Genomic DNA, 72,089 nt, shown 5'->3' on the forward strand with positions numbered 1-72,089 from the left:
TGCTGCTCAATTCTAGAGAGTCAGTATAGCCTATGATGCACCTTTATGTGTGTTTATGCAGCTTTAGCAGACAGCAGTTTAGCAGGTGCAGGACGCTGTAAGTACAACTGAAATCCAATGCTAAGAGGATTAAAGAGAGGATGATATCTCGCTAGTAAATAACACTTCGTGAGGAGTGAGAGAGGGAGAGAGAGAGAAACAGACTAAATAACAGTGCTCACACATTGAGGCTTCATCCTGTCCTCGTTGAAAGGCAAAAATAAATATATGAATAAAACACAGGTGTTAAGTTGCCTGAAAATGAAAGCATTTAATGGGGCTTCATTTCCGTCGTGTGCTAGAGAAGATAAATGTATTTTAGAGTTCTTTTTTTTTTTTTTTTACTTTGTTAATCCAGTGCATGCTAAACGGCTGTCTTTTTTTTTTGAAGGCTCTTCACACATATTTTTGTTTACACATAAACATCCACTCTCCACTGCAGTACCATCAACGAAAACATCACTTCTTCACACACTTACACTTTAACATGACAGGCAGAGCTGAAGCACTGGGATTCTGTTTAACCTTCTTTTTCCAAACGTCCAGCATACCGGACACATTGTCTTGGTATATATTGTCAGGTCAACTTCTAAACTCATAGAACATATTGACTGGCCAGTTGTAGACTATAATCAGCTTTGAAATTAAATAAAAAATGTCAGCATGTGAGAATGATGCTTAACACTCTGACACTAGGTAATAAGAAATTAAGGTCATGCTTTATTTTCCATTCCAATTTTTTATGTTCCAATTCTTATTATTAAGCCCCTATTTTACTGCTTATTCATAGATAAGAGGGTAGTTGTTAAGTTTAGGTATCAATTGGGGATGTAGAATATAGTCATGCAGAATATGTGCCTTATAAGTACTAATAAACAGCCAATATCTTAATAATAGGCATGCTAATAAGCAACAAGTTAATAGTGTACATATACTAAAGTGTTACAAAACTAACTAATTAACTAATTATTATTCAAATTTACATGCAGTATGTACTATGCCTGCTTTTATCTCGCGACACTGGTGAAATAATATATAATATATAATGATATACAGTATGTGGTCTTTTTAAAATTTTAAGAAAAAAAAACTACAATGGAAAAATATAAATTAATAATAATAATAATAATGGTGATACTAAAAATTCAGCTTTTGCAATCACAGGAATAAATTATATTTTAAAATATATTAAAATAGTAGACTTTTTTGCTGCATATTAGCAAAATACTGTAATACAATGTATTTTAATTCAAATTGTATTTTATAATATTAGTTTTTACTGATCAAATAAATGCAGCTTTGATTTTAAAAACATTAAGAAAAAAAATCTTACCAACCCAAAACTTTAAAGGTAGTGTACAAATGAATAAATAAACAAATAAATAAATAAATAACAACTAAGCATTATTTGATTGCTAAGTTTCCCATCTCAGGACTGGAGAGGTTAAAAGAGTAGCGATGTCACAAAACCAGGCCTTGTGCACAGGCATGTGCCGGCAATGAAAGGTGAGCTCTCCCCTTTTATTACGAAGACTCCCTGACCATGAAAAAGGCCTCGGTGGGTTTACGTGGGGTCCGCTGAATGTGAAAGGTTATCTTGCTCACAACATATTGGGTCATATAATAAGCCTGAACACCTGGGCCTGCTCTCCATATCCTCATTCTCTCCTCTTCCTCCTCCCCTGACCTCCCGCCATCCCAAATCCCTCCATTCATCGACTTTTTTCTCTCCTCTCTCTAATTTCTTAATTCCTCTGAGGCACTCTCCATGACTACCTGGGGTTCTTAACTGCCCACTCATGGGGAGAGAAGTGCTGGATGTTTACACCTGCTAGGCCAAGCTCAATGCCCAGGGGTGGGGTTAGGGCGGCCCTACTCACTCCACCCCTCTCCTCCCCTCTCCAAAAGGGAACAATCGACCAAAAGCGGGGCATCAATGGGCCTCCCAGCTGGGAGCTGGGCTCATTGAGTAGAGAGGCGCTTGAGAGCAGTGGAGTGCTGGGGAGATGGGCAACTCTGAGCCGTCCTCTCCAGGGCCGGAGAGTGCTTGGGTGGGACATTCAAGTGATTCCAGCTCACTGGAGGAGGAGTGGATGAAGTGAAGGAGAACAGAGAGAGAAATCCCTTGCCTTGAATGGACAAGAGCTACTCAAGAGTTAAGCAAGTGAAGATAAAGCAGCGCCTGTGAGGAACGCAGTGTTGTATGTATATGTATAACTCTAGCTACAATGGAGCAATGTTTAACTTCCATGACATGAGGCATTCATGCTATGAAGAGAGAGAAAAAGGCTGACATACAGTCGCCTCCAAGCATATTTGCTCACTTCTAAACACTTATATGCAATCAAATGGTAAAACACCCTCTCTTAGAACCAATGTCTGACAAAAAACAACTAGCCCCAATGTCATTATATAGTGGCTGTATGAAGCCGGTTCCCAGTTCACAACAGTGTCCTAATAGAGTAACCACAGGTGTTGTTCCTTTGTTATGGATTCAACAAAATTTGACAATATATAAACCTAACAAACTTCTTTTTGTGATTCATTCATCCATTGCAAATTACATATGTATACATTTCTTTGCATTATATGACATGATATATTATATAACAAAATATAAAGCAAGAAATATATTGTTAAAAAAAGAAAAGGTGCTGGACACTTTCTGGGTGACAAACTTTGTACTGCTTATCTTGTTACTTTGATATTGCACATGTGTGAACTTGAGGGGAAATGACTTCATATACTGTGTATATATATACTGTATATCAAGTCTTGAGATCAGTTGGTTAAAAATTATTTTTAAAAATGCCTATGAAAAGTTGATTTCACGCTAATCTCTAGAAGAATTAGTTTGATATTCTGAAATTCTGATATTTTTAAGTTTGACTATCCATTTACTCTATATAAATACCCACATTTTATATGTATTTATATGCCTACACACATACATATACACGTATATGTATACATATGCTGTTGTCCAGGTTAGCACAAGAGTGATGACAGAATTCCAGTGCTAATTCTAGATTATAAAGCATGGTAATTATCAGTTATAGCTTGTGTTCATTCCCCATGTCTTAATGGCTGGAAAGCTGTCAGTAACCACTTGAGAGTTGTCAAAAAACATTTAGTGAGGGACAAATGAAGCAGAGGTGGGCAGCCGTCCAAGCTGGAGACCACTGGGACACATGTTTAGCTCAATCACACTCTAATTCAGCTGGATGATCCCATAGAAAATAGCACCACCCGTAAAGTGAGGCTATTCTATCCAGCAGCCCCTAAAATAAGATTAGGTGTTGCTACTGAGGAAGTGGAAGACTTACGACCCAGACTAATTTGGTCTTAACCTCTTCAGCGTTGACTTTCTAACACCTTCATTATGACATTTTCCCAGTCTGGACTACAAGGTGGATAAATGCACACTGCTGCATGCATATACACACACACACACACACACACACACACACACCTCTGTGAACTGTGAGCTGTCCTTTCTCCTCTCTCCTTTAACGTGGACTGACAGCACTCTCTAATCCAAAGGGTTTCAAAGGTTCTCTCCTTCGTGAATACAAAACATACAGGGTTCTGAACTTTTGATCATGGTTGAAGAGAGAGAGAGTGAGGGAGGGAAAAATCGAAGTGCCTCTTGACGTAGTCTTCACAGGCTTTGGGTTCAAGCACAGTTCATGCCAGGCTTTTTCTGTTTCTCAAACACTCCAACAAATTATTCCCCGAGTTCTTCAGAAAAAGCTAAGGCCGAACTGCAAATACCTGCCGTTCAAGAGTGAATGGATAGCACATCCAAATCGTACAATACACACTTACATACACCCTTATACAATTGTATATTTCATTTTTTATATCTGAAGGCCTACAGGGACAGTTCACCCAAAAACTAACTTTCTTCTGCAAATACAAAAGATATTCTGAGAAAACACACACACACAATGAAAGTTAATGCAGTCCAGTGTGGTTTTGACCCCACTGACTTTCATTTTATGTATAAAAGTAGATCTTTTTTATGACCTACAGATGAAAGAAAGTCAGGCAGTTTAGGAATGACATAATGGTGAGTAAAGGATGCCAGAATGTTCATTTTTGGGTGAACTATCCCTTTAATTAACTGTCTATATCCATAAAGGCAAAATCTTGTGCTTAGTCGAAATAATATCAAACAGCTAATCAGTTCAAAGTCAGCAGCCTTTGCTTGCTCAGCACCTCTACGTGTCTTGTTTTCTGATTAATCAGAGATCATTATGGGCCTGTATTGTCAAGGATAGCGAGGACCTTCCAATTGTTTCTCAGATGTAAAGCAAACAGGTTTCGGCTCCATATGCTAATCTCATTGTTTAATGACTACTCATAAAGAGGCCTAGATAATGAGGATCATTAATAAAACCTCTGTAAGTGCGGGATTTGTCAATTCTAAGTCACTTGCATAAGGCTGTATTAAGTCCAGCTCCTCCCTGGGAAAACAGCTGGAGTGGTGATGAAAACACTTTTCGTTTCTCACCCCTCATCTTCAGCTATTTGTTTATTTTCCCTTACTCTAGAATGTACAAGAACATCTCTTAGTTTGATATGATGTGATTTTTTTTTAACCCACCCTCTCCTATTTTCTCATATTTGGTTCCGTGAGAATTTTCATGACAAGCAGCATATACCAACAGGAATGCAGTGAAAAAAGCAGACGCTGGATTTCCCCGAGAGGACAGACTGAGAGAGAGACAGGGAGAGTGAGAGAGACATCCAGACAGAGTGACTAAGGCAAATGACATAGTTAGTGGATCCATCCTTGTATCTTTCCAGGGTTGCAAAGCCTTTTATAACCTTCACACGCTAAAGTAGAATGTGTTAATTGGGAATATTTAACATAAATACACTTACACATGGGTTTCATGCACCTATATTCATGAAGGGCACAATTGGCAGTTCTTAGATGTTTTGTGTCCTGTGTCCTATGTCCTATGTGAGATAACGCATGGCCAAAGGGGAAAAAAAATGCTTTATCAACTTAAGATTTCTTTATACACAAGCCTAAATTCTAAAAAAAACATTTAGGCTGATGATACACGGGGCAACTTTTTGAGCAATATTGCTGGGCAACTTTGGGCAATGTTGCCATCAATGGGCAACCAGGTGAGACACAGGGCCCATGACCGATTTAAAGTATCCAGACAGAAATGTGTTACCCATTCTCAATGGAAAAGCCCTCAAGCAACATTGTTCAAAAAGAGTTGGGGAAAAAGCCCTTTGTCTTCAAGCAGTGGTCTGATCAAGGTGTATTTGTTCTGGGCGATATTTTTGATATTCAGGGTCTAAGGTCATTTCAGGATTTGAAAGAATGTTACAGTCTTCCTGGATATTCCTACTTTTTGTATTTAAGGTTGAGAAGTGGAATGCACACATATGGAGTACCGAGAAGTTGTAACCTGGATGCTCATCCACTGATGGACTGCGTGACTTTTTCCCAGACATGTGGAGCAGTGTCATTCATTTATAACAAACTGCTTAATCATGGCTCCGGTGCACTTCCTATCACTACAATATGAAAAAAATGAACTGGCCACCTATAAACCTAACTGGGACTGGATATGGGAAAGTATTCCTAAGATGTCAAAGAATCCTGCCCATCAACTTATACACTTTAAACGGATTCTTTTACACAGAATGAAGTGCTTGCCTACTCCTTTTTGTACATTGTGTAATTCAAATACTGTGGGGACTTATATGCACATGTTATTTGACTACCCACTTATTAGTAAATTTTGGGATAGGGTTTTCTAATTCTTACAGAATTTGATGTTATGTGATAGGGTCATTCCTAACCATACCAATATTTGTTTGTTGAACGATGATTCTGATCTTAATTTGAACGCTTACCAGTGCAGAGTATTTATCACCACGCTAACTGCAGCAAAGAAGGTAATCTTTAAAATTTGGCATGAACCCACATTCCCGGCTGACAAATTGTGGCTCAAAGAATTAAAAAAATATTGCACTGCTAGAACGTTCAACAGCAAGGATTAGCAGAGACAAATCAAGAACAATTAAGGCATGGTCAGAATTTATTGAGAAACTTTCTAACACAATAACTCGATAGACCAAATACAGTGAAAAATGAATAGTTGGCGATTGGTTGATTTTTATTTATATATATATATATATATATATATATTATTTATTTATTTATTTATTTTTAATGCAAACCCTGGTTTGTATATAGGTATCGTAAGCCATGTGTGTTGGCTTTGTTCTATAATAAATAATGGAAAAAAAAAATTGTTGCCCTGTGTCTCATCAGCCTTAGAACAAAACAAAACAATTGTTGGCAAATCCCTTTTGATGTGTATTCATATTGAAAATAAATAATACAAAGACAAGTTAATTCATGTTTTGACTAAACAATTAGTTTGTCTATTTTGTTTAATTTTGTTTTGTTTGTTTGTTTAGTTAAAAACTTGTACATATATCAATAGGAGGAGAGTCAACAAAGACACAAATTGTGTTTTTCATTGTCTTAGGCTAGTGAACTTCCTTTAAAAATGACAACTGAGTATCCGTTATTTCAAAATAAGAATTGCCAGTTGTACACTTCTTTGAGGGGAGCAGCTGTATCCTACGGCATCTCATAAATCCAGCTCTATTAAAAGTGTTTTTCAAGCTTTTGTAGAGGAAGGCAAAATGAAAGCGGAGAGTTCACCGCACCTCCACCACACATGTAGTATTAAAACTCCCTTTTGGATTTCTTTGATGCCTCTAGCTGAGGCAGATGTCTTCCTTTTGCCTTGTCCAGAGCTGCGATTGGAAATACAAATGTATTTTCACCCTTTTGTGAGAAGAACATTACATGTCCAAATGCTTCAAAAGATTACAAGAGTGAGTCCAGGAGGCATGTTACAGTATTTAATAAAACACAGTGAGAGAGTGTGTGGATTTTCACAGCAGACCTTTGAAAGAATGTTTATTAAGGGGGTGTTGAGGAGGTGTTGAAAGCATTGAGAGGACAGAGGGGCGGCATAGAGGCCTGCCGGCTCTGGAGCATGTGGGCAAAGCCATCGCTTATTTGCAGATGTTATCGGGTCACAACTCCAGTGAGGCCTTGGTGTCCCAAAGGAAACATAAAAACCCAGATGTTAAAGACATCAGGTGGGAAATCTTAAATGTGATTGGGAAAAGAATAACAACTTTGGGCAAGACATATCTGATGCCTGATGTTCCACCAATTTTGGGCCTGTTATTACTTTCATTTTCTATAATAAAAGAGGCAAATAGTATCAAGACAGCAAACTTTTAGTTACGCAAGCCATAATATGGCAGAAATAATTAATAAAGTTATATATATATATATATATATATATATATATATATATATATATATAACAACAACTGTCATTTTAACAAGTGTTTTTGACTTTGACTTTGCCTGAAGTTTTATCCAACCACAGCTGACAGTAGTGCCTCTGGACTGTCTGAATGATGTCCTGTCATCCCTAAGGTCCTTGTGGTCATCTTCAACTTGAACACTTGAGAAAGTTTTATTCTAACAACCTTTGGAAAAGACATTATGAAAGTAGGGACATTTTTGCCAAACAGTGATCCCTTAAAGAAAGTCTTGGAGTAGACTGGGAGGAGGAGCTCTGTCTTTTAGGAGACATCTCCAGACTTAGGAAAGTCAAAGTGCATTGCCAAAAGATCTTGGAAGGGTGTTTCTCATGAAGATGAATGTTATGTCTGGAGTTTCTCGGCTAACTTGCTCTATTCCCCTTTAGGCCACAGTATTTCTGAGAGAATGTATTTAGAGGCAACACACGAGAACAAGTACTATAAAGATTTTTTATTTTTATTTTATTCATTTATTCATTCTTTTGGAATGAGAGATTGTTTTAAAATTGGCATATTAGGATTTAAACATGCTCTCTTAATTAATTGTGTTCAAATGTGGCAGTATGGTCCATGGCTTTGAACAAATATTTCACTTAAATGTTTATAGATTATTTTCTGTAACCTAAAGCTTCAAATGTGCTCCAGGCAGATGCCAAATGATGCTGCACAATGTGATTTGCTCATATATATATATGTGTGTGTGTGTGTGTGTGTGTGTATATATATATATACTGTATATATATATATATATATATATATATATATATATATATATATATATATATATATATATATATATATATATATATATACATATATACACACTGTATATATATATATATATATATATATATATATACACAGTCAATTTTCTTATGCTAAATGTCATTTTGATGACTGATAATTTTTCAAGCCAATATGGATCCAGCACAGTAGCATAAACATGACTTCCTATTCTTGTGTTTATTGACGAAATGTTGATGTTGACAAATGGGAGCTCGCCCCATTGGCCCGATTTCTTTAATAATGCTCTTTTGCAAAACTGAGGGATGTCATCCATTATGGATCAAGAGACTTTTCTGTTTGTTTGTTATGTGCGCAATGTCAGTATGCACAAGTCAAAGGGAAAAAGCCCTTTGTCTATCATGCCACTAATAAACACAGAGAGTTAAATATTTCATCTCACGAGGAGGCACGGCAGGGGCCTCCGAGATCGCGACGCCAGCGAGCAGAGCTTGTGTAATCCTCCTTCTTTGGTGTTTGCTGGTAAACTTGCAAGTACTGCCGTGGAGACCTCCTCATTTAACTTATTAAACAAGGGCTTGTTCTTCTGAAAGCAGATCCACCCTGAGGATAGACGTTTTGACTCGACTTTGTGTCTGTCTATTAATAAATTAGCCATTCTGTCATATTCGGCAAAGGAAATATTAAATTATTCACAAAAAGTGATGCATAATTTCATTGACTTTGTCTTAAGTGGCTTGTGAATAATTTTGAGATTTAACTTTTGAGTAATTGAAGCTGTAAGTCTAATTATGAGACTTTAATTGGGAAATTGGGCTTGACCAACTCACACTTACAGTACAGGAAATGAGCTTTCAGTACCTGTGTGGTAAACAATACTAAACAGCACTTTATATGAACTATGTTTGGGATTGATGACCATATTTACAGCTCAAATTCCATATGAACACAAATACAAAGTAATGCTGCCTTCACGTGCTATCGGAAACTATCATAAAGTTTCCTAGTCTGAAATTGGACATGTACAGCCTCTCCTGTTGTATTTACAACTGGGAAACTCTGAGATAATTTTGATACCTGAGTTTCCGAGTTGGGTTGGGTGAGCCATAAACTTTAAATATGGCGGAGGAGAGAAACAAAGCAGTGGTACTGTAAAGTTTTATTCATTTTTCTCACAACATCAACATTGCTTTCTCCTGCCATTACAGTTCTGTATATTTACATATATAAATAACCATTTAATGCATTTAATTGCATTTAATTGACCAAAAAAATAGCATTTAATTGACCGAAATTTAGGAATCGGCAGCCAGCTGAATATCTAGATAGCGCTGTGAAAGTTTATATTACCAATGAATATAGGGCACTATATTTTATTCAAAGCCTGTTGGATATTGACTAAATATCTTCCAATCTATACCTTTTGGCTTTAATAAGACTTCCCCCAAGAAACAGGCAAGGATGTTGATTTCTCTTCTTTCCGACAACAAAGCACCTGAACATGACAAACTCGTAACTACAACTTCAAGTAGGAAGTTTCCCATAGCACGTGAAGGCAGCATCAAACCCCTTTCTAAATGCAACATTTGGGTCACAACCAGACCAGTGAAAGAAAGTAACTGGAACAAAGACCTTCAAATGATAACCCCACATGAAGAAAGCAACACACACACACATACACTCGTATGTCTGGTTTGCTATTCTTGTGAGGACTCTCCATAGGCGTAACGGTTTTTCTACTGTACAAACTGTATTTCCTTTTGCCCTACACTTAAACCTACCCCTCACAGAAAACTTTTTTTTTTTTGCATTTTTACAATCTCAAAAAATAAATAAATAAAATTTAAATCATTCTGTATGATTTATAAGCTTCCCCATGAGTTGGTGTGTATTCAGATTTAAGTCCCCTCCAAGATATAAAAACAAGACCACACATCTCACACACACATAAGATAAGTGTGTTCAATGCAGAGTGTGACATGACAGATAACTGGTTATTCCATTCACACAACACATCACTATTTGAAAAAAAAAAAACATAAATAAAAATAAATAAATAAAAATAAAATGAAATGAAAAAAATAAAAAAGAGAAAAGCAGAAGGATGGAATGAACAAACATAGCATGTAACTAAAAATGAGAATTTGATTAAGACCTTAAAATGAAAGAAAAACAATGCATGTCTGGGAGAGACAGAGGAAAAGAGAGAGAATGAAACAAGAGGAGTATTTCCTACGGCCTTTTCCCATGCTTAGTTAGTGATTTGGGGGTATCACTCTCACTGTATCAGTGGGAAACCTCTCTACACCGCATACTTACTACAGATGAAAGACACCGGAGAGAGGGTTAGATTGCAGCTAAAGAGCTGAATTTTTTCTTTTGTTTTGTTTTCTTTTTAACGTGTTTGTTCTCCCCTGTTGGACACCATTTCCTCTGGACTGTGCTGAGAAGATATATGGACTTTCCTCCAAACCATGTATCACTTCAGCAACAGTTTTCAGACTATATCATATTTTAACTGTGAAAGTATAAATTAACAATGCCTGGAAATGTGAACAGAACTTTAATGCACCATGACTGATAAAACTAATGCATTATAACAATTTTGCACTTTAACAATATATTTTAACTGTACATTAAAATTGAAAAATAACTGAAACATTCCCGCTGTCCTTACATTGGTCAGGTCAGATCTATCCATCCATCCATCCATCTACATTTTTAAAGGAAATTAAAACTTTTATTCAGCATTAAATTGATCAAAAGTGACAGTAGAGATCTTTATAAATTTCTCAAAAGTTTTCACCTCAGAAGCGTGGTGAGCATATGATACTATAGCGATTCAATTTTGGTTAAACAAATGATAACTTGTACTTACATCCCCATATTACAGCATTCCTATTAAACATGAATATCTAACAGTATCTGTAGTTAGTACACTAGTTGTCTGACACATAAACATACACACACACACTTTGCACTACACATCTACCCTGGCTCAATTAACCCAAGCTTAATCTCGGACCTCCCATTGCAACATCTAAAAAGGAGCCAGGGACGAATGCGAGATGCTATCTGCCAGAAAGATTACCCTGCCAGTGGTAGATCAAAGAGGGCTGGACTTTGGGCCTCTGCGATTAGCCATAATTAAACAAAGTATGTCTGTTTAAACTTCATTAGCAGCTGGGCGTTTGCTTCAACAGAGTGGGCACAACTCAAGCGTCCTTAATTAAAAGATAATCCAAATGATTGCCCCCAATCTGCTCCCAAAATATAATCCCCCCCGCCCCCCACTAGGGTGTCACTAGTGAGCTTGTAAGGTGTTTTCCACCAGGAACTGACCTAGGCTTCCTTAATAACTTCTGCCCAACAAGGAGATCGGGGGTGGAGGAGATGGAGAAAGAGAGAGAGGGAGAGAAAAGGAAGGAAAGAGGCATGAAAGATAAAGGTAGGAACACTAAAAAAGAAAGAGATAGAGAGAAAGAGAGAGAGACTCCTCCTGATAACATCAATTTAGCATGCTATTATCTAAAATGGTGGAGAAGCACACGCCTGCACAGTCTGACATAAATCTTAGAGAGCTGGGGGGACATTGAATATGCATGAGCTGAAACAGATACGACACTGCCGCCACATTAATATTCCTGTCACTGGAGGTTTTCAAACTTTCAAGTGGATGACTTGAGCGAAGCCGGTCTGGAGTCACTCTAAAACAGGGGCAAAAGAATCTGATCCATAATTAAAGATGTACAAGCCTGTGAACCCTAGCAGGAGGCAACACAGAGCAGAGAGAGTTCACTTCACCGGTGTTTAAATCAACCAATGTGTGAAAAGAGTCGAGAAAGAATATGAACACTAGTCAAATCTTGTATAATATCAAATCTGCAGCACTGCTGGTGATGAATTGGATGGACAATGCTGACAAATAATTTGAGATGGTAAAATCACACCTATGAAAAGTAAATGTCATTAGGATTTATAGATAATGCAAAGATATTCCGACATTTTAAAAGAAGTTTAAAAGTTTCATTTTCAATAATTTTCGCTGCCACTGTATCAAAGTACCATGGTCTGTACCACCTGATGCATTAATGTGTAGCTTAATGAATTAGTTTAGCTTAAGATGATACATTTTTATATTGCAAGTTTTTGTTGTTTCTGGCAGCAATGTTGTCAATTTAAAGCTAGTGTAAAAGTGTAAAATATTACTTTTTGAAATATTAATTTATTTTATTTTGGATACATAAAATGTTGACTATAAAATTTGCCTTAGCAAGACAAATGCATCAGCTATTTTATTCCATAAATGTCATTCAAATGTAATGTCCAACACAGAAGGCGAAAGTTCATTATCCTAAAGTCCACAAGACTAAATATGCCCATAGTTGAAACAACACAACTGTGTAGCATCCTCCCTCTCACTGCTTATTTTGCACTGATCATCTCAGACAGACTTCCCAGAAAAGTTCATGTAAGGGAAACACTGAGAGTGACCCATCTAAGACAACAGCTTGATCAGTCTCAGATGTGACTTTGTTCTTTGGGTACAAAGTATTTTTTTGTATGTGTATTTTTTCAGAGAGACTACAAGAAACCGGTTCTGGAGAAGGTCTGTAGTATCTGGTTTTAATTTAACAGTGGCTGCATGAACGATGAAAGTCACTATGGGAGGAAGACGTTATGAAGTCATGTGATGTATACATCCCCCTCAAGCCTGCTGCAAATCAGACTTAATCATGACTTAGAATCAGGGATGGTGTCAGTTCCATCTTGGTTACACTATTATATGGGATTTAAGTTACTCATCTGATTTAAGTCACAGAAGAAATGCAACAATAAAACATATTGAGCAACGTTTCTGGTTTTTGAGAACCAACTGTAAGGAAACCGAAATGATCACAGGTCGTTCAGAGATGCGGCCTAGTGGTTAGAACATGTGCTCAAGAACACTGAGCTGTGGTGTGCATTAGGGTAACAAGTTCAAATCTGGTTTGTAACATTTCCTGATCTCTCTTCCTATCATTTTCTTTCTTCTCTACTTTAAAGAAAAAAAAGAAAAATGACAAAAGGTTTAATTCTGGTATTTTCCACAACACTGTGGAAAAGAGTCATTATACAAACAAATATTTAGGTATAAATTACAGATTTATATATTTGACCTATAAAATGTCCATCCTTTAGCATTACACAGTTTTAACGAAAACAAACTAATAAACTAAATGTAACAATTGGGTTTATATATTTATCACATACTCTCATATATTTACCATCAGTAAATCCAATTTGCTTCAATCTCATACCACTGTAAATTAATATTTCTTGTTCCACAACTAGATATGTTTTTTGATTACTTTGCTTTGAAAATATGATTATTTTAATTAAATAAAGCTGCAAAAGTACACAAATAGCCATGATTTTTTTTTTTTTTTGGAGTGCAGAAATTTTGCCTGTTCGTTACCGGTTTCATTTAACTGACAAATATGCATCACATTACGTTTATTAGTTTGTTTATGTTAAAACTATATCCAAATGGATGGAAATTTAATATGCAATTAAAATACATAAACATTATATACATGTACATAAATACTCAAACATTGTTAAGTGTATATCGCCAATACGGCTGATGTTTGATGATTGGCCAAATGAAAATTCCAATATGATGGATGCAGTACATACGGACATTCAAACTACAAGCATTAACTACAGTGGCAACCACACTTTTAACCAAACCATATTTTATATTTACTTCAGTCACAGTCACTATGTTTACAGACATTATTTATGGCTATCATAAGGATTGGGGTTTGACTTCGGCTATTCATTATACAGAGATTATTCAATCCCCAATGTTAGACGTACAGAACAATCTGTGTCCCACCTGTTAGTAAATACAGTTCTCAATCTCAAAGACTGACTGAGTAGCCTTATATTAAGCGCAAGTGGCATTAAACACTCGACTCACAGAGTGCAGTGAAGTTCAGAGAGGAGACTGAGGATTTGCTGAAGCGAGACGTTGCTGTTCACGGGACATTCTTGACATGATGTTTACAATGAGTCTCCCAAAGCCATATAACTGTCTCTCCAGCCTGCTCTATTCAGATCGATGGAGTTCAATCTTCCGTGGGATTACATCTACAATCCACATGGGGGAAGGACATACTTCACCAAGACCCGTACAAGGAAACATGTTGGAAGAACCTTTCGGGTGCAGCAAATAAACAACAGCTTCTTAACTGATGTATAAATGTCTGAACTTGTCGAAAAGACCTCTCTATCCAGTGTCAAAGAAACAGCAGTGGGAGATGGGTTTCCATGGTGAAACACTGCCGGGATAGAGAGATGAGTGTCAGTAGAATTGTTAACAGACATATTTCGTAAATTGATCCAGCTCACAAAACAAAAACAGGAAAGCAGACACATAGCCTGACCTTGACCATCTCTTAAGCACAGCAACCATAAATAAATAAAATGGCCTCTTTTGACAGGAGCTGTCCATAGCTTGCGCTCTCTCACACACACACACACACACACACACACACACACACACTCTCGCTCACACACTCTCTTTGTTTGGAGTGTTTGTGAGCGTTCAGGTCATTCATCACAGCCTGCCATATCCCGCCCTAGTCTCCCCCTCAAATGTATCCATTTTGTCCCTCCTTGCTCTCGCCCTCTGTACTGCATCTCCACTAAACTCCACCATGGACTCTTGTAGAGGTCAGAGTTAGAGAGATCGCATTCTCTGATAGATAGATAGATAGATAGATAGATAGATAGATAGATAGATAGATAGATAGATAGATAGATAGATAGATAGATAGATAGATAGATAGATAGATAGATAGATAGATAGATAGATAGATAGATAGATAGATAGATAGATAGAAGGAAGGAAGGAAAAGGAAAACTGTATATTTTTAGAGAAATAATTAAAAATAATTATATTATTATTATTTTATATTTTATAATCAAATCTGTATCTATCTAGGCACAAAAACAATGAGGACCTCAATTAGATCCTCAAATTTACACAAAGTACAACTATTAACCCTAGAAAACACATCAAGTGATTAACAACAATAACTAATACAAAATGTTTCACTAAAAATTGTTTCACTCTACGCAAGGCCTCATCCATAAATAGTAAAAACAGCTTGATTTACATAACATTCATTAACTGATTCAATAAAATGAATCACTACATGATGTAGAGAGAATTTCGACTCTCTCTCCAATAATTTTGTTCTTATTATTTACTCTTCCTTATTATTTTCTTGGCTTCATCTCTACATTTATTTCACCGTACAATGTTAATAATTGTGTGTCCCCCCCCCCAAAAAAAATTACTCTGTATATTTTCTTGATATTCTGAACTTTTTTTGCTCTGTTTATGTTTTTGCTCTATTTGTATGCAGCTATACCGCAGCTCTTTGACAATACAAATATACCATTACTTGTCATGCCAAGAAATCATATTAAAACTGAAAACTGAAATTGAGAGGACAGTTTATAAGAGCGCATTTTAATATTCAACTTGCTCGGCGCCAATGCTGTGTGATATATAACAATGATATCGTTTTTTGACCCTGCTGGATGTGAATAATACCTTGTTGTTGGGAAAAACAACACTGATTTGAAAACAGCTGAAATACATTCACGCTACTAAAAATGAAGTTAGTAGCATTGTTACTCCCCAACACTGTCTCAAGCACTTTTGCATTCACTGAATGGAGGTTTATTTAATACTCTGAACTAGACCTTGGGCAAACCAGAGCGGCCAGTATCAAAAGCTGCAGTCTGGACCAACTAAAGGCGTTTTTAACCTTCTCCTGTAATACAGCCAGCTTTTGCAGCAAGGTGCTGAGGTCAGGCCTTTAAATAGAAAGCAGAAATTTATCCTACTGTCCCGCTTGGCCTCCGAATGCTCCTTTGCTCTCATCTCGCCGTTCGTTACGTTAATTTAGTGACTCGCAGTTCTTGCCCATGTCAGCATGCTGAACTGAATGGCCAAATGTCACAGCACTACAATGGCGGGAGAGGACTTGTCAGCCACCTTGTATCAGTACATGGCAGCTGCACAGGAAGATAATAGATTAATTTCATGAGTGTCAGAGCCCTACAGGACAATATTGCTTTTCTGAGCTTTTTCCCCCTGCTATTCCTCTCAGAGGGGTCGAGCGGTGAGAGCGAAAAGGGGGTGAAGTGGTTTCATTCACAGCCGCTGGACAGATACGACAAGGACAGGCCATTTTGACCTAATTACAGATGGAGCAGTAGGGATACCACAATACATTAACACAAAAACCTTCACATCAGTGAGAAGTGGAGAACAGCTATTTTACTCATCTTTTTCAAACAGAAAAAAATCAGAATCTGCGGTAAATGGTCATGAGATGAAGCCCAGATGAGAATTACAAGAGCTGATGTCTCTCTAGGAATGCGCGTATGCAGGGGACGTGACCAATACATGAAGAAAAGCCATTTTACAGACCCCACAGAATCTACTTGTTAAGAAATACCAGCGCAAAACAATTCAGATTTCATCACTCTTCACCAATAATGGCGGAATTCAAACATGCGTGCATGTGCGGTGCTTTCTCTATTCACTCGGCTCGAGATCGTTACGGCAGTGACGTTTTGCCGGCATAGCTACTATAGCGATGATGCAGCAGAAGTCCTTGGAATTCTTGGCCAAGCATTTCTCGGGGTGCGGAATGCATCTGTGCCACATTGTGAGATCTACACTTCAATAGAATCTCTTCCCCTTATGGGAACCAGGAATGCGACAGACCCTGATGATTTTAAAGACTGTCAAAGGGAAAAAAGAGAAAAGAACAAAGAGACCATTGACCATTGAGTGGATTGAGAAAACACAGCATTATTATGTGACGGCAGAGTCTATCTGCTGTTTCTCAAGATCACGCGCATAGCCGGAATTACAGAGAGCACCGAACGCATGGCTGTCATTCTTCAACTCCCACTGCGGGATGCCACCCTGGTCAGAGCCATTTGCATGTGTGATGTCACTGCATCACGTAAGGGATTGGAACTGCCGGACGGTTCATTATACGTTCCAGCGATGTTCTCTGAGCGCTGCCCGGAGGCCATGTATTTATCATGGCAGGACAAAGTAATACGTGGTCTGGGTGCTAAAAGCGATGCTAATGTTTTGGGAGAGTTTTTCCGCATTTCGATATTCTCTTGGCGTTTAGCAAACCGGGAGAGAATAAAGATGATTCTGCGAAGTGTCAAATAACGCTCATCTGGTTAGCGTGACTCGTATGACCTTCCTTGACATGGCGGATCTCTAAGGCGTTGGTGTTTGCTTCATAGCGCCGCTTTCCCATGTTTGCCTGTGAATGTTAACTAGCTGGTCAGGGTCCTGTCTTAGAAGAGCCAGAGCCTTCACGAAGGGGCACCCTGTAATTGACACAGTCAGGAGGCAACAGAAAGGGCAAAACAAAAGTCTATTCAAGGCCAAATCCTCTTATAGACTCACCCATCCCCCCTCTTAAAATGAAAAAGGAGGGAAAAGAAAGAATATGAAGAAGGAGAGGAGAAAGAGAAGTGTAAAGGTCTATATAAGTGGCCTACAGCCATTAAGTAATGAAAAGTGCCTGATCACTGACTGTCGGGGAAGTTCGGTCTTTTTCATTGTTGACGTCCATAAATTTTTCCTCTGTTTACTTGCCTTTTCCACTATGAACTCAAAATGAGTGATTTTTTTTCTTGCATTCCATATTACTTGCGTAAGATATTATAAGTTCAGGTCTTAGGTCACTTTGTTCCATCTAAAAGAAAACCAGGCTGAACTATTGCCCCTCTTGTAAACTTGCGTCTTCACACTTGCTCTTGTTCACGTATAAACATAAATCACAAATAGCACACAGAGCTATTGCCATATTTCAAAATAAACCCTAAAGTGCTTTCTTAAATAAGAGCAAATGTGAAAACACCTCCATAATTAACTAGCACGGTCATTTTCATTTTCCTTTCTCGACCCCCTCATGAATTCATGCTTGTCACATAATTCGCCCCCATCACCTGAAGATGTGAGGCTTGCTTGCCTGCAGCCCAGCGCAGCCGTTATTGTTCCTTAACAGCCCATAAATCCGCATGGAGATGTTTGCTAAAAGCGGAATCTGGGTCAAAGGTCACCTTTGCTATCCTTTGGCCCCCTCTCACCAGATGGCACCTCTAACTTTCCCAGGCTGTCATGCAGCAGCCAATGGCTGGCCCACCTCTACAGCTCCCGGGTGCTCTGGTTCCTTTGTGCTCGGCAGTCTAAACAAAGATTCCTCTCCTTTTCTGGCACTAGGGGGTTCAACTAAGTGTAAACAGGAAGAGAAACCTAACTACAGTGCATGTCGTTTCAGAGGCAGAGTTATTTTAAGACCTTATTAGGATTATATGAGAAAAATCGCTCTCAAGTATGGGAATATTGAAGCGCATTATTTGGAATTAGAATAGTTTAATTTTCACTTTGCATTATATCAGGCTGTTCTCGTAAATAAGTGCATGTTATTAGCTGCTTGGTAAAAGAAATCATACAAAAAAACGCAACATTAGCCCAATTCAAATAACATACTGCAAGCTAAATATATTTTTTGAAACATCTGCTTAATTCTAATACTTTTAGCAGCAAAATTAGGCAATTTTATTGCAATAAAGCGTTATTAATTGTGCGCATAATGACTTAATCTATGCAAATCGCCATATAAATATTGATATGACTTACTCCTACTCTATGTAAATGTGAAACATTAGAGGTGTAATCTCTTTTTGAACCATGACGGTAACTGTAGATATTTACCAAATTAATAAATATGTGCTTATTTCAGTGGCACATCGTGCACATAAATTGACTTAAAATATGCAATGCTCTTGCATATGCTAAGAACAGCCCTCATTTTTATTCTCTTTTTAAGTTTTTTTGTTTGTTTAGTTGATGTCTTTTCTGAAATGTTCCACATGTTGAGTTCCACTACATTTAAACAAACAGACATAATGACATAACAGATGAATGACATGCAAAACTGTCCAAGTGCACTCAGTTATTGAATGCACAAAAAGAAAGGTACTTATCAGTAAACTCTATTACGATATACAGTGCTTATTGCTAACACGACGCAATGCATCCTGGGCTAAAGAACTCGGCATAAAAGCCTACTTGCTGTAATGTGGTATTTTCTCCTTATGATTAACTCACTTGCAAAGCAGCTTTTCCAGCGCTAATGCCAAGACAGACTGTTTTACATTTCTAATTTGTCATTTCAATAGGAGGGGTAATAGCTTGAATTGCCTACTCTAGGCTAAGCTCCTTATGCTCACTTATGCGTTTTAAAGATTTTGTAAGACTGAACTTAACAGCCCAGGTAAGGCGGTCCACTCCTCAAGAAACATAAACAAAGGATGTGAAGTCCACAGGTTTCCAAAAGCTCCTCTCAGCAAGGGGCCAGCGTTTTCATTCAGATTTAGTTCAGGTTTCCTCCCGACGGACGTACTTGTGGGAGATGGCTAAAGAGAAAGTAGAACGATTGCAGTCTGGTTTCCTACAGGTTTGTGATCCCAGAGCTGCAGTCCTGAGGTGAAATACTGATTTGTGAACTTGTCACGGGGAGCAGGAATGGCTGAAAGGCGACGGAGGCTAAGTGTGTCACCGCGGCTGTGGTGGGGCTACGCTGCTCGGCAGGACGGCCCACTCTCCTGTTTGCGCCAGAACCTCGCTCCTGAAACCAGGGCAAGCCCCTAGTGAACAACAAAAAAAGCAACTATCATGAGAAGGAGAGAGGAAAGTGAAACAGTGGATTGGAAATATACAAATGAGAGGGAATAGAAAATCTAAGCTAACACCGATGTTGTACACAAGATTCTGATCTTTTTTATCAAGGAAGTCATTGTTCTTTTTTTTTTAATGAGCAGGAATCGTTTAACTCGAACAAAAGAACATATTTTTAAAGAGTGGCCACCCTAAAACTGCAAAAATAGTATCAGACAAGGCCTATGATGACAAAAACAGCATTTCATAGACCATAACCAAGAGCTTCCAGATGGCTTTGTTTCATAACTTGGTGACCTATTGACATGTGATGGCTAATAACCTGAAAGCATTCCACATAGTCATTTAATTGCAAGCCTAGCATTAGCTATTGCTCAGTTCATGTGCACATATACAATATTGCGTTTTCGAATCAAATACCACTTTTTTTTAACAATACCCAGTGAAAAAAAACTAAATAGAAAATAATACAAATGCAACATGGAAAATATGACAACAGGGATTGAGGGGGCATGGGGTCTTTGATAAAATCCCCCACGTTAAAACAAACACACTAAGAATTATACATTAAATCTTTCCATTGCATCTAAACACTCTTCGACCACTGGGTAAAAGACATTGCTGAAAGCAGTCCTGCATGAGCCCATTTTGGCATTGGGCAAATGTTTGGAAAATTTTTCAACTAAGACAGTGACACTGAGTTTCCCTCAGATCTAGGCAACATAAACAAGCTTTGGTATTCTCTCAGTTCTGGCAAAAGATGCGAGCAGTAAAATAAAGACATCAGAATTTGTGATTGATGACTTTTGTTGGCAGAGGGAAAAAGTCTGAGGGTCAGACCCTGAGATGTAGCTTGAAGGTTTAAACAGAACTGGCCTCGCTGATTTGTAAAATTTATTCTGAAGTCTTAAGGCCAAGGTTGTAGACACATACTCTAAACAGAGCTCTGATATCAACTCAACAGCACATCATGCTAGCATATTCCCCAGATTCAAAACAAATAAACCAACACAGACATTTAATGTAGTTTTCTAGTACTATATGTACCATTTATAAACACTTGGGATGTGTTGAGGTCTGATGTTGAAGAATTAGAAGACCACAGAATTTAATCAATATCTTGGCCATGGAAGTGTGACATGCTGCCAAGTGAATTGGCACATACAATGTGTCTTATTCAGGCACTAGAGAGAGAGAGAGAGAGAGAGAAGAGACAAATTGTCCTTTTTAGGAGGTGTGCTTTGACCCCTTGGGACTGTCCACATTGGTTAGACAGCCTACAGTTCAATGATAAACCACAAAGGGGCGCACTGTATAAAATCAGTGATTTGAAAACCTTGGATGCTGTTTGTAATGTTTATTTTATAGACAATTATACTGTACAACTATTTTGTGTTATTTAAACGGATTTCTGTTATGTCTGAGTTTTTGGTGGTTACCATTGTGCTAAAAACTTAGCAAAACATGTTAAGATTATCTCAAAACTACTTTGTAAGTAGAATTGGCACTTGCTGATGCAGCGATAGTTTCTGATTTTATTGGTACATTTATGCTTTAGCCTGCTAAGTAGCTAGTTGATGTTAGCTAGCTAGTAGTTTTAATCATTACAGTTAAGTTCCAGTGTGTATTTCAAGCAATATTATTTTACGGAACTCAAATGAAAGAAGTGTACAGTACTCATAACTACTGGTTTCGAAACTTGAAGGAATTGAGGCAATCAGTTTCCTCAATTGAAATGAATTATCTCTACTCACTGGGTTTTACAGTGCATGGTCTTTATGGTGTGCTGCTGAATGTACTGACAAGCATTTGTAATAAACTAAAACATACTTTAATGCAATTTCATATATTCATGTGTCATATATTTAAATATATTTCAAACTGCATATTGGTAATAAAGTTGCAAATTAGTAAAAATGTATTAACTTTAAATGAAATATCAAATAACACATTAGTTAAAATTAAAATCAAGTACTTTGCATGTGCTTTAGCGTGTTAGTCAACGCATATAATTCTTTAAAGCATGACATGATTATTCAAACTTAATGAATTTACTATTAAAAATTGCATGTTTTTAAGTGTGTTAAGAAATGAAGAGAGTACACTCATAGCTTGGTACACTTAAGTTGCCTTTTATTTCATTAAAAGCAGGGTAGGTCATTTGGTTCAAAAACACTTTTTGTTATGCTGGTTGAAAGTCTCCAGATAGCAATCACTATGTTAAGTGGTCTAAATGTATTTACATCATCTGTGGAAGGCATAGGACCATAAAATATTCATCCAATCATATCCCTCGGTCCGAGGGCTGTGATAGGCTGTCCTACCTGCCTGTCAGCATATGTATTTGCATACCTCCGCGCACCCTGTTCGCGCAGACAAGATATGTCATCAGTGCGTTCCACAACGCTATAGCAGACTGAGTGTGAATGGAAGGTGTTATTATTATTATTGTAATATTATTCACTTTGTACTGTAATGTTTTCTCACCGGTGAAGAATACATGAGCTAATCTGATAGCACTGCATTCAACCCTCCACCAATGCTGTCTCTCATCGTGTTGCTGGTTAGCCCCATCGTCTGCTGTTAATGTGTTTTGGAGGAGGCGTGGCTTTGGAGAGTGATTTGCAGGAAGGGTGGGATCTTGTGCTGTCAAAGCTAGCTTATATTGGTAGCCTCTCCGAAAGTGCACATTCAACAGTTAAACACATTTCTATTTTACAAGGGAAGCTAACTGGCTAAATGGTTAGTTTAGCTAACTGAAAAACATATTACAAGGGTTTCCAATCCTGCCCCTAATTAGACCACCTCTAATTAAACATAGCCTGAATGTTTTCAGGATTGCTGTTAACTTCTAAATTGGAGCCATTTGGAACAATAATGTTTGATTTGACCATTTATAATTTTCATGTATAATACGCACATATCATTTCAAAGATATTAAAAAAGGGTACAAAAAAGGATTCTGTAGGGTGGCACTCTTCCACCATTGGACTGAGCTACTGTATTACCTTTGCTGAATCGTGACATTATATTGCTTTTGTCGTTTCCTAATTATCATTTGGATACCAATGTTAGTGAAGTAATGTTTTGATTTACAGTGTAAAGTGGCTTTTCAAGGGAAGCTCATTTGTCTTTGGCACAAAAATGAGACAGACACATAAGGGTGGAAAAAGACATACACAGAAAGGGAAAGGAAGCCTAAGCCACTCTTAGGCCGTGGGTAGAGTGCTATGTGAAAAGGGCTTCAGCCTTTGGCTCTCTGTGCATTTTAACACACCATAAATCATTCTCCTAGCCGTCCCATGTATTCCGTGAATGATATATTTTATTTACACTACAGAGGAAAACACACATGGTCGTTATTAATCATCTCCCACCTTTAATAATGATTCAACTTCCACTCATTCATCACACAACTTCTAAGCTGGGCTTAACACAAGAATAAAAAAAGAGAGAGAAAGAGACAGATGAAAGAAAACAAACAGTGCAGGCTAACAAGCAAGCTTTTTCAGAGGTTAAGGAACAAAGGGACTAATAGCGCCATTTTCCTATTGTGAATACAATGACAATAAAATATAGTCTGTTTATCACGTGCCTACAGGTTCTGGAATAAATACCTGAGCGTGATTGTGACACAAAATCTTGAGTACACAATTTTGCTAACCTCACTTATGATTTTATTGCTAGGTAAACATTAGCGAAGAGCCAGTCAAGTCTCTTTGTTTTCTCTCAAAAGTCACTTGTAATGATAACCACACACATATGTGCTATAGAAATCTACTGTGTTTCACTCTGTGGCTGCATTAGTGTCAAAATTCATCAAAAGTGCAGTAGACGGTTATGCCTCATAACGCTGAGGCACAGCCAGACTTCAGTGAGGTTCTCTGTACTATCTTGGTGTGAAAAAAATCACTTCCTGCAAGCACTTATGTCAGATACAGCCCTACATGTCTTTCAGTCTGCATTGATTTCTTCTGTTATTAGAGATTTAGCCACACATCTGTCTCACCGCAGACATTGAAAACGACACCTAACAGTACAGTCTGTTTGGATAGTCTCCAAATCACAAAGCTCACGCATGAAGCATATGCTTTAGGGAAGCAAGGGAGGCACGAGGGTGAAGAATGAATAGAATTTCTTCTATCTAATGTCCATTTCAAGTTTTGAGTGGGCTGCAGTAGAATATCAAGCTTTGGCTGACTAAGGGATGGCTGTAAATGGCATAGTGCAAACTGTGACTGATTCTCTAGTAATTGCTTAGATGGGTAATTCAACCCAAAATTTGAATTTTGTCATCAATTATCCGTCATTCCAAAACTGGGCAATATCAGGATAAAACTATGAAACACAAAAGATGTTTTTGATGTCTCTATATAATGAAAGTCAATGATGTCCAAAGTTGTTTTGGACCCCACTGACTTTAATTCAGTGGTTCTCAGCCAGAGGACCAGGGCCCATTATAGGGAGACCTCAGCAAACTTCCAAGGGGCTTCAAGATTTATTTATTTAGAATTAAATCTATGGACTTGCTGTGTATCGCTGCTTCAAGTGTATGGAATAAACAGTTATAAAACAGTATAAAAACAGTTCCTCAAAATATCACTCCTAATACAATAATCTCTTCTAATTTAAGTATTCCTTAAACAACCTCAAGTTGTTTGGTGAGCACAGTCTTCGTTTCCGTTTTGACATTTTCTTGAAACAGGACGCTTGGGCAGGACATTGGCATAAAAAATGGCAAAGGGCTTTATTTACATCATATCCATCACATTTACAGAGACCGCACATTATGAAAGGTTTATTCAGTCAACATTTGAGTACACTAGCATATGGATTAACTTTAAAGCTACTGTAATAGATACAGTTCAAGCTAACAGACAAGTGAAACGTTCATTAGGTCTTTAAGTGTTTTTGTAATTTAAACAGTAACAATCATCAAAATAGTTTAGATTTCTTGAAAGGCAGCTGTTTGAAGCCATCAGGAGGCCAGTGAAATAAAGACAATCAAGCAGATCAGCGCTAACAGCTTGTGCTCCTCCCTTCTTCCTTACAGAGGCATTCTCCCACAAAATAAAGCCACGTTACAACAGATTGATTTAAATGTCTGTGTGTTTTCCAGCACCTCTGTGGCAGACTCAACAAAAGGGATGAGTTTACAATACCACCCCTTACATCCAAGTAATTTATGGCACGCCATGCGCTCAGCAAAGTGCAGCAAAAAGCACCTGGCCTAAAGCATAAAAGAGCACATAGCACCAGAAAGAGAAGGATTTACCTTGCAAAATAAAGTGGGAAGTAATTGAAACAGTGCAGAAGTGAGCTTTTGATTATGTTGTGGATGCACTCCGTCATGTCATAATGGCTCTTGTCCCCTGAACTGCAAAACCATGTATGCTTAATGAAGCAAAAACAGCTCCACATGAAACAGCTATCTCCATCTTTTGAAGGCAATATTGCTATCATAAAGCATGCTCGGAGTAATAGAAATAAGATTTACACAGGTCCGGCTAATGCATGCTAAGGAGGTTAACTGCTGTGTTTCTTGACAACCCAAAAGGCGGCTCCATCTAATAAGGGTGGCAGCGCCTTTATGGTCTCTCTCTCAGGATGACTGCTTTTCACTGGCAGCGGCAAAAAGCGTTGTTTATAAGGCAATGTGTTGAATATGCAATAAAACGGCTAAAAAAAAAAAAACGATTCCCTTTATGCAGACAATAAATGGGGTGAACATGAACATCACTTGTGCTGTTTAAAGAGACTGCATAATTCAGTGTTTACAAGTGCCGTTGCTAAGGGTGATATTGTGATTATTACTCATATCAATTGCACCCTATTAACACGAACACTGTTAAATAATAGTTTTGCAGTAGAAGCTGCCATTATCATGCTGCCATATTAAAATGACTGACATGCAAACTGTTCTGTCATACCGCATGAAGCAGTAAAGCAATAGGCCACAAGAGGCTGTGTGTCACAGTGCTTTTACCATGGGTAAGAGCTAGGCACAATGTGAGACAAGCAGATAAGAAACGGTGCCAATGGCAAAATGTTAAAAGACAAAATTTCACATGTCCCTTCTTTTCCTTAAAAATGTATAGGATACAGTCAGACGTTTACAGCATATGAATGGGGCCAATCTATAAACATTAAAATACTTTTTATTTCCAACGTTGACATAATATTGCAACAAGACAAATAATATTCATATTAACATAATTTAAAGGGGTCATCGGATGCAAAATTCACTTTACAAGTTGTTTGAACATAAATGTGTGTTGGAAGTGTGTGTACACATCTATCCTATAATGATAAAAGTTCACCCACTGTTTTTTTGTTTTTTTTTAAATCCCTATTTTAAAATCCCCTTTCTCAAATCTGGTTGTTCTGAGATTCCTGTCAGAATGATGTAGTTCTGCACAGGCCCCTCCCACAATAGTTGATTGACAAGGCCATCTTACCTTAGACCCGCCCTGAGTGAGCTGTCATCAGTCCACCATTGTGTCGATTCCGGTGCAGTGGAAGACAAGAATGTCTCCGATTAAGCGATTGAGGTGTTTTGTTGTTGGATGTAATAATGAACATAGCAGTCGTCATTTACTCCTGACATCTGAGTGGCTGAAGACGCAGAGGAATAACTTTACTTTCATTTTGAAGGAAATGCACCGATCTGCATAAATGCATCTATGTTCGTGCGAATCATTCGTGATCCAGCTTCATCTACAGAAGAAGTGAGTATAAGGGTTTTTTATGAATCTTTGCAAATCTCCTTTCCTAATAACCTGCTAGTTAGCCAGTTTTGCGTAAACAGTAAAGTGAACAGTACTGCTTGTCACTCCACCGAAGAGAGGGGCGGGGTCAGCAGAGCTCATTAGCATTTAAAGCAACATGGACTAGAATGGCTTGCTAAAAACAGAGCTGATTTTGACATGGTAAAAAAGGTGTTTTTTACACTACCATTGAGAAATTTTAACCAAAGTATGTTATAGACTTTTCATTAAGACCTTAACGAATCATATCAACTTATATCAAATGGGCATCCGATGACCCCGAAGACCAAAAAAATGTAGGATTTACTTAAAAAATTGCTAGTAAATGTAATAATTAATTACAAAAAATATATAAATTATTATCTTAGGTGTAGGCTCTTTGCCTGCAGCAGTCACACTCAACAGTTCTATAAATTACACCAACCAAAATTTGGCCAAGTAATTCATTTTTATTTTCCTCCACCAATGAAAAAGTAGTCGAAGCACTAAGATTTTCCATTTCCTGATCCATAATATCTTTAGTAATTATGGAACAACACTCTTAGTAATATAGTTGATGTGGCATTTGATCGTATCTTACAGATGAGTATCACATTTACTTCATAACTATTACTTTTGTGTGACTCTTTTAGGCCCCCTCCCATCCTATCCCTGCACATTCAGCCTTGTTATTCACAGCAATCACATTCCACCGAAATGTCCCACAGTCCTAACAAATAACCATTAACATGATTTTCTCCCCCTTTCCCACTTTTGCCTTCTCAAATTTGGTCTCTCCCCTATTTGTGCAGATGATGTATTGAAATCCATGAGCCCATAATCCTATTAATACAGCTCTTGTCCATGTTACATTTATTTTCCTCCTAATCTCCTGCTCTGGCCTCCTCTCTCTCTCTCTCTCTCCTCTTGTCCCTTGGCTGACCCCGGCCCACGTACTCTCCTCTCTGAGCTGAGAGAAATTCAGATTGATACCAAATATAATGGTCATTGCTGGTTTCATAACAAGCTTCCTGATAGTGTGATCAAGGGCTGTTTAGCTTGAATGACCGCGTCAGCCATCTTCTTCAACTGAGGGCAGACTCATGCCAAACTGGAGACAGCTGGATGGGAATGTTTACAGTGTCATTCTGTGAAACGCCATCGATACTTGACCTTTCTGCTATTATGTGACTACGATAATACAGGCCAAATAGTTGAAGAGAAAGCTCTAGGAGTCATACTTTTTAAAATTCTACATAAACATCACATTAAAAGGATATGTGTACACAGCATACTCACATAGAAGCAGTGCATGATGGGAGTTTACTGTAACTCATTTCTAAAAAAAGGGGAATAGATGTATTTCATCCTTTAACCAGATCGCCCGGATGTCTGCCTTGATGTCTGCATAGGCGATGAAGGCCCCACAAACACGTAATCCTAATGGAAATCCTTGTCATACATGCCCCAGTAACGGTTTATGGTTCTGACCATAAGCGCCAATCCAAACCCAGTCCTCCAAACCTATAAACCAATCGGTTCCACAGTCAAATCCAAATGAATCAATTCCAAACTCTTCAGATGGCCACAGACGCGCTCGCTTACCTATCATCCCACTGAGAACGCCTGCAAATAGAGTATTTTTACAAGCTCAGAGCGCTTCATGGGGTGGAGATAGAGTCTAATGAATGTGCATGGATGGACCTTGAGTGAAGTGAATACATGTATTTACACAGAATCTAGAATCTTCTTTACATGCTGAGAGGAAAAGGACAGTTTACTAAGCTCTTCACAGGATGAGGGAGAGTTCCTGATGGACAAAAAATGAACCACATTAGCCAATCACAATCTCTGGTATGGAGGAAATGTGTCATTTTTTGCAGGCATTTGAATGTGACAGTTTAGTTTTACAGTATGCGCTTACAGTAAACGCTCACAATGTGCCTTTTCTCTCATGTCAGCAAAAATACAGCCATGTCTACGGCAGTCTTCTGTGATATCAACACATACACTACCGGTCAAAAGTTTTAGAACAGTAAGATTTCTAAAACCAAGCCTGCATTTATTTGATCTGAAGTACAGGAAGAAAAAAAACAGTAAAATTTCGAAATATTTTTACTATTTAAAATAACTGAAAATGTATAATGTATGCAAATATGTGCAGATTTACAGCCTGTGAAATTATTTAGCAGTTTATATTCTTATTTTATTAAACTAATAAACTAATATTCAGAGGCACCAAATATGTGGTGATTTGTTGTCATAGTCAGAACCAGGAAAGATCTGCTCAAATGGAAAGAAACATTTGCTCAGAGAGGTATTGTGTTGGATGTCAGTGAATGAGGGCAGAACAATAAAAGTGAGGCATTGAAGGAGTAACTGAAAAGTTTAATGTGGCTTTCAGTTCATCCCATAATGCTTTGTGACTGATGAAACATTTCCCATGATTCACAGAGGCCTCTGTCAGCACTGATGTAAAAAGCCCTAGAGGCAAGGACCGGCACCTAGCCTCACAGTTTCAATTTTAATTTGTTCCTCAACAGAGAGAAAGACCCAAAAAAAAAAAAAAAAAAAAAAATGAGAGAGAGAGAGAGAAGATAATGTTTATAATGGCGATGGAATTTTTACTTTAGAAAAATCTTAAGGAATTTAAAATAGGATTTATGAATTTGTTAATGGATGCAAAAACTGGACTGCTCGGACATCACACCGGTATGCAGAAATGTGTCATTAATTAAAAATTATGTTAAAAAAATGTTCAAATATTTCTAGGGCTGAAATATAAAGTCATTTTCAATGTCTTGAGGTTACACAAATAAACAGTTTAGGTTACACTTTAGACATTCTACTAACTATAAGTAACTTTGTAACTAGATGTCAACTACATGGCAACTAATTCTCATTAATTTGCAACTACATGTCTACTAACTCTCAGAGTAGACTGTTACGGTAGGTTTAGGGTTAGTAGAATAAGTTGACATATACCTGCAAAGTTTCTCATAGTCAGTATGTTTTATATTGTGGACCCATCAAAATAAAGTGTTAGAAGATATTAAACAGACAGTCTACTAATACTCTAATGACTGCTAGTTGACATGTAGTTGCAAAGTTACTTACTGTTAGTAGAATGTCTAAAGTGGACTATCGAGATAAAGTGTTACCACAGTTTATGCAGCCTGTGGTTAAAAAATAGGATTTTCAGGGAAGACACCGACCAACAAGAAATTCTGTTTCATTTACATATCAGAGTCTGTGAGACACACACACACACACACACACACACAAAATAAATAAATCACCTGATGTAAAAAGAACTGTGACAAAAAGAGAACCCCCCCTGGGTCCCTCATAACCTCCTGTTTGTGACTGGAAAAGGAACATGTTATAATGGTGCAGAGGGAAGAGTGGAGAGCAAATGGAAGCCCTCATTAAAACATCTCCAGCTGTATAGTGGAGAAAAAAAGCTCGACTTTAGGTGCTCAGTGATGTTAATAGAGATCAAATGGAAAGGTAGTGGGGAAAAAAAGAGGCAGGTTCATTACTCTTGTAGAGGGTAAAACACACAGAGACACCTCACATACAGAGACAGCTATAATGGGTCAAGCAGCTAATGAACATCAGACAGACAGACAGACCAATAGGGCGGTTATGATGGGAAGGAGGAACGAAAACAGACAGATAGACAGAGCGAGAGAGCCTCTAGGTCCAGCCTTTGAAGATGTCCGGTCACATCGGCAAGTACAGATCCTTTGTTCTCCTTCTCTTTTATAATTTGATCACTTCCTATACTTGGAGATTTTCTTCCTGTTTGCAACTGGTACTAACATAACAGGTGAGCAGAGTTGACAAGATGACAACATTAAATACAGGTGCAAATGATGTTTTGTGATGAGATCACATTTAGAGGGAGTCAAAAATAAATAAATAAATCTAGATGTCAATCAACCATTGTACTAATACAGAGGTTTTAATTTTTGTTTAAAACCTTTATTTGTGGAATATGTGAATGTATTAATATTTTTGCAAAATATATCTTATACTCACTAAGGCTGCTTTTTTTTGTTGTTGTTCAGAAAATGCAGTGTGATATTGTGAAATATTATAATAATGTAAAATAACTGTTATATTTTAAATGTAATTTATTGCTGTGATGGCAAAGCTGTCATTACTCCAGTCTCCAGTATCACACAATGCTTCAAAAAATAATTCTAATATGCTGATTTCTTATTATCATATAATACTATATATGGGTAGTTGACATATCAATGGTATGACGGAATAGATCACCATAGATATGACACATCTATGGTGTGACGGAATAATGTAAAAAAAAAAAAAAAAACTCTAACATTGAAGATAAACCTCTCGCATGCTATTTGTAACTCTACGAATGAATTTGTATTTGTATGTTACGTTTTTTCTAAATTTTTGCTATGTCACACCATAGGACACAGTCCAATTTTTATTTGTCAACTACCCATATACAAATACATACACATATTTATAGAGAGAGAGAGAGAGAGAGAGAGAGTGAGAGAGGTTCCCTGGGATGTCTGCGAGTCTTGAGTCGGGCCCCTGGTTCAGAAAGGGTTGACAAGCCCTGCCCTATAATGAAATGTAACAAAATGATGATGTTTTTCTCTGCTCATATGGCAATAAATTGTATCATAAACTGTATTCTCTCTCAGTCTGTGTCTCTCTCAGGTGAGAGCTCCTCCACACAGAGGAAATGAGGGGGAAAATGATGATCCCCCTACCAGGCCTAATGTTTTTTTCTCTCGCTCTACATGCCCCTCCTCTGTTTTTCTCTCTTGTCTGCCAAGATGCAAGACTCTCTGGCCAGGATGACAGAAAATCGAGGTTGCGGTTGCTGAAATCCCTCCTGTGCCTTCAACTCTAAACACAGGGTCAGATGTCAGCCTACAGCTATGCACAAAACTACAGTATAAAAAAAAACAACAAAAAAAAAAAACACTTGTGCCAGATACTGCCATTTTTTCTGTCCCAGTGTCAATCCAATTATGTCTCAAGCAGAGTACTGGCAAAACAAGGTAGGTAGTATCAATTCCAGAGAGTTTTACCTTCAGTCTTTCATTCAATCTTGTTCATTAAAATAAAGCACAGGAAAAAGTTAGCAATCAATATCACATGGACATAAGTGTTGTGGCAATAGGCAAATCACAGCTATGCTAATATTCGGTAAAGCAATGTGACTGTAATTTTGCTTTTATACTTTTTTCTCATGTTTTGTCTTGACCAAAGGGAGAAAAAAAAAAAAAACCCCAAAAGACATCAAACTTTCAAGCTTTGCATGAGGACCAGAACTTTTGTATATGGAAAGACAGAAAATTTTACTCTTACATTCATTTACTAAGCAGGTGGGTCTATCCAAAATACAATTATCCAAACTGTTTTGGCAACAGGAATGCGAACAAGTAATTTAAGGCAACACCAGAAAACAGAGTGCGGAGAGAGAGAGAGCGAGATAAACATTTATATAAAACTACATTAAGTGCAATATGGAATTATATACTTTTTAATTTATTTTTATTTATTCAAGTAGATGAGAATGTAGTGCTTTTTGTTTGCTAAGTGTAACAGATATGTTAAAACTGACAATTCGGTATAACATGCTATATGTTATTTCACTACACAATCTACTGAAGAAAAAAAAAAAAAAATCCTCACCATATAATCAAACACTTTACCAGCTCTAGAAATACTATGTAAAATGACATTTTTCTTCACGGTGAAAATAAGCATTTGCCTTTGTTGTAAGGATACACATTTCATCAATGCAAAGAAAAGATGATGCCACTTGTAAAGGTCTATTATGAATGACTAAAAGTCTGGTAGTAGGGAAATGCTGCTTGAAAACATCCTCATTTCAGACAGAGCGGATCTACGGCTGCAAGTGAAAAAAAGAGAAAAGCCTCCATAAAACCTTGCCTTTACTGCTTATAGCATTATCTAGCTTATGTGTATCATAAAAGGAGAGTAATTCATCTATAAAGTAATAAACTCCAGAATAAGGAGAGCATATATCCTGTGTAACAATACACCTCACTAGGATAGATTAAACATGACAATATGATTTACAAAGTTCACCTATAAATTACCAGAATATCTAATAGGTTGAATATTCGAGTCGGAGGCGATGCTGAAGTCTTTATCCAGCAGCGGCAGGTCGCAAAGAATGTCTGACATCAAGCGTACGGGTCCTGCCACGGTGTCACATGACGCACTGTATCATTCCTCCGTTAATAAAGGCATGGCCGGCAGAAGGGCTTCAGAGCAGAAGCAAAGTTATGGAAAATATTTCTCTCCCAAGGACATGGCACCAGATGTGCAAAGACTTATGGGAGCAATCATAGGTGGCCAAGGCTCGGGCTGTGAGGCCTTATTAAGTTAGGCTGCAATCCAGCACCTTCAACTTATTAAGCTGTCAAGAGTTGCAATGATTAAAACCAAGGAAAGGTCACGAGCAGACCTTCGGCATTGTGCAAGGGCTGGTATTTTCTTTAGTAGTGCCGGCCCTAATGAAGACATTTTACACTTGCAGGTGGGATTTGATGAAATGGCTCTTTAGCAACGAGCTCTTGTTCTTTCTCTTCCTCTCCTTTTTTTGTATGTCTGAGAGGCTTGGGCAAATCTTCAAAAGTTTTGCCTTTTCTTTCTCCCTCACTTCATCGAAGGTGGAATACAGAGAAATTAACTTATTCTGAAAGACAGGATGAATGGGAGAAAGAGAGAGAGAGAGAGGCCTGAAAGAGAATCAAAATCGTTTCTTTCGCCAACACTCGAACGACCGGTCTCACTCTCAGATGGTTTTGCATACGATCATCCGCGGAGATCAAAGCCGAGAAGGCCACGGTAATAATTACCGGCTGGGTGTGAATGCAGAAACGTTCGCCTAAATATCAGCCGGCACGTTCTGCTGATGAAGGGATTTTAATGTCTGCCGGCTTCGTGCCATCATCTGCCTACGGAGATTAAAGAAACAGCAATCCGCCAAGAGTTTTATTGAGAGCTGTCACTAGTACATGTCTCAATGCCCAAGGTCCGGGTGCATTCCTGATATATTCACCTGCCAGGTCGGATGGTGCGGTTTGTGGAGTGGATTGGCGCTAAGTTGTGCTGAAAGGGCAGCTCGCTTGCCTGAGGGTCAGAGGACTGGTTATCTATCGTAACAAGACTTATTTTAGTCCAGACAAGATATCAGTAATGACATCTTCACTTTTGTGACACTTCGCCTAGTTTGACTTCTCTGAAACAAGAACGTAAACTGCGAAGCCACAAAGACCGGACCATTTTCCTATAGAAGCTACAGCTTGGTGACATGGTGTAGTCGATTTCAGTAATATAGCTCTGGATATTGCTGAAACATAAGGTGGAAAAAAGGAGGGTACGGAATGTGCCTGTCTCATTTCAAAGCGTGCCCTTGACATCTTTGTAGATTGGCTTTTTTCTCTTTTTCCTGCATTGCCCAGGACACTGCTACAGCTGCAAATTGCCAATGACAGATATGCAAAATGGGGGTCATACAAAGTTCTCAACCATTTTATAAAGGAGACACATATACTGTGTGTCTGTCGGCTAGCTAGAGGTGCTGTGTGACCTCTAAAAACTATTTTCATATACTGAAATATATATTGAATAGCACATATTGCTGTATCTCCAAATGAGAAATCCCATGTAGCGAGAACTCATTTAGCTGTTCTTGAGGCTAGTGTCGCTGTCAAAGTTGAAATGAGAACAAGCAAGTGTGGTTTAGGGGCACGTGGTTTCCAACGTTATCTTACAAAAGTTGCTTGCGCTCTGCAAAATGCCAACCTTTTCTTTAAGTACACTGGGAATGACTCTTTGACTCCTACACTTCACAACATTAGCAAACAGCTGTCAACCAAAAAAAAAATAAAAATAAAATAAAATCCTGGCATCCATGCATTGGTTAACGTTCTGTTCTTTAAGGTTACGGTGACCTATCTACACGCTGCGGGATCTGCGCATATAAGTCAAAGCCGCTGAGATGCCCCCTTCCTTAGGCTTCAAATGTCCTAATTACTCCTGTGTGCCTCACAGGTCAAGCCGAGCTTTCCGTACTAGCCTGGCACCATAAGAGTATTCTCCACTCCATTAGCATGACATTTCAATGCACAGGGCTAAATGTTCCCACTCCTTAAACTCTCAGCCTCCGAGGATTCTGTGGCCTACATAAAAGACTCAGCTTAGACCTAAGCTGCTCCTTTTTGCTGTTGGGGGAAAATGCTATCAGAGAACTGAATGAGAAAAGTTTGTTCCAATTGAGGCAAAGCAGAGAAATGGAGCTATGACCGTGTTGCATTTATGTAAAATGCCAGACACTGTGAAGCTTGAGGAAAAAGAGGTATACAGACTTAGGGACACAACTTAGGGAATTAATGCAAAAATGAAAATTATTCACTCACCCGCATATTGTTCCAAATCTTTATGACATTCTTCTGTGGAGCACAAAAGAAGATATTTTGAAACATTTCATGTTTTTTTTTTTTTCTGCACAATGAAGCCCAAATATTACAAAACAGCAGCATAAAGTCATATGATAGCTTTGTATGAGAAACAGACTGAAATTGCATCATTATTCACTAAACATCTCGACTTTACAAGGTATGAAAATGAATTAAACATTCATTAACAAATCAGACTGATCTACAAACCCGATTCCAAAAAAGTTGGGACACTGTACAAATTGTGAATAAAAACAGAATGCAAAGATGTGGAAGTTTCAAATTTCAATATTTTATTCAGAATACAACATAGATGACATATCAAATGTTTAAACTGAGAAAATGTATCATTTTAAGGGTAATCATTTTAAGTTGATTTTAAATTTCATGGCATCAACACATATCAAAAAAGTTGGGACAAGGCCATGTTTACCACTGTGTGGCATCCCCTCTTCTTTTTATAACAGTCTGCAAACATCTGGGGACTGAGGAGACAAGTTGCTCAAGTTTATAGGAATGTTGTCCCATGGCTTCTAGTTGCTCAACTGTCTTAGGTCTTTTTGTCGCATCTTCCTCTTTATGATGCGCCAAATGTTTTCTATGGGTGAAAGATCTGGACTGCAGGCTGGCCATTTCAGTACCCGGATCCTTCTTCTACGCAGCCATGATGTTGTAATTGATGCAGTATGTGGTCTGGCATTGTCATGTTGGAAAATGCAAGGTCTTCCCTGAAAGAGACGACGTCTGGATGGGAGCATATGTTGTTCTAGAACTTGGATATACCTTTCAGCATTGATGGTGCCTTTCCAGATGTGTAAGCTTCCCATGCCACACGCACTCATGCAACCCCATACCATCAGAGATGCAGGCTTCTGAACTGAGCGCTGATAACAACTTGAGTTGTCCTTGTCCTCTTTAGTCCGGATGACATGGCGTCCCAGTTTTTCAAAAAGAACTTCAAATTTTTATTCGTCTGACCACAGAACAGTTTTCCACTTTGCCACAGTCCATTTTAAATGAGCCTTGGCCCAGAGAAAACACCTGTGCTTCTGGATCATGTTTAGATATGGCTTCTTTTTTGACCTATAGAGTTTTAGCCGGCAACGGCGAATGGCACGATGGATTGTGTTCACCGACAATGTTTTCTGGAAGTATTCCTGAGCCCATGTTGTGATTTCCATTACAGTAGCATTCCTGTATGTGATGCAGTGCCGTCTAAGGGCCCGAAGATCACGGGCATCCAGTATGGTTTTCCGGCCTTGACCCTTACGCACAGAGATTGTTCCAGATTCTCTTGCAATTTTTCTCTGAGAAACTCCTTTCTGATATTGCTCCACTATTTTTCGCCGCAGCATTGGGGGAATTGGTGATCCTCTTCCCATCTTGACTTCTGGGAGACACTGCCACTCTGAGAGGCTCTTTTTATACCCAATCATGTTGCCAATTGACCTAATAAGTTGCAGATTGGTCCTCCAGCTGTTCCTTATATGTACATTTAACTTTTCCGGCCTCTTATTGCTACCTGTCCCATCTTTTTTGAAATGTGTAGCTCTCATGAAATCCAAAATGAGCCAATATTTGGCATGACATTTCAAAATGTCTCACTTTCAACATTTTATATGTTATCTATATTCTATTGTGAATAAAATATAAGTTTATGAGATTTGTAAATTATTGCATTCCTTTTTTATTCACAATTTGTACAGTGTCCCAACTTTTTTGGAATCGGGTTTGTAATTTCCAGCATCAGCTCTTTGTCTATGATCTGGTTGCAGACTGGCAAGTAATTTTGGTTTGCTCATTACATAAAGCTATCGCATGGCTTCAGAAGACTTGCAATATAGCACATGAGCCATATGGACAACTTTCATGATGCTTTTGTGTTCTTTCCACAGCTTTAACACTCAAAACCAGAGTAATTGCGCTAAAAACAGAGATCAACACATTATTCAAAATTTCCTTTCTGTGTTCTACAGAAGAAAGTGAAAATGTCTACCATATTTAAAACAACATGAGGGTGTGCAAATGATGACAGAATTTTCATTTTTTGATAACCAATCCCTTTAATGATTGTGTGTGCAATAACATCAATAATGTTTTAATGATGCACAACATCAGAGAACGTGCATTGTCTGATACTGTCTGAAAATTCATTCAAAAGAAGCCTTGAATCGTTTGAATCAATGTTGTCTGGTGGGTTAAAACCAAATGGCAAGAATTACCAAGAGAAACAGCAGATGAGTATGAAGTGTAAATGCTATTAAAAGACTTGCCTTCAATTTCAAGTGCAGCAGCACACCTCATTCACCTTGTTCACATAGCAGAATCTATCAAGGATGTAAAAGCTCTGCCCATCCCTTTTTCATTCTCTCTTTCTCTCTGTTCCCAGGATACCTTTTGCTGCACCTGAAAGCTCCCGTTACCTGAAACAAATTGCCTGAAGAAATCTGCACCGCTTCTGGTCCTAAAAATGCAAAGGAGATGCAGAAACTGGCACGCTAAATGAACAATACTCTCATGCTTCTGCTCTTTAAAAAAAAAAAAAAAAAGCACCCAGCTAAAGACATAATAAATAAATAAATAAAAGATGAGAAAGTAACTTTGTAGTCTCTGTGCACTTGTGGTTTGTGCTCTGGGCGAAAACCAGCACCGTTGCGCAATAACTCCCCTGCACGAAAGCATATCGACACACTGCTACAAGATGGAGTTTCACAGTGTGTTTTGAGTGAATATGATATGAAAAGATGTTAGCGACACAATTTTCATCACAATGGTGGGATGCGAGATGCTCATTTAAAGACATAAGAATCGACGGGCTGTTTTTCCCTGAGACCCGCTGTGCCGCATCCAGCTTCATGTCTCTTTAATTTGCTGCTCGGTGAGCAAACATTACTCCTTTGCTATGTGAAATACGCAGTGATATCTTACATATACACGAGACTACCGAACGCTTCTTAAAGAGAGATAAAACGTATTTGCACGTTGAATGACTGAATTAGAGAATCTGTGAGGCTACAATGCTAAAAGTACAAGTTGGAAAGAAGAAAACCCTCGGGTGAACTCTTATAGTGGGGATCTGCATGCTAGATATAGATATAAGACGGGAAGCCAGCCGGGGAGCCCATCCTAATGCAGTCGGAATGACAGAGGAGAGAGCATCCCTTGTTTCCTTTTCCCCTCTTTCCTTTTCTCTCTCCGTGCCGTTAGAGAGCTCATTATAGAGTATGCAGAACTCTGGAGGAATGAGTGAGTGAGAATTGTGGGATTTCTGTACAGCTGTAAGCTAGACTGCCATTCTCCCGTTACAGTCGGTTACTGACAGTCTATTGATTGCCAGCTTTCCAATGATTCCAAATCAGTTTTGGGATTTCGCTTACTTGCGACTTGTTGAGATGTGTAATCATTAATCCAGAGATCTGATTGCAGATCAGCTTTTTAGACGGAGCCACTAATGACTTCATAAATATCTCAGATGGAAGGGGAACTTCGAAAAACTCTGGCTTAATCACTTTTAGCCCTGTTGCGCTAATAAAGATTTCAAATCCCTATCCACTCCTTGAAATGCTTTGAAAGAAGTCAGGCTTATAATGATAGACCGGTTCAAAAGGTAACCTTGTGCACATCACCTATTGCGGCAAGGCCTGCAGAACAATGCGGAGCTCCGCTGAATAACAAATTTCTCGGAAAAAAGCAAGGAAGAAGACATGAAATATATAAATAACATAGCCGGGTTCACTCCGAGTTCATCGGCGGAAGGCCAGCAGTAAGACAGGAGAGCAGGAAGAGAGAAAGAAGAAGGCAAAACAGGAAAAACTTTTCTCACTGGAGCCGTGCCCCCTGCTCATAGGTGTTGCTAAAATGATTAGCTGCCAGCAATCAGCCTGTCGCCAAATCAGCTTTGAACTGGTCAGGGTCGACTTATCACATGACCGGCAGCCGTTTGCGGCGGTGGGCTGAGCCACGCTGTCAGGTGAGAGTAGCGTTTTTTCTTGCATAATTCTCCAGATGGGAGCGATGAGTTCACAGTCTGATTGGGGGGGGTTACTGCTGACATATAATCGTTTTAGGAGGGCGAGAGCCTTGGTATGGATTCTGTAGTGTAGGCAAGTGCACACATTCATATGAATGACGGCAGGTAGACAGAAGGAGGTCAATAACAGAGGCTGGGCTTATCGTCCCATTTTCACGCTCACCTCACTCAGGGTTCATCGCTTGTAGCAGCTGGCCAAGATGTGTGTGGGTGCGGGTGTGTGTTTGTATGCAGCGTACACCAGCCCAATTACACATACACATCTCCTGGGTCTGCTTTCCAGCTGAAACATCAGTGGAATACCAACAGATGAAAGTGTTTTTTGCCCTCTCTTGTTTTTTACCACATCACCTTTTCCTGTGGTTTAACACATCCGTGGCCCACCAACAACCTCTCCCAGTGGAAGCGCTGAACTGAGAGATGACCCCAGTCATCAGACCAGTCTGGGCTGATTTGTGGGGATACGCTCTCTCTCCTCCTGAGACAAAGTTTCAAGCCTTTACCTCGCTGCCTTTGTCTGTCTCTCAGCCATCCACACAAAGCTTCGACTAAACTCAACTCCTGCAGATTAGCAACGAGACAATGGAACAGAAATGTGCATGCAGGGGCATTGCATTCATAGACTTTGCTCAGTTCTCAGTTCCTAGATGAGAAAAGAGATAAAACAAACAAGCAAACAAACAAAAAACACAACAAAAATTTATAATATATAAATATTGATTTAATTGGAATTGTAAATTAATAAATGATCTAATTAAATAAATATACAATTAAATATGTCATTTGTTAATTTACAATTCCAATTAAATCGATATTTATATATTTTGTTGTGTTTTTTTGTTTGTTTGTTTTATCTCTTTAAAAAAAAAATGCAATGAAATTCTAATTAAGCTTTTGTAATTTCATATACACAAATTATAAATACATGACCCAAATAAAAATAATCTTTACAAATACATAAACTGTATAAAAAAATAAAAAATAAATAAAAAAACGATCCACTACCATTCAGATTTTTACAAAAATGTTTTTGAGGTCTTCTATGCTCATCAAGGCTGCATTTATTTGATAAAAAATACTGTAAAAGCAGCAATATTGTGGAATATTATTACAAATAATAATAATAATTTTAATTTAAAGTATAATTTATTCTTGTGATGGCAAAGCGTTCTCCTTCAAAAATCATTTTAATATGCCTATTTGGTGCTCAAGAAACATTTATTATTATTATAAGTGTCAAAAACAGTTGTGCTGCTTAATATTTTTTATGGAAACCTGAATGGATACATTTTAAATCCCCATGATTCTTTGATGAACAGAAAGTTCAAAAGACCAGCAGATCAGCATTTATTATAAATACAAATCTTTCGTAACATTATACATGTATTTACTCACACTTTTGATCAGTTTAATGTATTATTTATTACGTATTGCTTTCACCAAAAAAACAAAAAACAAAAATAAAATAAAACTTTTGTATATAATGTATATGTATATAAATACATGAATGTCAGTTGAATTACATTATTGTTGCATTATTAAGGTCTTATGATACATCATGATGATGAATAAAAAAATAAAATAAAAAGAAATATGCGTGTGTGCTAGAAAGAGCAGTGATCTGTTGAATGAATAAACATTGATTCCTGCCACAATTGTGTGATTCTATATTTGTACAAATAAGATGTGATGACAGTTTTTCACATCACTTTCTTTGAGCCGTTGTGAACAAAAAATATAATTATGTGAAAATATGTCATGAGGTGATAAAATGAACATTGATTAATTTGTTTAATATCTGTTCTCCTGTGAACGTTGAATGCTCTAATGTGACAATACAACACAAGTATTATCTCATATTCATATACAGTCTTATACAGTGTGCTCTGATCAGACAGCATACAGTAAGTGTTAATGGCTGCATGTCACATCCACCTGGGTTCATATGCTTGTTTGTTTGGCACTCTGTCACTTTGAATTGCTGGCAAGTGGCACCAATGCACACTGGCATCATGCCCTCAGGGGTGTAATAGTTTCTCTCACTCACACTCACCCATCACAATTATCATGCCACAACCACTCAGTGCTCATTGGAGGTCATGTCAGAATGACAGCTGTCACTGCTTTCTGATTGCCCCCACCTGGGAGAGAATTAAAAACAAATAAACCAGCAGTAAATGGTGTGTGTGTGTTTGTGTTTGACGTGGCCACCCCACAACCTCTCATTTCCTCATGTCTATCCAATGCAGTGGAGGCACTCCAACTGACTGTACAGCACCAGAGGAAGGTAAAGATGCCATTACCTGAATCTCAACATCAGCCTCAGCTAACAGACTTACCATTTTGAAGTTAATGGCAATATATTTACAGATTATCTCAGAAGATACATTCACACCAAGCATTTTATAAGACCAGTGCCCTTTTAAATCCTAATTAAGATAGCATTAACAACAGCCCTGAACAACATCAGAAGTGTGCACAGTCATAAATAAATACATACAGACATACATATCACATACTAAACTACCACATGCCACACAAAACAATCATAATGTTGCCGTAGCCCAACTGACTGTAGAGAATGACCCCATTATACCTCAAAGTCACTTTAGATAAAAGTGTCTGCCAAATGTATTAAAACAAACAAAACATGTAATTTAACATTTTACATTATGAGGTTGGGGGTATAGGAGGTTTCAAACATTTTTTTAAAAATGAAATTAGACTAGTAATTTGTCATCGAGAATAAAATAAATTATTGGGTTTTTTTTGTTTGTTTTTTTTCAGCGTTAAGAGTTCAATTATTTTTTTTGGTTTGTTTATAACAATATTCAATTCAAATATATTTATACCTCTTTTATTATAAATATTGTATGGTTTACTGTAAATTACTGTATGGTTCTATGAAGACCATTTAACATCAGTAGAAGATTTCCAATGCACTAAACTAATTATTTCCAATGTAAAAATGATCTTCAGATTATTATTGCTCTTCACACTTTTTTGTGCAAGTAGAATTATGGTATTGCTTCAATAACCTCCTTTTGGAACTTTTATTATTAAATTATTCAACAGCATCTAGCCCATATGCTGACCAGCCATCCTGTAGTCCCAGTGCTCCCTATGGCCAGTCCATCCCTGCCTAGGCCAAATATTAATCAATTCAACATCAGCTCTCTTAGGTGAGTCCATGCAGCATTGAATGGGGATTTTGCTGGCAGTGGGGTCCACTCCATGGTTAACATGTGTCTCGGTCATTTAGCATGCGAGGCGGGTATCATGCCATGATGACTTTTAACCCCAGAGGAGGGAACTTGACGGCGGACCTCAGGGGAGAGCCACATGGTAATGGTAATTTCAGTGTGAAATGTAGTCCCTGGTAGAAAGGTCAAGGTATCAGCATAAGCCCCCTTGAGCCAGGCTTAAGGCCTTTTCGGGACCGCCAGTACAAGACTGACCCCATTCTCCTCTGCAGATCCTCCTGATATCCCTACGCCTTCCAGTCCCACAGAGAGAGAGACCAAGAGCTGTGGAGCGCCGTGTCGGAAAGAGGAGGGGGTCTGGTAAGATGAGTGGAACACTGAAGGATCGTTCCACATCCCAATGAGAGAATTTGGTGTGGAAGTGAGTTTGTGTATGCAAGTGATCGATACCAACAACCCATCTCGCTCGTCTCGAACACACACACACACACACACACACACATGTGAATGCACCCAGGGTGCAACAGTGCTGTCTCACTCCGCCTCGTAATGAGTGTGTAGGCTCAACACTGGCAGATGGGAGAAATGCCACCGTTGCAGAGCGTGTCACTCAGCTGTGATAAGATGTATTAGAGAGGAACCGCTCCTTAAATCATGAGAGTATAAGCATATGTTGTTTGTGCTACTTTGTTTGCTTCTGGCTGGATTTTTTTTCTGCCTGTTTTATTTGTGAACTTGCTGTGATGTGGCGGTTCTTCAACAGCTGGCTCAGTCAAAGATGTTTAATCTGGGTAAATTTAAGGGGGAAAAAAAGGAATCAGAATTGAAGACAAAACGTTAAAAATCACTAAAAGAGCCATGAAGTGATGTGCTGTAGGTCGGCAGACTCGCATAACAAATATCTGTCAGAAAGCAAAGCTATTTATCTAACACTGCCCACATAATTTGTCAGAAAAGGAGCTCTAAATGAATGTTTGGGAGGAGCATGCAAAGCTTATCCTGTCAATCAAAACACAAGGACATACGTTAACATTCAAAAGTTTGGAGTTTAGTAAGGGTTTTTATGTTTTTGAGAGAAGTCTGCTCACTAAGGCTGTGTTTGTTTGATCAAAAACACTGTAAAAACTGTCAGATTGTGAATTCGTATTACAAGTTTTCTATTTTTATGTATTTTAAAATGTAATTTATTTATATGATGGTAAATTTGAATTTCTAGCAGCCATTACTCTAACCTTCACTGCCATATTATCCTTCAGAATTTATTCTACCCATGTAGAAAACAGTTGTGCAGCCTAATTTGGTGGAAAACCTTGTATGTATATAAATGTCTGTTCTTACAAAAAAATAAAAATAAATAAAACATTTAGACACTTTAGTCAAAATGTAAAGACTTCAGATGCAAAAATTTCTAAGTCTGTCTGAGATTTTTCTGAGATTTTCTTCTTTTAAATGAGCATTTTTATCAGGCTCCTATGTTTAGGTTCACTTTAACGGCAAAGCAAATGTTATTAGTCAGATATTAAATGCCTTATTTTGAAAAATGTTCTGATAAAAATCCTCATGTAAAAGAAAAATCTCAGATGGACTCAGGTTTTTGCATCTGAAGTCTTCACGTATACGTTTCACTGCATTATATAACAAAATATCAAAACCAGTGGCATTTAATTTAAAAGATGAAAGCACGAGCACAGTTCAGTTTTCAAGCTAAACATTTCACAAAAAGAATATTAAGGTAAAATTAAAGTATATACTTGTCAAAATGCAGATAAAAAAAATTATAAAATAAATTGCCTTCAATGATCCACTACAAATGACCTTGGGACCTGTTGATTAAAAATAATCAACCTGGTCTCATAAAAATATGTACCTCTGCGCACTTTTTGTGCGACACCGTTTTACGTACCTTGCTGCACGTTTCAACGCAGTTTCAAATATAAATGTCCACTTAGTGGCGCTAAAACACAGGTTCAATATGTAAACCCTGGCACGTTTTTATTATGTAGATATTGGTATGTATTGCTGTTTTTTTATTACGTTGCTTCAGTTACTAGTATTGCAGCGGTTCAGAATTCAAATATCCGGGGACTGTCGCCAAAGGTTAATGCTCTATTGCAGGGTTCCTCAAATCTTACCCTGGAGGTCCAGTCCACTGCAGAGTTTAGCTCCAACCCTGATCAAACTCACCTGTCTGTGATTTTCTAATGATCCTGAAGACATTGATTAGCATGCTCAGGTGTGTTTGATTAGGGCTACAGCTAAACTCTGCAGGAAAGTGGATCTCGAGGTCCAGATTTGAGGAGCCCTGCTCTATTGTGTTGGAAATATGCCCTACACCAAATCCAGCCCTAAACCTACCCGATAGTGTTAACAAATGCAAAACTGACATAAAAACGTATTAGCTGATGCAACTGTGCCATTTGAACTTCCTTTTACGCAGATTTTAACTGCGGGATTCGAACCGGTGCTTCTCGTCTCCTAAGTCCATCTCCGTACTCCGTGAACTACCGAACAAACTTGTCATTTATGAAAACCCATAAATATGAAGCTGGATGTGTGCGATGCTAACGTTCAAAAGCATCAGTTTTCAAATCTCCCAGCATATTAATATTGTTTTGAAGTCATAGCATGATATTCTTCAAGTAATTGTGCGAAAATTACTCTTTATTAATCGCAACTCTGTAAATCTTTGAGAAAGTGTTCATTTATTTTGGAAACTGCAGTGATATGTACTTATTGGTACGTATTTCATGTCACGCTAAAAAGTGCACCCAGGTACGTAAATGCCATGAGACCCGGTAGAAAATAATAGTTGATAAGTTAGTTCTGAGAACATCTCAGAAGCTGCACAGGGATATACATTTGGCTCAAGTGTGGCTTAAGTGTTCAAATACTTTTTTGGAACACACTGTGTTTAATTTCATGCTTTCACACCTGCGTACAGTATAACACGGATATTGTCACCTTCACAAACTGCTTATCGATTTCTCCGCACAAAAGTGCTCTGGTATCTCAACACAGGGCGAGTTTAACAGAAAACACGGGAGGGGGAATGACAGGAAGAGATAACTATTAATTTCCCCTCAATCGCTCCATTAGTTAATCATTTCTACTTGAAGGGAGCAGCACTGTATAACAAGAGCTTTAATTACAGAGAAACATATGTGCCCCTATTTGGCAAGAGCCACTCACAGGGAAAGAGAGAGAGAGTGAGAGAGAGTGAAAGGGAGGCACAGAGACACTGGGATAGTTTTACAGAGAAGTGCTATTTAAAAGCTGTAAAGTTGGGAGGCTGGGCCCATCTAAACTGTGTTTTCATAATAAAAACAGTGTCAGGGCTAATTTCCCCCACAGACAGCGTTTAACAATGAGCGATGCAGCAGGTTTTAGGAGGCTGCCACGAAACACGATCCCAGGAGCATTAAGCATACTTTCAAACATGTGGGAATGCTTTCGTTCTGACATAAAAGTCGACCTATTCCCAAGCGGGAAGCCTAGCTACCTTCAAATAATGTTCGTTTTGACAACTCTCTGCACTGTTTTGTCCAGAATTAACCTTGAGACAACCCTGCATCTTTGAAGCTTGCGCTCTGATGTAAGGAAAAAGCCCAGTCGAGGTCAATAACGCTGACGATCACGACGGCATTATTGAAAAATGGCCCGTGAGCTCGAATTTTGACCCTGGTGAGGTGATTGCCACAAAGTGTGAAGGGATTTGAACTCTACTTGAACCTCGGCCATTAAGTGGAGAAAGAATGGTGACATTACACCAGTGTGTACATTGTAATCATTATAATCACCGAGCCACAGTGGCTATATTGTACGACAAGGGGTTCCTGAAGAGTTCAATGCACGAGGAGGACACGTGTGGCGTGCAAAAGAGCAGCCCGTCTACAAAGCGCCTATCAAAACAAGGCAGGAAGCATTCGATAAAGCAGGCAAGATGGAACGAAACACACCTTGGTAAAGCAAAACGTCGATGGGTGGAGGATCAATGGGACACTTGTAATGGATGGCGATGGATTGCACGGTTTAATATTACATCTGGCAGGTCGAGCATTACAATATCTCTTCCGAATAAATGTTAACCTATAATCCCTCCGCTAAGAACACCTGCTTTGTTTGTCCTCGCAGCCATCGATTCCACTTTATTGAATGCTCAAACACAGTGCACCTAGATTGATCACCACTAATTAAACGTTCTCTGAACGCTCCCTTTCATGTTCCTCAGCTCACCCGTTCATACGCTGATGTTAATTTGCAAACCATCTGATACGGTAAGCTCCGGTTGGGTAATGCATTTCGATGTAATGTGCTTATTTTCCGCTCTCGATTTTGCCAGGGCAAATCAGTGGGCTTGACCTGTGCTCTCGACCTCTAACCCTTGACCCTGACACATCTGACCAGGCTCCACTCCAGGGGTGGCAAATTAATACAGGGGCCGCAGCTTGTTAATTGTCGAAAAGATTGGCTAACTGATTCATCACCTCAGTCATGGCCAATGCTTTGGTTTGACCCCTCTGAGATCCCATAGGGTATCTGTAAGCAACCCCAGCTGCGCTCTTGCCCATAGCCGATGTTTGCGGCGTAATTATTCAGTATTGGCCCCCTTATTAATCAAGTCAATGCTCCGCATTTTAAATGGAAATTGCGGGATTAATACAAGCATTCATTTTGTCTGGGCGAAATCGTGATGGCTTTAGCTCTGCTAATCAAATTGGAATAAAAAAGCAAGCTGAGAGGAGGGGATGATTGAATTAGGAGAGGCACTTGGGCCTCCCACACACACTTTCACGTTATGCTGCACATTGCAAGCAGGGTCCAACCCTAAACTACCAATGCCCCAAGATGAGGACTGCATGCAAATGATGAAAGCTTTTCTTACAGTTACACAAGTGTTCGGTTAATAACATTATTATTTATTCTGTTATTATTATTTAAGCTCATTTTCTGTTATTGATGTTAAACTATAAACAATAAATGATAAACAAAATCAGAACATATGGCAACACTTTAGTATAAGGACCAATTCTTACTATTAAGTAGTTGCTTATTAGCATGCCTATTATTAACATATTAGCTGTTTATTAGTACTTAACGCATATATTCTGCATGACCATATTCAATATCCCTAATCCTACCCAATACATAAACTTAACAACTACCTTACTAATTATAAATAAGCAGCAAGTTAGGAGTTTATTGAGGCAAATTAATGGTTTGTAAATGGCGAGAATTGGACCTTAAAATAAAGTGTTACCAAAAATCTTCTGATATGTTTAATTGTTTAAATGCTTAATTTTCAATTACAAATATAATAACGATTGGCTGTAGTTACAAATGTAATCCTTGCAAAAATGGTTCATTTGATCAAGGTATTAATATTAGTATCAATACAGCAAAAATGACCTTCATAGTTCATGGTTTTGGATTGAAAAGAAAAGTGGTATCATCCTTCCTTTACAGACAGTATAGCATCATAAGTCTTGTGATTAATTAGTTTATGAACAGGTGGGCACGTCTAGCATCTGTGCTTTTCTTATTATTCAACCTTGCCAGTTTCCTTCCCCTAATTCCCTCTTCACACACACGCATGCACACGCACACGCACATACACACACACACACAAACACACCACCGATTGATGGACAGATCAGATCAGACAGAGCTGACAATGGTGTCCTATCTGGTGTTTGGAGGTGTTGTTTGTTCAAAATGACAAGGATGTAAAGCGTTCTCTCCATATGAGTTGCCTCCAGTGCTGAAAGATAGGTGATAGCAGGGCTGCCACATCCACAGTCTTTCTCCGATTAGCATCAGGTCTCGCTGAGGTGTTTCCTCAAAGTCTGTCATTTCCTGTCATTTGTTTGTCAAGCCCTGGCAAGCCGACCCCTTCACCATGAGTGTTTGTTCAAGGGAACACACCTCCATTTTTCCACCTGCCCTCCTCCGGCTTGGATTTTCTCTGCTTGATATGGTCTTGACACTCTTTGACAGTATGTAGATTTGCTGTTCAAAGTAAACAGATTAGAAAATACATGTGCTGCCAGAAATATTGTCCCAGACCGCATTTTATCACGAGATGTTTTTTTTGTTTTTTTGTGTGTCCTATAATGTGCTTATTAGGAATAATGTTGCTTGCAAACCACAATAAAATGATTTTTTTGAAGGACTAGTTTACTCAAAAATTATTTCTAATAACATTTTGGGGAGGAACTAATCTTTTGTGGTATTACATAAATATAGGATGATGAACTGCTATTTTATTTCAATGATTCTTGCAGATTGCTGTCGTTTTTGATTAACATTAAAGTGAACTTTGTCAGAACTAAACAGCACTGATCTTTTCACGAAGACAGCCAAATGAAACTCACAGGGGAGAAAAATAATGACATTAAACCAATGACTGTGGCTCAAAAATGCAGCCTGTAGAGGTTCAGTTTGACAAACGTGGGAATTTCTCAACTTGTGGCGCTTTCCTGTCTGTGGAAACTCTGAGGCTGTATTAAAAAAAAAAAAGATGTGCGTGGAGTGTTTTTGGCGTTTATATAACAGTCCTCCCATAGTTTTGTCCTGATAAACAGTTATCTCATATTGAGGCCACATAAATCATCCTTGCTCTGTTTAGATACTGATATAGATAAGCAGATCCCATGTTCATCAAGGCTATGCACTGACAATATATATATGGCAACATTACAATGGTAATATCTTCCATATTCATCATATTTCTACTTCTGGCTTGCTGATGTACTTGATAAATCAAACTTCTGACCGTTAAATACTGCGGGTCAAGTGTTTCCTGGCTTCCTCCATTAATTTCTGTTTACATCAGATGTTGGTCAGATGCTTTAATTGGACCTGTGCTATTTATACAGTCACTGAAATGGAAATGCCAGAAACAAACCACATAAGGTCATAATCTTCTGAACCAGGTAGACATTCTTTCACATATTAAATATCGAGAGGCTGAGATAAATGAGAAAATGATATGGTCTGTTTTACAAGTCCCTCTGTATAATTAAAGGTGTATTCAGTACATTTTAGTCTACTACTTTATCTTGGGATACTGGATCCACTCTAACAGTATTCAGAATGGAGCGTATGAATGATATGGACTATATATTTATGATACTTTTATACTTTTGGATGCAACCATCACCCTCTCAGTTCTCATGCATCTACTTTTGTGTTCCATAGAAGAAACGTTTGCTTGGATAGGTATGTTTGGGTGTTTATATGAAATTTGATTTTCGGTATTTCTGGTATTTTTATTTTTATTTTTTTGATCCAACAAACAAATAAATGTGTATTAATATATCTTTAATGCTTTGTTGAGTTGCCTCTGTTTTATTTTAAGTCATTTAAACATCTACTAAATTATTAATTGTAAAGTGTTTTTTTATTTATTTTTTTATTTTTTATTAAGCAGCATAAGTTTCTGGACGTAGCATCTTTGGAAAATCCCACCATATTTCTAACAAACACAAAATTACTTTGAAACGTAGCACACAGCACTGAAACACAGCACAGCCCACTTTCACTGATGAATAATATTGTTAAAGTCATCTCACCCCAAAAAAAAAAAAGAAAAAGAAAGGAAAGGAAAGGATAAAAAAAAAACAACAAATAGTTTTGATTAAAGTCAAGGACACCCTGCATGACTCTTCCGTCTAAAGACATTCATCATTCTCGATGTTGATCCTCCCTCGTCTGTCCATTGCACTCTTCCGGGATGGAAGTAGAAAGGGGCTTGTGCTAACAGAGAAATAACACTTGGCTTATATGGTCAGTCAGCACGTAGCCCCTGCCCAACCAATTGAAATATATGAATCCCAAGTGAGAGTTTAAAAAAATTAATTCAATGAATAGATCAAATACAAGTTTGCACATTTTTGCAATGCATTACTCATTAATGAAGTAAATGCAGTAATGTCCATTTTGAGTCCAAATGTATTTAGAGATTGTACAGAGGATTTAGTTTTTATTGCAGCAGAATTTTACAGTATATTTGAGCACTTTAAAAGTTTGGACTAAGTCTCCATATCCTAAATTTTACATGACTTAATGTGTCTTAATACAGCTTTTGTAAATTGGACTATCAATATGTTTGTTAACAAGAAGAGAGGGCACAAGAAACAGAAGAGTTTCCTTGTTCTACATTGAACAATCCAGCGAGGGCTCAGTGTCATTAATTTCTCATGTCTTCATTAAACCTCTCTTCATGCAGAGAATAATAAATAGACTATAAGTACATGGAGGTGAAAATATTAACACACTCAGATAAACAAACGCAATTGCTCCCTTTGACTTCCAGAGAAATGTTAAAAATAAGTGCTGAGATTGCAATACTGTCAGAGTTTACACAGGTTTCATACAATCATCTGTTTGAATGAGGGGGGACTGGGAGGACAGCAGAGTCTATGGGAAAACCGGGACACTTCAGTGTGCTTATAAAGTTTGATCTAAGGGCAAGAGACTTCCTGCTAATGTAAGCAATCTTCCAGTGTTATTGCTAAAGCCACTCTGGACATCCACTCAGGCTCTGAGATATGTAACATTATATATATATCAGCCAAAGGTCAAGAGTAAAACATATTGTCCCAAAAGGAGGTGGAGAAGGGAAAAAGCAAAAATAGAATAAGGCAAGCAATTTAAAATGATTATATTTACACACACACACATTGTTTTGAAACTGATGCTCACCAAGGTTGTATTTATTTGATCAAAAACACGGTAAAAATTACAGTTCTAATATGTTGATTTGGTGCTCAAGAAACATTTCTTCTTATTATCAATGTTAAAAAAAGTTGTGATTTGTTAAAATCATGATACATTATGATTCAAAAGTTTGAAGTAAGATTAAAAAATGAAAAGAAAAAGAAGGATGCACTAAATTGATCAAATGAGACAGTAAAAAATTTTAATTTACAAAAAAAGTTTTTTTTCAACTTTATATTCCTCAAAGAATCCTGAAGAAAACAAACAAACAAAAAAAAAAACATGGTTTCGGTTGCTTCAACTGTTTTCAACATTGATAAAAATACAAAATGTTTCTTGAGCACCAAATCAGCATATCAGAATAATTTCTGAAGGCTCACGTGACACCAAAGACTGGAGTGTACATATATATACATATACACACACACACACACACACACACACGGTATATAGACAGGGAAATATATTGGTATATTTGTAGCAATAGCCAACAATACATTGTATAGGTCAAAATGATCGATTTTTCTATTATGCCAAAACTCATTAGGATATTAAGTGAAGATCATGTTCCATGAAGATATTTTGTAAATTTCCTACTGTAAATATATCAAAATGTCATTTTTGATAAGTAATATGCATTGCTAAGGACTTCATTTGGACAACTTTAAATGCAATTTTCTTGATATTTAGATTTTTTTACACCCTCAGATTCTCAAATAGTTGCATATCAGCCAAATATTGTCCTATCCTAACACACCATACATCGATAGAAAAGCTTATTTGTTCAGCTTCCATATGATGTATAAATCTCAATTTCAAAAAAATTGACCCTTATGACTGGTTTTGTTGTCCAGGCTTACATAGGCCACGTACACACTGCAGCTAAATTCGGTTGTATACATACATAAACCTATAGCCATAAACTATAAAACCTAACCCTCCCAAATATTTAATGCTTAATACATTGAAGTGAGAAATATGGGCTTTAATTAAACAGGCTGTCATTTCCACTCATTCCCTGTATCACACACTCCAGATGTGGAGGCCAGACTCACAACAGATTCATGCTTTGATTCGGTTCACATTGATGGCAAGTCAAGTGGGACATTACTGGGCGGCCCTATGAGTTTCTCTTAAACACCCGGCGAGCTCAAATATTTTGACAGTCATAAGAGAGGCAGAATGGATCAGTTAGTGTGCAAAATAAACGCACTGAGAGGGAGAAAGAGTGTGTGTGTGTAGGCAAAGAAACAGCAAAGAAATATTACTTCAGATGAATTCAAAATGTGAGCGTGTGTGGCCTGTGTGCAGCAAATGTGTGTGAATAAAAAGAAACTAACACTTAAAAGAGGAAACTCTTTTAAGAGGAAAAGAGATTAATTCAAATCCCACTGTAAAGTGTTCAGAGTCAATCAGAACACATGACACTCAAACTCCAGACAGAACCTCTACTATTATAAACAAAACACCTGATATAAAGCTTCATATTTAATGTGCACAGTCTCTTAAACATCTAACGTGTGTCTTAAGATGTCAGATATGAAAGGAGCATGACAAGGTGACCTCGTTACAAAAACAAGTGTCAGAACTCAAAGTGTGTCACGCTGGAGTTCACGACATTTGGTTTCATGTATAATTCAGAGCAGTGCAAGACACAAAATTATTTCATAGAAATCCCAAGGAAAAGAGCTTGATGAATAAATCCCTCAACTGCGTTCCAAAGCTCATAATTAAAAGAGAATATTATAATTAAGAGAATACAAACAGCTTCAGATCAAAAGGTCTTTTCCTTCTGGTTACGAAAACTACAGAAACAGGCTATATCAACATAGCTGCAAGTCAGTCGACTGGTAACAATGCAGAAGTGAAGAATTTTAGGCATATTTAGGCTTATGCAATTTGTTACAAAAATAATTGTTACTAGTAAGACTCTAGCAGTTTTATTACCATTACTAGTAAGAATGTTGCTTATAATTAAAAGTAAATTTAATTATCTTTTGGGTAAGAGTGTGTTTATAGATCTGTGTATGTGTGCAATAACATTGGTGATGGTATAACAATGTTTAATGACTTCTAAATATGCCATAATTAATGGAGATATCTAATTAACCAAAATAACAAGCCAGTATAGCAATATCTATGTATAAGCTAATAGAATAGAATAGCTTTTATTGTCATTGCAAGACACAATGTCGGACTGATGACAGGCGGACTGATGTCAATCGTGGGAGGGGCCTGTGCAGAACTACGTCATTCTGACAGCAATCTCAGAACAGCCTGATTTGAGAAAGGGGATTTAAAAAAACAAAAACAAAAAAAAAACACTGCGTGGATTTTTATCATTATAGGATGGATGTGTGCACACACTTCCAACACACATTTATGTTCAAACAACTTGTAAAGTGAATTTTGCATCCGATTACCCCTTTAAATATTTAACAAAACACACTTCAGTACTTCTACTGTGCATCATTTCAAATTCTGCATATGTATATACAAAATTCTTACAAAAAAAATATCTTATGTTTTGTATGTGTGTGTATGTATGTGTACAGTATGTTTGATTGTTTTGTATGTATTAAGCATATTTAAAATGCAAGTCTGTCATTTGAAGCCTAAAAATGAATCACAGAAAAGTTATTAAACACAACACAATTGAGATGTGATAACACTGTGGCAGAACTATTAACAACAGCAACAAAGGAAACGAAAGAAGAAAGAAAAACAGAATTCTCAAGTGATGTACTGTATGTCAACTGTTGGACCTTGTTAAACTTTTGGAAAATTTTGTTTTAAAAATGGTTTAATTAGGTAAAAGTGTCCATAGACAAAGCCTAATTCATACTGTTTTACTGTATAGCTGAAGTACAGCATTAAGGTCAGATATTGTGGATGATATTCAAAAATTGGTGTGGCATTCCAGTGGCTGGAGTCTGGAAGAGAGTCAGATGTGTTAGGTTCATGGTGTGGGTAGAAAATCAGTACAACAGCACTTTGTGTCCTGCAGTGGTTAAATCAACACAAATGTTACAGGTTCTGTTCCAAATAGTGGTGACTCAGGAGCTGGAAAGTTACCAAGATCACATTCCTGCTCTATCACCACACTGCCCTTGAGGAAAGCACTCAAGGTTGCACCGTCAGGGCTGTCCCTGAATCAAGTCGCTCCAGATAAAAAGTTTGTGCCTCATCTAGGTCTATTGTCACACAGCTGACATCACGTGCTGTTTACAGCAACATCTCGAAGTCAAAAGCATGCCAGTTTTCACCAAACAACAGCACCTTCTGCTGATCGCCCCTAAACTTCACATCAACAGGGTTTCGTTTAGATTGTGTGTGTGTATGTGTGTATATGGGAAACACTGACAGACTACAAAAATGAAAGAGAGAGAGAGAGAGAGACAAACCAAATCAAACAGAATACAAACCAAGATGGGTGACAGTGTATAGGTCATATGTTCCTTTGACTTCTGACAGCTAGATGGATTGCTTTCATTTGAAGAAAAGGAAAATATTTAAAAAGTAAATGCATTAATATTCATGCACCTCAGGAGGAATAAGTGTCTTGTGTCTTCTGAATAAGAGAGGGTAACTAATCCTGACTACAAGAGGTTTGTGTTCTGATCTGGAGAAACATTGAAAACCACAAACAAGCACATAGTAGTCATGATAAATGCTGGTGGTCTCTTAAGACCATCTTTAAGAGGTTCAAAAGATGTTAGTATAAATTCTTGTCTACAGAAATGTCTCAATACAGTAAAAACAGTAAAATTGTGAAATATTTTGACATACAAATTTTCTATTTCAATATATTTTAAAATGTAATTTATTCCTGTGATGTGAAGCTGAATTTTAAGCAGTCATTACTCCAGTCTTCAGTGTCACATGATCCTTCAGAAATCATTCTAATATGCTGATTTACTGCTCAATAAACATTTCTTATTATTATCAGTGTTAAAAAAAAAAAGAAAAAAAAATGTGTTGCTTTTTTGGAAACCATGCTACATTTTCTTCAATTTCATTAAAATAAAGAATAGCATTTATTTGAAATATACATTTTAGAATAGAAACATTACAAATGTCTTTAATGTCACTTTTAATCAATTTAATGCAGTATTAATTTCTTTAAAAATAATTATACTGACCCCAAACTTTTGACCAGTAGCGTACATATATGTCGAAAAGTTAAACATACATATAGATGTTCTTCAGAAGTTTCAAAGCACTTGAAATATTTCCATCTACACCATTCAGAGCCTTTGAAACTTTCCATGTTAAAGAGACGAACCTTGACCCGATTTAACATGACGCCCTATCTGCTCAAAGGACAACATGTCATTACAGGAAGTAAAGCAATCATAATATACAAAAGGAGCAGAAGAAGAAGACTAGTGACAATGGGAATTATCGCTGTTATTCGCTCTCTTCCCTCTTGACAGGCAGAGCTTTAATTCTGTAATCCACACAGACAAGAGGTGATAAAAACAGCAGAAGAACCTGCTCCCTAATCGCTCACTAATGGTTATGACAAAGACCTGTTTCTTTCACACATACACACACCAGACAGGCACAGACCTGCTAAAGCAAATACAAAGTCAATAATTAGCTCGGTCATTAGTGGAGCATTAGGAGACATGCAGTGAAGTCTTGCAGTTAGCTGAATGCAAGCCCTGTGTCATTATATGATTTTAAGATGCCTTTGGTGGCAGTAATATGTGATTGAAATATGTATTTCTGTTATGAGCGATAAACCAAACATTCTGGCTGTTGAAAGCAACTTACTAAGCAGTATTAGGTCAAAATACAAATTAATGTCTCTAATTGGGATTTCAAATTTAAGCATATATATTTCATGCAAAACGATGCCTTAATCTACATTAATTTAACTTAATTCCTCAATTAAATTCATCCCTGAACTGAGACAACTCTCAGATAGCTGAGACACTTTAATTTACATTAATGGTAAAATTCAGTGGATTGATTCTATTGAACAGTTCGTTTCAATGAACCAGTTCCAAAAACTGATTCAGATTATCACTTGTCTGCGTGTTTAGTCAATGATACTTGTAAAAGCCAAACTGTCACACAACCAGTCCATGAACATATTTCCAGAAATATTTATATTTATGCTGTTTGGCTATTAACATCACTCAAATCTACACTCCAATACTCTTAGTATCAGCTCAAAAGGATGCTTAGCGTTCAGTGAGTCGTTGAGCACCGCTTCAGGAAATATTGGTTAACGAATTTGTGATTTAATGAAAACATCTGAACAAATAGCATACCTACATTAATATGTTCAGTTTAAATTTTATGTTAATGCAGCTACCACCACCTGCATTTTTTCATGAGCGAATTTAGTTATATAAAGCATGTGCCAGTCCCATAAATGGCCAATTACCTCTATTTCCATATAAGAAGATTAGGAACTCTGAAAAGCAGAGACAACTGTATTGAGCTGCAGCACATGGCCATGAAACTCAGAAATGAATCATGTGTTTGAATTCCAACCAAATGCTAGATAAATAAGGATAGCTGTGCCCTCATTCTTGTCTCGAGACAAAAAAATCGACAGCACCTTTTGTGTAAATTAGAGCTCTCATCAATCAATAAATCATCTGTAACAAAGCGTCAGTCAACAGAACGTGATTCTTTAACGCCTCAAGGCCACGGCTTTGGCCAAAGTGAGCAAGGTGCTGCTTTGACAACTTTCTCATGTCTTTCTCATTCAGTAAGCCAAAAGTGGGGCACTCAAATCGCTAAATCACTCTGTTTATGTGCTATTCTGTGTGTCTGTAAGAAAGTGAGAGAGTCACTGTGTATCCTGAATGATTTATTTGCTGGCCTTCACAGCTATGAGGCTACAGCTCTGATTCAAAGCTCCTCTGTAACACTGACAAATGACATATATTCCTGGCTGACATGAATACTGTACTGAATATGACCTGCTCAATGGGGACAACCATCACGGCCCACTCTATTTTGAAGTTCCTCAGAGGGCAACGGGACACAGAAGTGAAGGGCTTGAGATAGAGAGATCTGTGACATTCATCCTCAGGTGGTTTCTAGTACATATTTAGCACTGTAAAGCGGTTGCAGGATCTTGCATAAACGTACCATTCCCAGAGGGGCAAGAACGCACGCATTATGTTAGTACAATAGACCTACTAGAACATCCAATTTGCATGCGTTTTCAACACAAAACTCGCCACAGAATATACTGGATAACTTGCTGTTAAAGGAATAGTTCACCTAAAAATGAAAATTCTGTTATCATTTGCTCACCCTCAAGTTGTTACAAACCTGTATGAGTTTATTCTGTTGAAAACAAAATAAGATATTTTGAAGAATGCCGTTAACTAAACAGTTGTTGGTAGCCATTGACTTCCAGACTATTGAAGTCAATGGCTACCATCAACTGTACGGTATCAACAAAATTTCTGCATAAGCATTTCCCCATGACAACCAAAACAATCTGCATAATGATGAGAGTTAAACAACTTTAATATGTACTGTTGATGAAAATGTAAAGGAAAACAATAATGCCACAAAATATTAACAATGCTTTCTGAGCAAAAAAACATCCAATTACAGGCAAAATAATTCCATCATAAGTCAATAATGTCAGGGAAGCTGAAGCTGATCATTGAATAAACACCGGTAAATGGAAGAGCTTCACTAGCCGGTTAATTAACTCATCTGAAACACATCCTACCCACAAGATCATGTATAGACACAACACAAACTTAATATTACAGCTGGCATCTGCAAAAAATACACAATTACATTTCAACCGAGTTAAATATTGACTGCATTTAAGCAATATTTTCATCACAAAACAAAAACTGTCTGAAGAAAAAAATATCTGCTAGTAAATGTCACAACTAACTATGAAGAAATGTCATGTAACACATTGAATTAAACAATTTAATTTTGAAGCAGAAGACTGAAAAAGTATTTTCTTCTAAAACGTACTTAAGCAAGTCATAAAAAGTCCAAACACCATGTTTTAAAGTGTTGTAGTCTGGCCAGAAGTCTTTAAAAAGTTTGTGCATGTTAAATGCACTGACAAAATCAAGTGTTGCAACCTAGCCAAATGGCTAAATGAATTAGCCACGGTCAGTTTTTGCTCAACTTCCTCCTCCTCCTCTTCAAAAAAAAGAAGGATTTCAGTTGTAGAAGTAGACAACCTTGTCTCGACCCCCAGAGACTCTGCAGAGAAATGGCTTCCTGTGAAGAAGTTTATCCAAGGGTACGCAAGATTAACGAGGATATTTTCATTGGACGCCTCCATTCCATGCCACGCATACTCGGAGGTGATAAGATCAGATTATTTATTGTGCCTTCCTCTCCAGGTCATTTACTATGTTAATTTTTATGAGCCGCGTGTTGCCTTTGTCTGTGGGTTGTGCGCCGCTCTTCGCAAACCTCGGGCGAGGGGTGGAAAAAAGGGGATTTGTGTACTTAGCGCACGCTCTGCCAAATTAGTCACCCATGCCGATTATTTCTGCCATTCAGGGCTGCTATGGAATGTCTAATTTAAGTTACACTCTGTGAAATTCAATTCTATTAGCAGAGCCGGAAAAATAGGCCTCTATTTGCGGGACCTTGTGGTTTGTATCTGAAGAGATAATGAAATGTTACTTGTAACAGATTGGTTTGACTTGGATCCTTCAGGCAGAGGAGTTCTTTGTTTCTTGTATCTAGGTCTTCTCCAGAGATCACACACATCCCAGAAGAACCAAGCTATTTGGAGGAGTCCAAAACGAATGATGCAAATACGACGCTCTGAATCTGTAATGAAACAAATGACAAAAACATAATTAAGTCATGTGTTTATGACGTTATTTTTGGAATTTCAGGTACTACTTTAACAAACGCTATTTGTTTTTATTCAACTTGGGATTCTTTACTTTGGCTTGCGATTTTTAAAACACAGATATAAAGTGGGGTCAGAGTAAAGGGTCGACCTCGGCACCCCCTAGAATAGAGCGGGGTTAAGTGCTTTGCTCCATTGGCCAGAGGAACTGGGGCCCACAGGATACGAAACCAGGAACAATTACCAAAGAACTAACCAGAGTCTTTTACCATATAAGACTAATTGCTCCGTGTACAATTTTCCAGTGACAGCAACTATGAAAAGAACTTGTGTTGAGACTTAAGTGCACCTTTAGTGGCATAAGCCCTCAAAATACCTGAGAGTGATGTGAGAGGCTTAACCACAGTCTGTCTGTCACCTCTAACAGACAAACCTCACGTCGACAGAGACAGATTTAACATCAAGGCCTTCATGGATAATTCATGTATAATTACAGAAAGCTTTCAAACAGGTTTAAATCATGGTCCCTCCCATCTATCCACTCCATCCCCCACCACACACACGCACACACACAGACACGCAGAAAGTGGGTTCCACTAGTGAAAGTTTCTATATGGCATTTTTGTAATTTAAAATGTTATTTTTCATTACAAATTATATTATCAGTGTAATAATTTGAGTGAACTCCATTTTCACTAAGGCTGCAATTATTTGATACAAAAACTATATATTTTTTTTAATATACTGATTTGGTTCTAAAAAAACTTCTTATAATTCTTGTTATAAACTTGTAATTATGCTTACTATTTTTGATGTACAGAAAGTTTAAAAACAGCATTTATTTGAAATAAAAACATTATTAATTATAGCATTGCATAAATGCCTTTACTATCACTTTTGATCAATTTAATGTGTCCTTTCAGAATTCTTTAAAAAATACACAAACTTTAATAAATAAGCTTTACTGACCCCAAAATCTATAAATAAATAAACAAACAGGTAAATAATATATTAAGTAGGTAAATTATACTAGGTAAATATATACATTTACATTTTTTTTTTTTAAATGAATTTGGCAGACACTTTTTATCCAAAGCAACTTACAGTGCATTCAAAGTGTACATTTTATTTCAGATTTCAGCTCTCTCCCTGGGAATCGAACCCCTGAATATAATGTAATGTAATATAACAATATATAGGCTAATATAACATAACACAACATAACATAACAAACATAAACATAACAAAAAAAAAAAATGTTTGACTTTTCAACAATACACGTACCAACAGTACGAACACTATATGACCATTATAACATTTACTTATTTATTTATTTGTTCAGAGTGTAATTGATATTGATTTTTTAAAATGTAAAGTAAAATTTGTAAGGAATGCATTAAAACGAGCAGCAGCTGTGTATGTAATTCACCCCCCAGCCTTTAACTGCTGTGTTATCACTGCCCTCCTTCATTCTCAGTCTCATTCACATCAGCGCTAATAACCAAGAGCTCACAATGAGGTGAGAGGTTCTAACCCATGATTTACCCTTCGTGCATGTGTGTGGGTGGGTGTGTGTGAGAGAGAAAAAGTGTGTGTGTGCGTCTGAGAGTGAGAGGGCTCCCTTCAAGGTCAACTGCAGGTGAACGCCGGGTCAAACGGAGGTCGCTCGAGCTTCTAGGCGGGTCAATAACACCCCCGGATCAGCATCCTCATGCGGGCAGCACCCGGGCCACACATCAATTTGCCAGCTTGTGAAACAGTAATAAAAGAAAAAAAGCAGGTGTAGCGGAGATGAATTGAAACAGTTACGGAAGGAGAATAAAACAAACGTATGGGGTGACTGCAAAACAGCACAGGCTTTCAAGTCCTAACTCCTTTTCATGTAAACGTCTCTGTCTGACACCTCTCATACATCCCTTTTTTCCTCTCTCTCTCTCCTTCTAAAGAAGAGAACTCGAGCAGGGAGGAAGGAGCCACTCGTTGGGGTTGGCAAAAGGTCAGTGCTGACAGGATGCAGGGTTAAACTGCCAGCTTAAAATACTGTTCATGACCCTCACAGCCTCGTTCTAAATACCCCCCTTTTGTGTCACCGTCACCGGCGGCATCAATATTCGCCCCTCTCAGATTTATTAGACATTGTTGGGCAGGAGGGAAGAGACCATTTATGCACAAAAGTCACATCGATCCAATAGCTAATTCAGCCGCACTGCAAAACAATCGCATCGCTGGGCAGAGCGAGTGGCTGGGTGCTGTTGGGAACAGATTTGTTTCATTGTTGCATACTTAGAAAAGAAGTTGTTGCATTGTAGGGACTGCACACTTTGTGTTTTTGGCCTTTAATAATACAGGACAGTGAAGCAACAACAGGAAACAGTGGGGAGAAGAGAGAAGGGGTGGGAAATGAATCAAACTTGTGTTGCTTGCAGTATGTCAAAGCACATGCACTATAAACCAGACTACAGGGTTTTTTTTTTTTTAGAATGAAAAATTATTAGAATCTATTATAATATAACATTTTGTGATTTATATGTTGCTTGCAAAAAACATTAATTTCATGAGAATAGATAACTACTTTTGAATGACTTGTTTTCAGGCGGAGAACTTTTCTTTATGGTAAAAGTCCCTTTCAAGGAAAGTCAGTTCACTCGGCAACCATATTAGCAATGCCTCCAAGCAGTTTGGTTTTGGTAAGACAGTGTTATTTTTGTATAATTGAGATATTATAATAATTTTTATAACAGCTTTTATTACTAGTATTTTATAATATATATATATATATAATTATTTTTCCATTTTCATATTGATTGTAAAGTTTCAATAATTTTATTTTTTACTATTTGTTTATTATATATTAAAAACATTATATATTGAAGAAAAATGAAAATTACTGAACCTACACATCCTGTAGGACCCTGATAAAAATGGCACATAGAGGCTTTTGCATCTGAACTCTTCATATGTCTACACACTTTTTTATAAATTGGTATATACTTTTTATTTTAAAGTTTTAAGTTAAGTATATACATTTTATTTTAGTTCATGTTTATTTTATTTCAAGAAACAGATTTACGGTTTTAGCTTTAGTCATCTAATCTAAATCGGCAACAAAATCTGACACAAAATGTTCCAAATGTTGTATATGCTCAAGTAGCTTTAAAAAGGCATGAAATTCAGATTGATCCAGTGCGAATCTCAAAACACCGTTTCTATAGAAATCTGAGCTTAAGCAGCAACTGCAGTGACATGATGGTGATTGGCTCATTTATTTCGAAAGGCGGGACTTACTTCGTGTTGCACTTTCTCCTATTCATAGTGAACCATCTTGGTGAATATACAGTCTTTGTTTTTGCACACATAATGATGTAGATATGGTTTCTACCAGCAGTGATTAACAGTCGCCAGTAACCCAGTGGCACAAATATTAAGTGGTACTCTAAGGAATTGCTTATTATATGTTTAAACATTTTCTATATGAGTTTCTATATGAAAATACAGGAGAAATAAGGTAACAAGCAAGCGGTCAGGTGTACAGCATGACTACGAAACGAACACAACACAGAGCTAATTTCCCTTCTATCATAATTCATCTCCACCCTTTAAATATGTAAGACACATTTAAACGGATCCATGCATGTTCTAGGCAAATTAAAGCAGCTCTAATTAATGCTATGCAAAACACGGCCGTACGTTTATTACTTGATTTATCTTTGTTCTACTTAAGAGGGGCAGAGTTGTCTTGCCAATTTGTCTTCCTCTCGCATACTTAAGATTCAGTATGTGTTTAAATGATTTATTTAATAAATAAGTGAATAAATCACCTCACAGCTAATTTCCCTAATGATATTAGAAAAGAGTAACTGTACAAATTGTGCAAAATAGAAGCCGCTATTAACCTGCAGCACCTTTCGTTTGCCGGGTTCACAACGTCCATCCATTTTCATTTGAGCAAAAACAAAAACATGATTAAAAGATTTGACATTTGACACAGATTTCACAAATAAAGCCACTTTGCTCTCCGTGTCTAATAGATGAGGGTCAGGTCCCTGACTCTCATGGCAATACATCAAAACACGGGACACACTGTCCCATTTAGGACACAAGACAACTGTATGAACGCTAAGTGGTTTAAAAAAAATAAAAATAAATGACAATACGTATGAATAACAACTGCAATGCAATACATTCTGGTTGACACTGGCAATCTTATTTATTTTTATTTTTTTCTCCAAGCTCACAACTTAATCTTTTTTTTTTTTTTTTTTCAGTGGGGGTATTGGGTCCCTGGAGGCAGTGAGAAATAGATGGTGGAACTTAATAACTAGAGATGAACATTATTCCCCCAGCTACAGCGAATGTTTCACTGCTTGATTATGAGTGAATGGCCGACACAGACTAAAATGTTCCGTTTCCACAAGCATGAAGAGGGCATAAATAATTCAAAATTTATTCCCGCAGAAGGAGGGACAATGGAAATCATAAATTATCCATGTGCGATGCTTTAATGCAAGAGCTCAATGAACCTGCTCTAACTAACTAGTCTGCTTCCTCATTACACGCTAGGCACAGACCTCTTAACCTTTGAATATTAATTTAGCGACAACTATGGTGGGATGGGCTTTCTGCAAATGGGAATGATGGGTAGTGGAGAGGAAGTGTGGGTATATGCGGGATTATGAAATGATCCTCAAGAGGTTATTATCTATATTTGTCTCAGCTACCATCTGTAAATACCACAAGCTCAGTGCGAGTGCTGCTTTGTAAGAGATGGACAGACGTGCCAGAAACCCCCTGAATGATATTTAGATGGCTACCAATCTTAAATCGCCAAAAAGATGCAAGTTTTGGTCATTTTGCAATAATTCATGTAGCTTTTTAAAGGGTAAATGCTAATGATAAAGGGCTTGTTTTTATGGAGTTTATCTAGTAGTAAAGGCCAAAATGAACAGAAGAAAGCAGAAACTGAGAACTGAGTCATTATGCTGTGACTCACGGTACTGAGAGTGATAATTTTCTAACAAGGTCTTCAGCGCAGGAGGAAAAGACCTGCAAATGTACTGTGCTTCATGAGTAATTGTGACATATATGAGTCCCATGATTACACTATTAGTTCCATATATTTAAAAGAAAACCAGAAACATCTTTTAAAACTGATGAAATTGATCAAACTTGAATGGACCATGAATGGATTTGGCATTGTGGTGCGTCATCTGTCTTATGTTATTACTGTTCATAACAGTGATGGGTCCAGACTTCCCCAATGCAGAATACTTTCAAATTAGAGAATTAGCCCTTGGCATATGGGATTTAGAGGAATCAGTTAAAATGCCAGATGTAATACCTAAGATCTATAAGGTTTTACTCAATCAGACTAATTGAAAGGGAACATTGAAGATTTCTCTGGGAAGCTTTGGATTATTCTCCTGAATAAGACAGGAAATGATATGTAATAAACTTTAACAGGGCTAGTAGCATATAGTGACAACAGCCATGCAGTCCCATCATGCATAAAGAGGCAACAGATTTTAGTTGCACTTGTTTGTGCAATATTCAAGAAAATACTAAATTATAAGCTTGGTCTGCTGCATACTTTAAAAAAAAAAAAAAATAAAAAAAAAAAAGATACAAAAGCTGTCATTAGGGAGGTATACCTTTTCAAAAGGTACACTTTAGGTACAATTAAGCTATTAAAAAGGTAAAAATAAGGTACTAAGTGCATGAAAGGTCACCAAAAAAAAAAAGACATCCCACCTGGAGCTCTGTAGTATTAATAATGCAGATGAATAGAACCATGTTAATTTAATTTAAAAATGTAAATAATCTTAGAAATATTTAAGGAAAATAAACAGGTTAGAAAAATACATAATATAGTTTAGTACCTATCAAAGAAATTGAATACGAGAAAATTATCTCTCAGCATGCACTTCAAGTCTGTGATATTTACACCATTTCCACACTTTTTTATGTGATTGCCACAGGCTTTGAAAAGTGTTTAAAAGGGACATCCCAGTTGCAAGATGGGAGGTAACGAGAAAGATCTGCTTAATATACATTTCTCTTTTATAATCCAGACGTTCTATTAGCAGATTACGAGCGACGGAATGTGAGGAGAGAGAACGCAGCAGTGCTTTCTACACGAGAAAACACTGGCTTAAGTCCTCCACTGTGTGCAATGCACTTTTTCTTCTTATATCCAAATTTATGGCCATTTCATTTAAAAACTTGATTTTAATCTAAATAAACACACTTGTCTTTCCTGGTTGCTTTTGCCCACAGGATGTTGCAGTTACAGCATCTGTACCAGCAGGGGCTAAATGAACTATCATAACCAGCCAAACCTTGACCCTTTGGTGCCCTCAAGACATCCCGTTTCAAAAGGTTTACTTTAGGGTTGTTTCTTAACAAACATGGATTTGAGTGCTGGCTGACACATGAGCTACTGATTTGCCCATTAAAATCACAAAAATAATACATCACCTTTTAGATGTGTTCAAGTTCAAAGGGTTTGTCAAAGAAACAAACAAGTTGCATTATTGCTCTGAATTTCATCACAATGAAAGCTTGTGAAAAAGGAGGAGTAATCGGCAGCATGTAAACGCCTCTGCGTGGATTATATGCTCCCTGCCTAACTAATCCTGCTAATTGATGAACCTCTGTGTTCATGGTTCTCTTCATATTATTAGCGAATTTGTTTATTAATTAAGACTAAACTTATTTTGGGACATCAACCAAGAAAATATGATCATCTGCTTAGAAGGGTGAGAAGGAAATGAGTCCCTTGATGCAGTCTGACTGCCGTCTACAGTGTGCATGAGATAAAATGCATACACACTTCATTTCACAAAAGACATATGCAATATTTATACTTCAGCCTTAATAACAGATTTTATCATTCTGTGCAATACAATTTATTTTTTATTTGCATTCTCTTTTAAATAGCTCATTTTATCACCGTCCTTGTTGCCAGTATTAGGAGATCATGAATGTTACACTATTCCTTGGAGCTCATTCAGTAAAAGTCTTTTATCCAATAATGCAACAACAAGATGACTGATTAGGCTATACATTACTAGACTGATGAAGGAGGTACATGGTAATAGATCGAGAGGATTTATTAAAATCGGAGAACAAAAAGATAAATGCTGTAAAGCAGCACTTGGTCTGCGTCTGTTTAGCTGCTTTATCATTTAGGGATTTCCTGAATATTAATGCCGGAAAAATGGAGATGTGGCACTATAAATATGAAAGTAATTGGACCTGTACAAATGAATCTATAAATTTGGTCTCCATCCAGGCAGATCTGTCGCACTCAATATTGTTGCATGAATTTACTGTATTCTTCCAGCGTGAGAAAACCGCTTGTTAGACTGTAATTGTCATCAACTAAACTATATTTAGCTGTGTGCTAGAAGTGTGACAGGAAACTGATACCAGCTGGTGAAGGTCTTGTAAAGGATCTTGATTGTAAAACAATATGAGCGCTGCTGAAAGGACATGCTAATCATGCTAAGCTGCTGGTTAGTGATGCTTTTATTCAAGACTATATTTAGAGCACAAAATAATAGTTCCGTTCCAAAAACTAGTGAGCTTGCTCATACAGTAAGTCAGTATCCTAACTAAAATGGAATCTCCAATTGTGACTGATTTGGAATTCTCTGGATAAGCTGCAACTAGTGTTTGCCAGTAGTATGGTCTGATATTTTAACGAGCATTAACATACACAAATATTAGCTATATTAACACACAAATATTAGGTAAATTGTTAACTATACTAGACAAATTTATATATGGTAAGTATATTTATATTTGGTAAGATTTTTTTATGTTTTAAAAAAAAAACTTGTATCGTTTTCACTCATATTTATTAGATTAAAAAAAACAAAAAAAAAAAAACAGTAATATTGTGAAATACAGTTACAGTTAAAAAAAATAATTTTAACGTTTTAAAATGCAATTTATTTCTGTGATGGCAAAGCTGAATTTGGTGCTGGATTTGGTTTCAAGAAAGATTTCTTATTTCTAACATTTCAGTGTAGAAAACAGTGACATTTAATATTTTTGAGAATTATATTTTTGAATATTATACCTTTCTTTCTTTCTATTTTTTTTATGAAACCCAAAAAGTTTAAAAATAGCATTTTTAGAGATAACTAGTGCTGTCAAACGATTAATCGTGATTAATCGCATCCGTTTTTGTTTACATAATATATGTGTACTGTGTTTATTTATTATATATATATATATATATATATAGATAGATAGATAGATAGATACACACATGCATGTATATATTTCAGAAAAATATGTTATGTTTATATATTACATTTATTTATATACAATGTAAATTATATGAATATAAATATATACATACAGATGCATGTAAATATTTTCAAAATATACATTGTATGTGTGTATTTATATACACATAATAAATATACATTAATATACAATATACAGTACACACATATATTATGTAAACAAAAACTTTTAGAGGCAATTAATCGCAATTAATCGTTTGACAGCACTAGAAATAACTTTTTTTTTTAACAATGTAAAATGTCTTCACTGCCACTTCTAATCAATTTCATGCAACCTTGCTGAATAAAAGTATTAATTTCTTTCCAAAATAATAATAATAATAATGTGGACATTTTTAATAACTTAAATCACCTTCACAATGCCCACAAGGTCTACAAGCAAGCAGTACTTTTTATTTGACATCTTAATAGAAAACAGAGGCCTTTCAGAGGGATTTTGAAAAGTTGATAGGAGAAAGTTTACAAGGTTTTAAAGAATACATAAAAAAAATAAAAAATAAAAAAAAAGAATTGGAAAAATGCACTGCACAGCTGCTCGACAGCAGAGGACAAAAGAAGTGACCTGTTTCATCTCAACCACTACCTCCTTTTCCACCATCCTTTCCTCCTTGAGCCTGAACCCAAAAGCCTGAGTCGCCAGCAAACAACATTCCTCCAGGGGAGCCGAGCGCCCCTAACAAGAATCATTATGGTGTCCTAGGGAGAGCAAGGCGACAGCTGGCCCTCTGCACATGTGACCCTTGCCACTTTGTCGACTTAACGTTGGTCACTGTGATCAAAGCCTGCAGAGGAGCAGCTGTGACCGGTAAGCTAAACACAGCGATTTCTGCAAATAGAAACAGCCTATGAGCTTCTGTACCAGTGGTAACTGGAAGCATCAGTACTGGGTTAAAAAAGAAAGAAAAAGTATTTTAAAGGGACAATGAGGTTTATGGAGGAAGGGAATTTAGACATAATGGACTGCTTTATTATAGACAGATTTAAGGTGACACACTTCCATATTCAAACAAAATCACACGACTGTAGTCCCATGAAAAACCACTAGCCATGCATAATTTAGAGCGCTAACATATAAACCCACTTAAACTTTGACTTAATTTTTCTGTTTATAATTAGAGAACTAAAAGTGGCGTTTAAACAGAAAAGAATCTACATAAGCTCATTGTGAGAAATGGACAAGGGAAGCATTTTAATGTAGGAACGCCGAGGTCAGAGAGAGCAGCCGGTGCAGCAGACAATTCCTCCCCCCACATCAGTTCCTCTCTTTCAAGTTCTGCCCTGCTTTCTGAACCCGTGTCCCAAAGAAAGCCTGCATATTTTAACACATACGCCGCTAAATATCCTGTTTGGTTTGCCGCATTCAGATCACCCCACAAGGTTACTTCTCTGCCCTTACCTCTTTTTGTTCTTCAGACCAGTGGCGAAACAGCGAAAGGTCTTGGCCGCATATAAACGAATTTCAAATGTCATGTCTTGCACGGCTAAAATGAAAGGAAACGCTCTCGCTCACTCGCGGTGGTGGCCGAGTCAATGAATTTGTCAAAATTTTATGATAATTCATTCAATTATTCCTCAGACATTTAAATGATAGCAGAGGAATAGACGAGTAGAGAGAGTGAAGGGGAGGGCCACAGCAATAATCCCTCTCCTGATATTAGAGAGCCTCCAGAGGGGTTTTAAAAGCTCTGTATCTCTTCGTGGAGAGGACTAAAACTTCACTCCGTCTCACAAAACAGCAGAAAGCCCTCCCTACTTTCTCTACTGCTCAATACAAGGGTCCCTCACACATAAAAGTTCGCACACACTCTCTCACTTCCACACTAGAAAGTCATACTAGCAATAATGAGAAAGAAAGAAGAAGAAAAAAAAACCTTCACCAGCCCACACAATTTCAGCAAACATCCTTCGCCCGTTTTGGAGAGAGTACGACAATAAAACCGGCCCTCTGCTCCTCGTGCTCCTGTGACCTTTGACCCCCTCAGTCCCTTCTGCTTGGGGTCGAGTCGATGGGAGACTAGAAGGAAGACCCCATGTCAGACCCCTGAGCGATTCTGCATCCACCATGGCTAAGCTCCCCCTCTAGTGTTCACACGTCTGTATTCCTCTAAGCAACCAAAGCAGCAGCATGTGAATTCTTTCCCTAAGTTTATATGTTGTTTCATGTTGAATGCAACGCAGAGCAGCGTTCACTGGGCAGCATCTAGTTTTAATGCAGTTTTTACCAAAAAAAGCAGCAGATTTGGCTACATATGTCAGTTATTTTGCCTGAAGTGACCTGATTGATCGCAAAAACATAATGTCTCAGTGCTTAAGACAGTACAATGGTACATGATTAAATACAATAATGTCCAACAATATCTCTGTCCTAACCACGCAGGAATTATACCAACAATATCTCTTCAAAAATATATATATATAGGTTACACTTATACACTCTTAAAGATAAAGGTGCTTCAAAAGGTTCTTCAAGTGATGCCATAGAAGAACCATTTTTGGTTCCACAAAGAACCATTCAGTCAAAGGTTCTTTAAAGAACCTTTTTATAATCTGAAGAACATTCTTTCACCACAAAGAACCTTTTGTGAAACAGAAAGGTTCTTCAGATGTTAAAGGTTCTTTATGGAACCATTTAGACAAAAAGGTTCTTCACTGGCATCGTGAAGCACTTTTATTTTTAAGAGTGTAGGGACCAATTCTCACTAGGGCATCACTCGTATTTAATGGCTTGTTAATACCCCAAACTGGACTTTAAAATAAAGTGTGACCAATATATATAAATAATTTTATTATTATTAAATATTTATATTATATTTTTAGATAGATAGATAGATAGATAGATAGATAGATAGATAGATAGATAGATATACAAATTATGTATACAAATAAAAAAATAACTTTCCCCCAAACAAGGGGGGAAATATTTTATATAAAATATATAAATATATATTTTCAATATTTAATATTTTTAAAAAAGAGCATTAAATATACCATTCTGAGCCATAAATGTTCACATTTGACAATTTCCTATGCGCTTTCTTACGTCTGCAGTGGTAGAGTGCTTTAAAGTGACGGACACAAGCGGGGGACAGAGGGGCTCTCGCCTGCGGGGGATGCTAATTATGCACTCTCTCTCCAAATTAACCAACTTTCACTGGGACCCAACCTCCATCTGACGCACTCGGAGAACGGGCGGAGAGGAGGGTGAGACGAAGAGCGCAAGAGAGAACGGCAAAGCTGGAAAACAGAAACAAACCAATAATCTTGTACTTTGCCTCTTGAAGGCGAGCCACAGTGCCTCTAATGTAGACAAGTCATTTTGTAGAAACCACTAACGCCCGCGGGGGACGGGGGAACACATCGCGGGCCGCCTCATTTCAAAGATCTTTTGCAATCAGCACCACAATGGAGGCCCTCATTTTATGCTGCTACATCATAAAAGTGCTCTTTTGTTACATTTCCATCCTTAAAAGGGCCTTAATCCCTTTCTTTTCAGGCAAGTCTATGGCAAATTCCACAGGGACATCCCATTCGCTGCAAGGGCTAGAGTGACCCACTCAGAAAGCAGCGTGCGAGGCTTTGAGCCTTTCTTCTCCTGCCACTCTCGTGAGAACATTAAATCGTACTTTTCATTCCCCTCACTGTGGGGGGACGCCCCTTAATGATGACAGAGAAAGAGAAATTCCTCCACTCGGGTCCTATGATACCATTCTGCTGTCAAGCAGGCGTCTCGGTGGACAGAGAATCAAACATGGCTTCCTGCAGGTGGAGTGGCGATGAAGGTCACACCGCAGCTCAGAGGAGCAGGGGGAGAGGCAGCACTTCAGAGGAGTCGCCAGCTTTCTCACAGCAAATTAAGTCATCCGTGAAAACGTATGTCTCTTTAGCATTGCGTGAATGTTTGGCGTAATTGATCGCTCTGTTTGGCTGGTTAGTTTGATATTCGCTCCATTTTTGTAATGTTAGAACTTTTGCGTAAAACAGGCCACCAATCGTGTCACTACGGTCATCTCTAGCACACTTTATCGTTGTATTTTCTCTTTCTTTAATCGGTTTCTAAAAAATAGCTTGCAGTCGGGTTTGGTTTTCATTGCCTTTGTGTGGCTCTGTCTCCGAGGGGAGCCGATTAATCAGTTTAAAATTGAGCCGTGTACCTCCAGTCACTCAGTACCCTTCTCAGCCTGGCCACTCGATGTTGGGTGCTTCAATGAGAACATTGTACGTATATAAAACACTTGTCTATCAAGCCTTAAACTGTACCCCTGTCACCATTCATCCATGCGTCCCACATTTATCGTATCTTAGAATGAACTGAAGCATTCTCAGCAAATGCCTTCCTATAAATTTTTAACAACAGATCTAAGAACCATGCAAAATATGGCTACTGCATTATTATATCTTTATTTCAAGAAATATCAACATTGAATAAAAATAATATTATATAAATATCTACAATTACACAATTCAAAAGTTTGGGGTCTGTAAGGTTTTTATTGCGAGTCTCTTATGCTCACCAAGGCTACATTTATTTGATTAAAAAAAAAAAAAAAATACAGCAAAAACTGTACTCTGTGTGTGTGTATATACACACACACACACACACAAACACATACACAGAGTACAAGTAGAAAAATGTTTTCTATTTGAATATATTTTAAAAAATTATGTACAAAGCTGAATTTACAGTGTAAAAGTTCACATTTAACTAATTTAAAGGTACAGTAGGAGATCTTGGAAAATGCTAACTTTAGCACTGAAAGCGAACGTCCCGCCCTCCTGCAATCTCCGTCCAAAGCCACGTCCCCTGAACGCATATATACGCGC

General features: G+C 37.6%; 1 long non-coding RNA gene across 2 annotated transcripts; it reads left to right on the plus strand.

The window, feature by feature from the left end:
- The first annotated feature begins 30,240 nt into the window (after window positions 1-30,240).
- On the plus strand, window positions 30,241-37,704 carry LOC131541461 (uncharacterized). Of its 2 annotated transcripts, none has more exons than XR_009271514.1 (3): window positions 30,241-30,532; window positions 31,524-31,751; window positions 37,576-37,704. It is a non-coding gene; the product is annotated as an uncharacterized LOC131541461 (long non-coding RNA). The 2 variants fall into 2 exon arrangements; XR_009271515.1 differs by having other exon boundaries at window positions 31,524-32,078; window positions 37,576-37,680.
- Window positions 37,705-72,089: the final 34,385 nt, after the last annotated feature.

Source organism: Onychostoma macrolepis, chromosome 05 (genome assembly GCF_012432095.1).
Source record: "Onychostoma macrolepis isolate SWU-2019 chromosome 05, ASM1243209v1, whole genome shotgun sequence".
NCBI lineage: Eukaryota > Metazoa > Chordata > Actinopteri > Cypriniformes > Cyprinidae > Onychostoma > Onychostoma macrolepis.